Genomic DNA, 72,089 nt, shown 5'->3' on the forward strand with positions numbered 1-72,089 from the left:
AAAAGTGAGCTGCGATATGGTGAGGGACGACTGTATTCCCATTATCCTAATTTTACAGGGTGATCTGTGTCTGAGTTCAAGATACTTTTCTAAAATGTTCAACTGGTAAAATTTAATCCAAGTTTAAAAATTCAAGTCATTGCAGTGTTATTTACAATAGCCAAGATCTGGAAGCGGCCCAAGTGCCCATCAATAGGTGAGTGGCATACTTACACAATGAAATACTACTACTTGGCCATAAAAAGAAGGAAATCTTACCCTTTGTGACAGCATGGATGGACCTAAGAGTACTATACTAAAGTGAAGTAAGCCAGTCAGAGAAAGCCAAGTACCATATGATTTCACTTATATGTAGAATCTAATGAACAAAATAAACTAATAAACAAAATAGAAACAAACTCATAGTTACAGAAAACAGACTGACAGCTGTCAGAGGGGAGGGGGCTGGGGACTGAGTGAAAAAGATGAAGGAATTAAGCAAAAAACAAAACAAAACCTCCTAGACAGACAGTGGTATGGTGATTACCAGAGGGAAAAGGTGTTGGGGGAGGTAGAAGAGGGTAAAGAAGGAATAAATAGTAATGAGATTTGACTCAGGGTAGTGAACAACAATATAATATACAGATGATGTATTATAGAGTTGTTCACCTGAAACCTATATAATTTTATCAACCAATGTCATCCCAATAAATTTTTTAAAAAGTAAAAAAATAAACAATAAAAAAATAAAATTAGATTTTTGTTTGTTTGTTTTTTGTATTTCTCTGAAGTTGGAAATGGGGAGGCAGTCAGACAGACTCCCGCATGCGCCCGACTGGGATCCACCCAGCATGCCCACCAGGGGGCAATGCTCTGCCCATCTGGGGTGTTGCTCTGTTGCAACCAGAGCCATTCTAGCACCAGAGGCAGTGGCCATGGAGCCATCCTCAGCACCCAGGCCAACTTTGCTCCAGTGGAGCCTTGGCTGTGGGAAGGGAAGAGAGAGACAGAGAGGAAGGAGAGGGGGAGGGGTGGAGAAGCAGATGGGCGCTTCTCCTGTGTGCCCTGGCCGGGAATCAAACCCGGGACTCCTGCACGCCAGGTTGACTCTCTACCACTGAGCCAACCGGCCAGGGCTAAAATTAGATTTTTAAGAGTAGCTAATAAATAAGAACAGACATTAAAAAAAACGGGGAGGGAAAGGAAAGAAAGAAAAAGAGAAAAAGAAATACCCAAATCTCTCAGACTATGATACTGCTAACTACTCAGATCATGCCTTAACTCTATCAGTCGTCCTGCTTATGGTGATTTCCTCCATTCAAGGGCTGCTTTGGAATGAAATGCTCTAAGTATATCAGTTAAATTCATGTGGTCTAGTGAATCATTTGAGGTTGCTGTTTTTGTTATTTTTTTGTCTGGATGATCTATTCAGTGATGTCACTAGGATGTTAAAGTTCCCTACTATAACTGTAATACTTTATATCTCTCCCTTCATGTCTATAAATATTTGGTTTATGTATTTAGGTGCTCTTATGTTGGGTGAATAATTGTTTTCAAAGGTTATATCCTCTTGTTGGATTGATCCTTTTATCATTAGCTAATGTTCTTTGTCTTGTAATATTGCCTTTGTTTTAAAGTCTTATATCTTTGTCTGATATAAGTATTGCTACCCTAGCTTTTTTTTTATTAATTTTTGCATGAAATACCTTTCTCATCCTTTGTTTTCAGTCTGTTTGTCATTTCATTTGAAGTGGATCTCTCAAAGACAACACATATATATGTCTTATAGACAGCATATATACATATATATACATATATATGAATTTTATGGATATTATTTTCTTATTCATTCAGCTACCCTAAGTCTTTTGATTTGAGTACTTAAATCACTTACATTTGCAGTAATATTTGATAGGTATATATTTATTGTAATTTTGTTATACAGATTTATGTTTTTCTTTCTTCTTCTTAAAGAAGTCCCTTTAACTTTTCTTATAATACTCATTGGTTGGTAATAAATACCTTGAGCTCTTTTTTTTTTTTTTTTAATCTCAGGAGCTCTTTTTTTCTCTTTCTGTTTTAAATAATATCTTGCTGGGTAGAGTAGTCTTGGTTATAGGTTCTTGATTTTCACCACTTTGACTATTTTGTGCCAATCTCTTTTTGCCTAAAAAACCTTCTCTTAAGAAATCAGCTGATAGTCTTATGGGAGCTTCCTTGTAGGTAACTGTCTTTCTCTTGCTGCTTTTAAGATTTTCTCTTTGTTTTTAACCTTTGACATTTTAATTATATTGTAACTTGGTATGGTCTTTCTTGGGTTCATCTTGTTTGGGACTCTGAATTTTCTGGACTTGTATGTCTTTTTCCTTCACTGGGTTAAGAAAGTTTTTAGTCATTTTACCAAGTGTATTCTGAATCTATTGCTATCACTCTTCTCCATCTGGTGCCCCTATACTGTGGATGATATTACACTTGGTATTGTTTCAGAAGTCTCTTAAACTATCCTCATTTTTAAATCTTTATTTATTTATTTTGCTGCTCTGATTGGGTGTTTTACTTTGTCTTTTTTGATTAATTTAATCTGCTGTTCATCCCATCTAGTGTATTATTCATTTCAAATATTGTATTCTTCATTTTTGACTAGTTTTGTTTTTTTTTTTTGGTGTGGTTTCTATGTCTTTTTTTTTTTTTTTTTTTTTTTTTACAAAGACAGAGAGAGTCAGAGAGAGGGATAGATAGGGACAGACAGACAGGAACAGAGAGAGATGAGAAGCATCAATCATCAGTTTTTCATTGCGACACCTTAGTTGTTCATTGATTGCTTTCTCATATGTGCCTTGACTGCGGGCCTTCAACAGACCAAGTAATCCCTTGCTTGAGCCAGTGACCTTGGGTCCAAGCTGGTGAGCTTTTGCTCAAACCAGATGAGCCCACACTCAAGCTGGTGACCTCGGAGTCTCGAACCTGGATCTTCCGCATCCCAGTCTGACCCTCTATCCACTGCACCACTGCCTGGTCAGGCTATGTCTTTTTTTTGTACTTACTATTTTTTTGTTGAAATTCTCACTGAGTTCATCTATTCTACCCCTAAGTTCCTTGAGCATCCTTATAATCATTGTTTTGAACTCTATCTGGTAGATTGCTTGCTTTCATTTCATTTCATTTTTTAAAATTTATTTAGAATTTAAGTTAAATTCCAGGAGCACAAGGATGGTTCAACATACATAAATCATTCAATGTAATATACCACATCAATAAAACAAAGGACAAAAAATCATATGATCTATCAATAGATGCAGAAAACACTTTTAATAAGATACAACATTCATTTATGTTTAAAACACTCAATAAAATGTGTATAGAAGGAAAGTACCTCAACATAATAAAGGCCATATATGATAAACTATAAGCCAATATCATACTAAAAGGTAAAAAAAAATTGAAGTCTTTTCCTCTAAAATTAGGAACAAGACAACAAGGCTGCTCACTCTCTCCACTGTTATTCAACATAGTTCTGGAAGTTTTAGCCAGAGCAATCAGGCAAGAGAAAAAAAAATAAAAGCATCCATATCAGGAAAGAAGTAGTAAAGGTATTACTTTTTACAGATGATATAATCCCAAACATAGAAAACTTCAAAGACTCCACCAAAATACTATTAGAAACAATAAACAAATACAGTAAAGTTGGAGGATACAAAATCAATATACAAAATTCCATTGCTTTCCTATGCACCAATAATGAAACATCAGAAAATGAACTGAAGAAACAATTCCTTTTACAACTGCAACAAAATTATTTACTTCTTTTTCTGGAGGTTTCTTCTGTTCTTTCATTTGGAGCATTTTTCTTTGTCTCCATATTTTGGCTGCTTTTCTGTGTTTTTCTGTGTATTAGGTAGGCCTGTTATGTCTCCCAGTCTTGGTGATGGCCTTATATAGTAGAAGTCCTGTGGTGCCTAATAACACAGTCTTCCTGGTCACCTCAGCCTGGTGCCCCTTGTGGGGGTTATATATGCCCTTCTGTTATAGTTGAGCCTTGATTGCTGTTGACCTATTCATTGTTGGGGTTAACCCTAAGGCTGGCTGGCTGTGAGGATTGGCCATGACCACAGTGTATGAGCTGCTGTGTGAGGGCTTACCCTATAAAGAAGAATTTGCTCCAGCCATGTCTGGTGCTTGCTGAGACCTTTCTTCAGTGTGCCACTTGTGGAGCTGATTGGGTTTTTCTCTGTTGTGGTCTAAAAGTCAGCTACCAGGTGTGTAGGTTCTGGGGCCTCTTGGATGGGACTTTGCTGTAGGCCCATGTTAGATGCGACCTGCCCTGGTCCACTGTTAGGAGCTACAAAATAATCCATGGTTGGTAGCTGTCTGTGCTGGGACTGGGTGCACATGTGAGGGGCCAAGCTGGGTACCAAGGTCAGCTGCTACTAGTATTGGGTCTGGGATTTATAAGCAAAAGACCTGAGGCATTCTGAGACCTGCCACCACCTGCTGGCTGCTTGTTAGGCTCAGCCACTGAAAGAGCCTCAGGCAGTAAGCAAGTTATATGAGGCAGATTCTCTGGGTATCACCAGGCAGGTGAGAGGGGTATTCACCAAGTTAATACAGATTCAAACTTGATGCCCGTGCTGGGCTTGAGGCCACTCAGAAAAAGTCCCAGGGTACACTGAGGCCAGCCACCACCTATCTGGAGCCTGTGGATCTTTGCATTCATCCAGATTTTTAGGTAGTCATCAGGGGATAGCTGGTAGAATTCATTGGACTAAAGCAGATTAAGATTTGGCACTGTGGAGGGAGAGGTCTGCACAGGAATGGTGATGCCCATTGGGCATATAGGATCCTAACTTTGAAGCCACACAACTCAGTTTCTTCCTGTGTGTCTCTGGCATCCCTGGAGTTTGACCATAATTCCTGGAGAGTATTTTAAGAAAGTCTGTAACATGGGCCCAGGCTGTTGATGCTGACAGATTCTGGCCATGCATGAATTGGTTATGGTGGGGCCTCAGACAGTTGTCAGGGTAGAACTAGCATAGATCATCAGGGTAATGCCATATAGGCGAGGGCTTAACCCATAAGAAAGTGTGCCCCTGGGCTGTGTGGGAGGAGACATCAACACAGTAGAGGCTGTTCCTCCAGTCTTGCCTCAAAGCCACATAACTCAGTCTCTCCTTGTATGAATCTGGCATGTCCAGGGCCCTTACCCATTTGCCAGAGCTCAGGGTAAGTGCCTACAAGCAAGAGTTTGTGCATAGTCCTTTTAAGAGGATGCCTGGGTTTCCAGCATCCTTTTGTCTCACCAGAGAGGACAGAATACCCACTGATTTTCATAGCCAGATGTTATTTGGGTTCCTTTTTTCTGAACTGGGGCTTCAGGCTGGGGAGCACAGCATGGGACAGAGAGTCTCACTCCTTCAGGGGATCTCTGCTGCTGAGGTATTTTTCTGTATTCTCAATAGCCACATAAGGGTGTGGGACCAGTCAGCTTCATGTCTCTGCCTCTTCTACCAGTCTCAACTTGGTTTATTCTGTATATTCTTGGTTATATGACTTCTGTTCAGCTATTTATCCAGGTAGGTTGTTCTATAATTTAGTTTTAATTTTGATGGGGTCATGGAAAGAAGTGAATGCGACTTTCACCTATTCCACCATCCTGGATTTTTTTATTTTTTCATGATAAAATATTAAATGTTTTTGTTGTTATTGTTTGGTTTTTTGTTTTTGAGAGAGAGAGAGGCAGGGAAAGAGAGGAACATTAAGCTGCTCCTATATGTGCCCGGACCGGGGAATCTAACCGACAACCTCCACACTCCACACTCCAGGCCAACTCCAACCAACCAAGCTATCCAGGCAGGGCTTAAATTTTTTTTTCTTTTTAAGACAGAGAGAGGAATGGAGAGAGAGAGGAGAGGGAAGGGAAGCATTCATTTGTTGTTCCACTCAGTTGTATATTCATTGGTTGCTTTTTGTGTGTACCCTAACTGGGGATAGAACCCACAAACTTGTCATTTCTAAATGACAATTTAACCAACTGAGCTAACCAGTCAGGGCCAGGTATTTTTTTCTTAGAATGGGAAACAAGAAGATTCATTATTATCACATCTATATAATATATTTTACTGAAGATCCTAGGCATTGCAATAAGGAGAGTAAAACTTATACACTCAACAAAAAATCAGATAGAAAGAGGTAAAAATATCTCTATATGCAGAGAGTACCATGGTTTAAATAGGAAATTCTGAGAGATTTTTAAAACATACACTAGAGTCAATTTAGCTAGATTATAGGATATGTGATTAAAATATAAGAAATGGATTATATTTTGGATAATTGAAGGAAATTATTAAAAAGAAAAATCTCCCCTGGCTGGTTGGCTCAGTGGTAGAGCATCGGCCTAGCGTGCGGAGGACCCGGGTTTGATTCCCGGCCAGGGCACACAGGAGAAGTGCCCATTTGCTTCTCCACCCCTCCGCCGCGCTTTCCTCTCTGTCTCTCTCTTCCCCTCCCGCAGCCAAGGCTCCATTGGAGCAAAGATGGCCCGGGCACTGGGGATGGCTCTGTGGCCTCTGCCTCAGGTGCTAGAGTGGCTCTGGTCGCAACATGGCGACCCCCAGGATGGGCAGAGCATCGCCCCTGGTGGGTGTGCCGGGTGGATCCCGGTCGGGCGCATGCGGGAGTCTGTCTGACTGTCTCTCCCTGTTTCCAGCTTCAGAAAAATGAAAAAAAAGAAAAAGAAAAAAAAATCTACTTATAACAAGTAAAAAACCCCAAAATATTAGGAATAAATTTATAAAAACTCAAGCAAGAACTTGTCACTAAAAATTATAGAATTCTGATGAAAGAAAATAAAGATAAAAATAAATAAAGAGGGATATACCATGTTCATGGGTTAGACAACAATACAGCAGGTTCTTGAATAACATCATTTAGTTCATCATCATTTTGTTATAACATTGATAAGAAGAAAACAATCAATTCCCTGCTGGAGTTACTGTCTGTGTGGAATTTGCACATTCTCTGCTTGTCTTCATGGGTTTTCTCTGGATAGTTTGATTTCCTCCCATATCCCAAAGATATACACTTTAGGTTAATTAGTGCATTTAAATTGTCCCAGTCCGAGTGAGTGTGGGTGTGGGTGTGGGTGTGTGAGTATACCCTGGACAGAATGGCTTCCTATCCAGGGTCAGTTCCCACTTTGTTCCCTGATCTATGAGGATAGGCTTTGGCCATCTGAGATTCTGAACTGGAATAAGTGGGTTCTAAAAGAATTACCTTGTTTTTATTAATCTTTTTAAAATATATGTATAGCTCACATTTATTTCAATTTTAATGTTAGAAGTGTATTGGGTCTTTCTTTAGAAGTTTAGTGAGGTTTTGTGATAAAAAAATATGCCATTGCAACTTAACTCTTGTTTAAATCAAAATTGGATTTGTTGTCCATCATTTTCCTTAGTCACAGTGTCCAAGAACCTATTGGTGACAGTGAGAACTTAATATATAATTAAAATCTCAATTCTCCAAAAATTGGCCAATATGTTCAATGAAATCCCAATCAAAACTAACTTAAATAGAATGGGAAGATGGCAGTGGAGTAGGCAGACACACAGACTCCCAGCTCACACCACTGAACTGAATTATAAACTAATTTATGAACAATCAGCATGAAAAAACAAATCTGGACTACAAGAACAGCTCTCAAAAACCAAGGAGCAAAGAAGAAGCCACAACAAACCTGGTAGGTAGTGCCTGAATCTCCCCTGCTTACAGGAACAGAGGGGGGGGGGATGAGGCTGGGCTCTCACTCCAAGGAAAAGAGCAGTAAATACTGCTCACAGCAACTTGCCTGGCGACCAGGAAATGAGGTGTGTTGAAAGGGCCTGCTTATTTTCCAAAAAGAAAGGAGAGAGAGAGAGAGACAGATGGTGAGGGGGAGAGGAATGCAGGGGAGGACCTGAAAAGTTGACTCATTCAGTGCTGGAGGTGGCCATAACTGGGCTCCTCCTTCCACAAAGCAAAATACAAAAGTACTTCCAGGTCATAGAGATACAGACATCTCTCCAGCTCCAATCAGTGCAACAAGACACAGCTGAAAAGAAGTGGGGAGGAGGGGCAGTAACTCAGGTCTCCATGGAGATCTGAGATACACCTCCCCCTACTGAAGCTGAGAAAGCAACCTGCCCCCAGAGAGATTAACTGGCAGAAGAGGACTTCAGAGCCTCAGGTCACATCCACCACATTCCTGGATACAGTTTCAAATAAACCCCCTGCAGAGATCAGCAAACAAGACAATCACCTGTTAAGAAAACAAACAAATAAAGACTTCAAAGCGGCCCAAATCCGAAAGTGGATTACAAATAATAGCTGATGCCAACCCAAGAAGACCTAGAAACAACACAAGTGAAAACTGGAGGCAGACAACACCAAGACTAGACTCAACCAGCTCTACAAACAAAACACCCAAACATGCAGACATAATGAGAAGACAAAGAAGTGCAATCCAAATGAAACCACAAGAGAAACCTTCAGGAGATGAACTGAGTGATATGGAAATAATGAAAGTTCCGGATGCGAAGTTCAAAATAATGATTATAAGGATGCTTAGGGATCTTAGAACAACAATGGATGGTCACCACGAACACCTAAATAAAGAAATAGCAAGTATAAAAAAGGATATTAAAATATTAAAAAAGAATCAGTCGGAGATGACAAATACAATATCAGAAATGAAGACCACAATGGAAGGAATTAAAAACAGGATGGATAGAGCTGAAGATCAAATCAGCAAGTTGGAGGACAACTGGAATGAAGGCATGAAAGCAGGGAAGAAAAAAGAAAAGAGACTCAATGAGAAAACTCTTAGAGAGCTCTGTGACAACATAAAGAGAAATAACATCCACATTATAGGGGTTCCTGAAGAAGAAGAGAAAGAACAAGGGATAGAGACTTTCTTCACTCATACCATAACTGAAAATTTCCTTAATTGATGCAGGAGAAACTCTCACAAGTTCAAGAAGCACAGAGAACTCCACTAAAGAGAAACCCAAAGAAACCTACACCAAGACACATCATAATTAAAATACCAAACCTAAGTGATAAAGAGAAAATATTAAAAGCTGCTAGAGAAAAAAAGGCTATCACCTACAAAGGAGCCCCCATAAGGATGACATCAGACTTCTCAACAGAAACACTTGAGGCCAGAAGGGAATGGCAAGAAATATTCAAAGTAATGCAGAACAAGAACCTACAAACAAGACTACTTTATCCAGCAAGGCTATCATTTAAAATTGAAGGAGAAATAAAAAGTTTCCCAGACAAAAAAAATACTCAAGGAATTCATTACAACCAAACCAATGCTGCAGGAAATGTTAAGGGGCATGGTATAAACAGATTAAAGTGGGAAAAGATTTAAGCAAAAGAGGAATGCAGCTTTAAAGAATAAAATGGCAATAAACAACTACATATCAATAATAATCTTAAATGTAAATGGATTAAATGATCCAATCAAAAGACATAGGGTAGCTGCATTGATAAGAAAACAGGACCCATACATATGCTGTCTATAAGAGACACACCTTAAAACAAAAGATGCACATAGACTGAAGGTAAAAGGATGGAAAAAAACATTTCATGCAAATGGAAATGAAATAAAAGCTGGGGTAGCAATACTTATATCAGACAAAATGGACTTTAAATCAAAGAATATAGTAAGAGATAAAGAAGGCCACTATAATGATAAAGGGAACAATCCAACAGGAAGATATAACTATTATAAATATCTACGCACCTAATATAGGAGCACCTAAATATATAAAGCAGACTTTGATGTATATAAAGAGCGAGATCAGCAGCAATACTATAATAGTAGGGGATTTTAATACCTCACTAACATCACTAGATAGATCCTCAAGAAAGAAAATTAACAAAGAAACATCAGACTTAAAGGACATGCTAGATCAACTCAATTTAATAGATATCTTCAGAACCTTCACCCTAAAGCAGCAGAATATACATTCTTTTCAAGTGCTCATGGTACATTCTCTAGGATAGACCACATGTTAGGGCACAAAAATGGTCTCAACAAATTTAAAAACATTGAAATCATATCAAACACTTTCTCTGATCACAATGGCATGAAATTAGAAATCAAGCACAACAGAAAAGCTCAAAAATTCTCAAACACATGGAAACTAAATAGCAGGTTGTTAAATAACAAATGGATTAAGAATGAGATCAAAGAAGAAATTTAAAAATTCCTATAAACAATTGATAATGAGCATACAACAACTCAAAATTTATGGGACACAGCGAAAGCAGTACTGAGAGGGAAGTTCATAGCACTATAGGCACACTTTAAGAAGCTAGAAAAAGCTCAAATAAACAACTTAACCCTACATCTAAAAGAACTAGAAAAAGAAGAGCAAGTAAAGCCCAGAGCTAGTAGAAGGAAGGAAATAATAAAGATCAGAGCAGAAATAAATGACATAGAGACTAAAGAAACAATACAGAGGATCAATGAAACTAGGAGCTGGTTCTTTGAAAAAGTAAACAAGATTGATGAACCTTTAACTAGACTCACCAAGTAAAAAAAAGAGGACTCAAATAAATAAAATTAGAAATGAGAGTGGAGAATTAACAACTGACACAACAGAGAAATACAAAATATTGTAAGAAAATACTATGAAGAACTGTATGCCAAAAAACTAGACAAACTAGATGAAATGGACAAATTCCTTGAAACATACAATCTTCCAGAAACCAATCTGGAAGAATCAGAAAACCTAAACAGACCAATTACACCAAATGAGATCAAAACAGTTATCAAAAAACTCCCAACAAAGTCCTGGGCCTGATGGCTTCACAAGTTAATTCTACCAAATATTCAAAGAAGAACTAACTCCTATCCTTCTCAAACTATTTCAAAAAATTCAAGAAGAAGGAAGACTTCCAAGCTCCTTTTATGAGGCGAGCATAATTCTGATTCCAAAACCAGGCAAAGACAACATAAAGAAAGAAAACTATAGGCCAATATCCCTGATGAATATAGATACTAAAATCCTCAACAAAATATTAGCAAACTGGATCCAACAATATATGGAAAAAATCATACAGCATGATCAAGTGGGATTTATTCTGGGGAGGCAAGGCTGGTACAATATTCGCAAATCAATCAATGTGATTCATCACATAAACAAAAAGAAGGAGAAAAACCACATGATAATTTTAATAGATCCAGAAAAAGCATTTGATAAAATCCAGCACCCATTAATGATCAAAACTCTCAACAAAATGGGAATACAGGGAACATACCTCAACATGATAAAAGCCATCTATGACAAACCCACAGCCAACATACTCAATGGGCAAAAATTAAAAGCAATCCCCTTAAGATCAGGAACAAGGCAGGGGTGCCCCCTTTCACCACTCTTATTCAACATAGTCCTGGAAGTCCTAGCCACAGCAATCAGACAAAAAGAAGAAATAAAAGGCATTCAAGTTGGAAAAGAAGAAGTAAAGCTATCATTATTTGCAGATGATATGCTACTGTATATAGAAAACCCTAAAGTCTCAAAAAACTACTGGACCTGATAAATGAATTCAGCAAAGTGGCAGGATATAAAATTAATACTCAGAAATCAGAGGCATTTTTATACATCAACAATGAACAGTCAGAAAGAGAAATTAAGGAAACAATCCCCTTCACTATTACAACCAAAAAAGTAAAGTACCTATGAGTAAACTTAACTAAGGAGACTAAAGACTTGTACTTGGAAAATTATAAAACATTGATAAATGAAATCAAGGAAGATACAAACAAGTGGAAGCATATACCGTGCTCATGGTTAGAAAGAATAAACATCATTAAAATGTCTATATTACCCAAAGCAATTTATAAATTCAATGCAATACCAATTAAAATACCAATGACATACTTTAAAGATATAGATCACATATTCTAAAAATTTATATGGAACCCAAAGAGAACACAAATAGCCTCAGCAATCTTAAAAAAGAATAATAAAGGGCGAGGTATCACAATTTCTGATATCAAGCTATACTACAAGGCCATTGTACTCAAAACAGCCTGGTACTGGCATAAGAACAGGCACATAGATCAATGGAACAGAACGGAGAACCCAGAAATAAACTCACAGCTCTATGGACAACTGATATTTGACAAAGGAGGTAAGGGCATACAATGGAGTGAAGATAGCCTCTTCAACAAATGGTGTTTAGAAAATTGGACAGCAACCTGCAAAAAAATTAAACTAGACCACCAACTTACACCATTCACAAAAATAAACTCAAAATGGATAAAAGACTTAAATGTAAGGTGTGAAACCATAAGCATCTTAGAAGAAAACATAGGCAGTAAGCTCTCCGACATCTCTTGCAGCGATGTATTTGCTGATTTATCTCCACGGGCAAGGGAAATAAAAGACAGGATAAACAAATGGGACTATATTAAACTAAAAAGCTTTTGCACAGCTAAAGACAATAAGAACAGAATAAAAAGACAAACTACACAATGGGAGAACATATTTGACAGTACGTCTGATAAGGGGTTAATAACCAAAATTTATAAAGAACTTGTAAATCTTAACACCAGAAAGACAAACAGTCCAATCAAAAAATGGGCAAAAGACATGAATAGACACTTCTCCAAAGAGGACATACAGATGGCCAATAGGCATATGAAAAAATGCTCAACATCACTAATCATTAGAGAAATGCAAATTAAAACCACAATGAGATATCACTTCACACCAGCCAGAATGGCGCTCATGAACAAAGCAACACAGAATAAGTGCTACCGAGGATATGGAGAAAAGGGAACCCTCCTGCACTGCTGGTGGGAATTCAGACTGGTGCAGCCACTGTGGAAAACAGTATGGAGATTCCTCAAAAAATTGAAAACCGAACTGCCTTTTGACCCAGCTATCCCACTTTTAGGAATTTACCCCAAGAACACCATAGAACGGCTCCAAAAGGAGAAATGCACCCCCATGTTTGTGGCAGCATTGTTCACAATAGCAAAGATCTGGAAACAGCCCAAGTGTCCGTCAGAGGACGAGTGGATTAAAAAGCTTTGGTACATATATACTATGGAATACTATTCAGCCATAAGAAATGATGACATCGGATCATTTACAATAACATGGATGGACCTTGATAACATTATACGGAGTGAAATAAGTAAATCAGAAAAAACTAAGAATTATATGAACCCATACATAGATGGGACATAAAAATGAGACTCAGAGACATGGACAAGAATGTGATGGTAACAGAGTGTGGGGTGGAGGGGTAGGGAGGGGGCGAGGAAGGAGAGGGAGTGGGTGGAGAGGAGAGGCACAAAGAAAACCAGATAGAAGGTGACAGAAGACAATTTGACTTTGGGTGAGGGGTATGGAGCAAAATTAAATGTCAAAATAGTCTGGAGATGTTTTCTCGGAACATATGTACCCTGACTTATTAATGTCACTGCATTAAAATTAATAAAAATAAGATTAAAAAAAGATCTTATTCACATATATGTTTGGTTATGAATGCTTGCTGCTGTCTGAGATCTTAAATGAACATCTACCCTTTTTTGTGTGGACATGGTGACTGGGTTCCATGGGTGAGCATTACCTGAAAGCCAAGTGTATGCTGTATCACCTTTATGCCTATGATGGTTAATTTTGTGCGTCAACTTGACCAAAGTAAAAGATACCAACATAGCTAGGAAAACATGATTTCTGGGTGTGTCTGCTCAGAAGAGATGAGCATTTGAATCAGTATATTAAGTAAAAGAGACCACCCTCACCAACATGAGTGGACATCAGCCAATCCACTGAGGGCCTGAATAGAACAGGCTCTCTTCTTGAGCTCAGACATTCATTTTTTCCTGCCCTCATACATCAGAGGTCCTGGTTCCTCAGCCTTTGGACTCTGGTACTTACACAGTGGCCCCCTTGGTTCTCAGGCTTTAGGTCTGACCCTGGAGTCACACCATCCGCTCCCCTGATTCTCAGGCCTTCAGACTTGGACTGAATCATACCATCAGGTTTCCTGGTTTTACAGCTTGCAGGCCACAGATTGTGGGACTTGTTGGCCTCCGTAACAAATTCCTATAATAAATCACCTCTTTTATATATCCTATTGGTTTTGTCTTCCTGGAAAACATTGACTAATATAGTGCCCTATCTCACTTGCATTGTATTCTTTTCATTTAGGCATCCTCAAAGTACTGCCCAGGTTCTCAAAGAGGGAAATAGATTACAACATCTGATGGGACAGTGACAAAGTTCTGGAAGAGTATGTGGGCTGGAATAATTGCTGTCATAATTTTTGGAAAATATATCATGTCCTCCATTAAGATTTTTCTTTATTAGCTTTATCACATATTCTTTTGTACTTTATCTACCCATTAATGTGTCTTATTTTATGATTATGTGAAAGGATATTACAGACACCAATATACTTCCCATAAATACTTCCAAACATATAGCAATGACTAGAGTTCAATATTTTTTAAAGTTTTAGTCTATACAATTTTAGGCAAATTCTTTTTAAGATTTCATTTATTCATTTTAGAGATATGAGAGAGAGAGAGAGAGAGAGAGAGAGAGAGAGAGAGAGAAAGGAGGCAGAGGAGCAAGAAGCATCGATTCCCATATGTGCCTTGACCAGGCAAGCCCAAGGTTTCGAACCGGTGACCTCAGTGTTCCAGGTTGATGCTTTATCCACTGTGCCACCAGAGGTTGGGCGAAATATGCAATTCTTAAGTGTATCATCACTATGTAATGGCAAATGCATCAACCTGTGTAACTGAAGCACTTCTCATTGCATAGATATTATCAACAGCCCAGGAACTTCCTATGCACACCTCCCAGACAATGCCAGCCTTGCCACAGAGAGGTACCCATTGTTCTAATTTTTTCAACATGGCTTAATTTTTCAGATACTAGAATTTCATATCAATGGAATAATGGAATATCCATAGAATAATAATAATACAGAATTTCCTCTTTTTAAAAAGGTTTCTTTTACTCAGTACAATATTTTAAAAATGTACCCATATTGTTGGGTGTGTCAATAGTTCCCTTACCTTTTTTACTTAGTAGTATTCCATTACGTGGAAATACCAGTGTGCTTAACTATTCTAGAAATAAAAACCTGAAATGTTTCCAGTTTGTGGGTATTAAGAATAAAGCTGACATTAGAGACGAAATTAATGATTTAGAGCAGTGATGTTCAATTGGTGTGTTGTGGCACACTGGTGTGCTGCAAGAATTTTAAAACAGGCAATACCTGACTATTTAGTCAGGGGCACTGACCTCTTTTCCCTTGGATTGTGAAAATAAAAAAAAATTACAACAGCCAACACAACAGCTGCCTGGTGACACTGAATCAAAATATACCAAATTTTTTTTTGTCAGATCAAAAAAAATTTGGGGGGGGGGGTGTGATGAAGAATTTTAATAATTAGTTTATGTGTGCCATGAGATGTAAAAGGTTGAAACTCACTGACACAGAGAATAGGAAAACATAGGGAAAGTCATTGAAATGAAAAGCTGATTCTTTGAAAAGATCAGCAAAATTGAGAAACCTTTAGCTACAGGGAAGGCAGGCAGATCTATGAACACAGTAAAAAGATCAGTGGTTGCCAGGGATTGTAGAGGTGGGGTGGGGGCAAATAGATGGAGAACAGAGATTGTTAGGGTGCTTAGGATATTCTTTATGATATTATAATAATGGCTATACATTATACATTTGTCCAAACCTATAGAATGTATACCAAGTGTGAACCCTAATGTCAAATATGGGCTGTGGGGGATTATAATGTGTCAGTGCAGGTGCACTGTTTTTAAGAAATGTACCACTCTGGTGGGGGATATTGGTAAGGGGAGAGACTAGCATAAATAGGGCCAGAGGCTGTATGGGAAAGCTCTGTACCTTCCTCCCAATTTTGCTAAACCTGCACTAAAAAAATAAATTCTTAAAATAAAAAAAGATTCAAATAGCTAGAATCATAAGTGAAAGAGATGATATTACTATCATTGTACTAAAATAAAAAATATTAGAAAGGAATATTGTGAAAGATTGTATGCTAGTTAATTAGATAACAGATGAAAGGGACAAGGTCTTAGAAAGTCACAAGCTACCAAAACTGACTTGAGAAGAAATAGACCATTTGGAGTGATTTTAAAACAAGTATTGAGATTGAATGGTTAATCAAAAACCTATCCATAAGGAAAAGCTCAGACACAAACGGCTTCACTGCTGAATTCTCATAAATAAATAGCTTGGTCTCTTCCTGATCATATGGCAACGTGCAGGAAGCAGGATCTCTGGTGAAAGGTGCCCTGAGTCCCGTTTCGTGTTATCCCAGGATGCAGGAAACTTGCAATTAGATTCCTTTTTTTAACAAAGATAATTTGTCTGTGAATAGTTACTGTGTGTGTGTGTGTGTGTGTGTGTGTGTGTGTGTGTGTAGGGGCGGGGGGGGGGTTAAGGAAAGTCCAGGGCTTCCTGCTGTGCTATGTTGCTGACCTTACTATGCAATGTGTTTTTTAAAACCTTTGTTGAAGTATAATAAACTATAATAAACTTCGAGTATAATAAACACACACACATAATGTGTACAATTTAGTCTATTTTCTCTGTTGTATACACCCGTAAAATCACAATCACAACCAAGCAAAAGAACATCAATCACCTCCAAGTGGTCCCTTATGTGCTTTTGCAATCTATTCTTTCTGATCCTGGCCTCACACAATTACTGACTTACTTTTGAGCACTATAGATCAGTTTGTTTTGTCTGTAATTTTATAAAATGAGAATGGTATTGTGTTTACATTATTTCACCTGATTTCCTTCCCTCAGCATAATTATTTTGAGATTTGTTCATTATGTGTGTATCAGCAGTCTCTTTTTTATCACCCAGCAGTATTTCATTATGTAGATATACCCCCTTTTTAGTCACTCACTGGTTTGCAGGCTGTATGACTGTTTCAGTTTCGGCCTATTGCAAATGAAAGTGTTTCTGTGTGGATATATATTTCCATTTGTCCTATGTAAACATTTGGGAGTAGGATCGCTAGGAGATAATGGTGTTTAAATTTTTAAGAATTTTCCAGCCATTTCTAAGTAGTTGTATTGTTTTACATCTCTACTTACAATGTTGAGAGTTCCAATTGTTCAAAATTTTGCCAACATTTGTTAGTTAGATTTCTTTAAATTTAGCCATTTAGTGGGTATATAGTGATATTTATTTAGGGTTATAACTTGTTTTTAATTTGCATTTTTCTAATAATTAATATAATTAAGCATTTTTTAATTGCTTCTTGGTCATTTATGTATCTCCTTAACTGCTTGTTCAAATCTTTCATCTATTTTTCTAACTGGGAATTTTTACTTCTTATTAGTTCAAAGAATTCCTTATATACTCTAGATCAGGGGTAGTCAACCTTTTTATACCTACCACCCACTTTTGTATCTCTGTTAGTAGTAAAATTTTCTAACTGCCCACTGGTTCCACAGTAATGGTGATTTATAAAGTAGGGAAGTAACTTTACTTTATAAAATTTATAAAGCAGAGTTACATCAAGTTAAAGCATATAATAATTACTTACCAAGTACTTTATGTTGGATTTTTGCTAAGTTTGTCAGAATAAATCTTTATAAAACAACTTACTATAGTTAAATGTATCTTTTTATTTATATCATACTTTGGTTGCTCCGCTACCGCCCACCATGAAAGCTGGAACGCCCAATAGTGGGCGGTAGGGACCAGGTTGACTACTACTGCTCTAGATCAAAAGTTAACATTTTCTTGAAGGCCAGAGAGTAAATTATATAGGTTTAAAGGCCAAATGATCTCATTCACAACTACTCATCTTTGTCATTATAGTGCAGAAGCAGACATAAACAATGTGTAAACAAATGGGCATGGCTGTATTCTAGTAAAACTTTATTTACACAAACAGGGGTCAGCCCACAGTCTGAAACTTGCCCACCTCTTTTCTGAGCAGGAGTACTCGGTCAGTTACATGCATTAAAAATATTATTTGTGCCTGACCTGTGGTGGTGCAGTGGGTAAAGCGTCGACCTGGAAATGCTGAGGTCGCCGGTTCAAAACCCTGGGCTTGCCTGGTCAAGGCACATATGGGAGTTGATGCTTCCTGCTCCTCCCTCTCCTCTCTCTCTCTCTCCCTCTCTCTCTCCTTTCTAAAATGAATAAATAAATAAATAATAAATAAATAAATAAATAAATATTATTTGTGTTTATTTGGTGCCATTTGATGGTTAGTTTCTGGTAAGGCCTCATCCCTGGCTTGTAGATTACTGTCATCTTACTGTGTGCATACACGATCTTTACTCAGTGCATACGCCCAAAGAGAGAGAGTGAGCAAATCTTTTTTTTTTTTTTTTAAAGAGACAGAGAGAGAGTCAGAGAGAGGAATAGACAGGGACAGACAGACAGGAACAGAGAGATGAGAAGCATCAATCATTAGTTTTTTGTTGCACGTTGCAACACATTAGTTGTTCATTGATTGCTTTTTCATATGTGCCTTGACTGCCAGCCTTCAGCAGACTGAGTTACCTCTTGCTTGAGCCAGCCACATTGGGTCCAAGCTGGTGAGCTTTTTTGCTCAAACCAGACAAGCCCGCGCTCAATCTGGAGACCTCGGGGTCTCGAACCTGGGTCCTCGGCATCCCAGTCCAACACTCTATCCACTGCGCCACTGCCTGGTCAGGAAGCAAATCTTCTTATAAGGATACTAATCACAAAACAAGGACTCAAACCTTATGACCTCATCTAACAGTGATTACCTCCCAAAGCCCCATATTGAAGTGCTATCACATTGAGAATTAGGAATTCAACTTATAAATTTGGGGGGCAACCAAACATTCAGTTCATAACAACCAAGAAACCTTTTATTTTATGATTTGTGCTTGTTGTATAACACTTGAGAAATGTTTGACAACCTGCCAAATCTTTTCCTATATTTACCTTTATAACTTTTAAGTTTTATGTTTTGCATTTATATCTCTGATGCACTTTAGTTAATTTCATATATTATTTGCAAGGGTTGGTATTAATTTTTTTGATACGGATATCCAGTTTTCCCAATAACATTTGTTGAAAACACTTTATTTCCTCATTGAAAAGCCTTTAAAATTTGTCTAAAATCAACTGATTTACATATATGTGTGTCTATTTTGGAATGTCTTTTCTGTTCCTTTGTACTGTTCCTGTATGCCTATCCTTTCACCAGTACAACACTGTCTTAGTTACTACAGGTTTATTGTAAGTCTTGCAATCATGTACTGCAAACACTCCAACTTTGTTCTTCCTTTCTAAAATTTTTTTCTTATTCTATCCAGTAATCATATTCATATAGATTGTAGGTTTAATTTATCAATCACTATTTAAGTTAGTTTTGTCATCATTTCTTATGGCTGAGTAGTATTCCATAGTATATATGTACCAAAGCTCTGATCTTTATTATTTCCTTCCTTCTACTACATTTTTGGGCTTTACTTGCTGTTCTTTTTCTAGTTCTTTTAGATGTAGGGTTAAGTTGTTTATGAGCTTTTTCTAGCTTCTTGAGGTATGCCTGTAATGCTATTAACGTCCCTCTCAGGACTGCTTTTGCTGTGTCCCATAAATTTTGAGTTGTTGTATGCACATTATCATTCGTTTCTAGGAATTTTTTAATTTCTTCTTTGATCTCATTCTTAATCCTGAATAAGATCTTTGATGTGTCTCTGTTATTGCTACAGAGCCCTGTCCTTATGAATTATGTAAAGCTACTGAGATTTGGGGTAGTTCATTACATAACAGAAAATACTCATAACAATCTAGATGGAAAATGTACAGATACACTATAGTTATTTCAGCATGACTTTATGGTTTTTTAAATTTTATAATGAGATATTAGAAAAATTTTGAATGGCAGTGCAATAAATGGAGATTTTAATTACTATGGATTTTCCCCTTCATCAAGGCCTTCCATGGAAGAGTTACTTCATGAAAAAACAATCACAACAATTATTCCATGTGTTAATTTTCTTTTCTACCTTTCCTCTGATGAATTCCCTGGGCAGATTTGATTCCGTATTATACAAGGCAGAAGACCTCTGAAATTTGGCAAATTTTCAGAACCATAAAATAGATGATAATGAGTAGGAAGTAAAGTATACCTGAGGGACTCATTCATATACCAAAACGTATTTGTACAACTTGAATTTTAATAACTTGATTTGTTTTTTAAGATAAATATGAACAAACCTTACTGAATAATCACAGTACTATGTCAGAACAAAAACAATACTTTATTAACACCATAATGACAATACTCCCAGTTATCTAATGGAAAGGAAGAAATTTCAAGAATGTCAAGGCTAATGCCCTCAGGAGACCATGAAATTCTCATTGTAATGCACATGAAAATCAGCTCCAGATATACCCAGTGGAGAAAACCTTACCCTACTGTTTTGAGACTTCATAATTTCATACACAAAGTGAATTTATCACAGGCATACAATGAGAAAAATGGCTTACAAACTTATCCCTAAGTAATATTACAGAAAGAACTGTAAAAAATGTTTTCTTACTTTTAATAAATTGAAAGTGACTCCTCTTTAGCATAATGTGGGGATTTTATTTTAGATTTCTGTTTTCATGAACATTGAGCTGTACCCACTAATAACCAAGTAGCTGTGAGTGTTAATAGACTATTAGAAGGAACTGAAAATACTAATGGTACAAATGGACTTGATGGTACAAATCTATGTTTAGATTTAGAGTAATTGTTGATATGTAATAGACCTAATAAGGCTATCTTATTAATTGTCAAATTTTGTATTCAGTTGTGGGGTTTTTTTCTCTCTATTTCTGCCTACCTTTGTAAATTGGTGCTTTTCCCTATTGGTATGCTCTATTTTCCCTTTCTTAATCTTTTGTAAACCTACTCTATGTGTTTGCTTTTTTGATTGACATTAGCCTTACATAAAAATTCTTATAATTAAAATAGTCCATTTTAAGCTGATAACAACTTAACTTTGATCACATACAAAGCTGCATCCTTTATTCCCACCTTTTATATATTTAAAAAAAATTTTTTTAATTTTTTTATTTATTCATTTTAGAGGAGAGAGAGAGAGAGAGAGAGAGAGAGAGAGAGAGAGAGAGAAAGGGGGGAGGAGCAGGAAGCATCAACTCCCATCTGTGCCTTGACCAGGCAGGCCCAGGGTTTTGAACTGGCGACCTCAGCATTCCAGGTCGACGTTTTATCCATTGTGCCACCACAGGTCAGGCCTACCTTTTATATTTTTGAGGTCACAATTTATTTTACTTCTTTTTATGTTGTGTAGTTGTAACAAATTATAGTAGCACATTATTTTAAATATTCTTTTCCTTTAAACTTGATTCTATAGTTAAGTGGTTAACACACCCACCTATTACAGAATTAGAGCTTTCTTTCTTTTTTATTTTTTTTTTTAGAAAATTAAATTTAACAGGGTGAGATTGATCAGCAAGAGTACATAGATTTCAGGAAAACATTTCCACAGCATTTGAACAGTTGATTATGTGGTATACCCATCACCCAAAGTCAAATTATTTTCCATCATCTTATATTTGTCCCTCTTTACACCCTTCCTCCATCTCCCTCCCTCCTTCTCCCCCACATTCCCTTCCTCCTGGTAACCACTGCACCCTTATCTATGTCCATGAGTCTCAGTTTTGTATCCCACCTATGTGTGAAATCATACAGTTTTTAGCTTTTTCTGATTTACTTATTTCACTCAGTATAATGTTCTCATGGTCCATCCATGTTGTTGTAAATGATATTGTCTCATCATTTCTATGGCTGAGTCGTATTCCATTGTATATATGTACCATATCTTTATCCAATCTTCTATTGAGGGACACTTTGGTTGTTTCCATTTCTTGGCCACTGTAAACAATGCTGCAATAAACATGGGGATTCTAAATCTGACTGTATATTTACCTTTACCAATGTGTTGTATACTTTTGTATATTTTCATGTCATTGATTAGTACCTTTTCATTTCAGCTTGAAGAGCTCCTTTTAGCATTTTATGAAAGGCAGCTACAGTGGTGATGAACTCCCTCAGCTTTTGTTTGTCTGGTAAGTATTTTATCATCATATCTGAAGGATGACTTTGGTAGATAGGGTATTCTGGTTGGATTAAAAAAAAATACTTTAGATATGTCATTCCACTCTCCTCATCTGTAGGGTTTTTGCTCAGAAATTTAGTGATAGACTACTATCGGGTTTCTTTGTAAAATATAGTATTTTTCTTTTTTTTCTTTTTTCTTTTTTTGCTACTTTTAAGATTCTATCTTTGTATTTGATTTTTGACAGGTCCATTATAATGTGAAGGTATTTTTGCATTGAGATAATAGGATGCTTCAATAGCTTCATGAATTTGGATGTTCAAGTCTCTCCCCAGGTTTGGGAAGTTCTGAAGTATTATTTTTTTAAATAAATTTTTTGCACCCTTTTTCCTCTCTTCTCTTTTTAGAACCCAAATTATTCTAATATTTGTATATTTACTGGAATCATAAAGGTTGCACAGACTTCCCTTGATCCTTTTTATTCTTTTTACTTTGTTCTCCTTTGATTGAGTTATTTTAATGTTCCTATGTCTAGATCACTCATTCTATCTTCCATTTGGTCTACCCTGGTATAGCTGCTGTCTACTGCACTTTGAAATTTTTTATTCATTGAATTTTTAATCTCTAGACTTTCTTTTTGGTTCTTTTTTATGATTTATATCTCTTTGTTAAATTTCTCATTTTTACATGTGTTGTTTTCCTGATTTTGTTGAATTGTGTTTTTGTAGCTTATCGAGTTTCCTCAAAATAGGATTTCAAATTCTTTTTTTAATTAAATTTATTGAGGTGACAATAGTTAATAAGATTATTTATCAGTTAGATTGCAATATACTGTACCATTGAATCCTGTTATTAGAGGATTATTGTTATTTTTTGATGATGACATAATTCCCTAGTTCCTTATGTTCCTTGTTGTTTTATGTTGCTACTTTTACATTTGAAGTAGTAGATATCTTCTCATATTGTTATTAGTTGCCTTCATGCAAGATATAGTGTTCATTGGTCCTGTTTTATCTAGGGTTTACTCTGACCATGTATGGATACACCTGCTTCACCCTTCTTGCTCCCTCTTGTGACAGAATTTTTAAGCTTTGACATTTTCTCTTGATGAGTTCTTAAAACTCATCAAGCTGGCTATTGGAAACCTCTCTTTTGTTTTTCAGAAGGTAGTGCTATGTCTCAAGTTTGTTATTTTTGCCTTGCCCACAGACCCTGCTCTGGTTTTCTGAGAGCACACTATTTACTGGAGCTTGTTTCACTGTACTCAGGAGCACACACAAGAAGCTACCTGCAGAATAGTGTGAGGTGTAGGGTTAGCACTTGGCTGTTAAGGGTGCCTATAGGTCAACTTGAAGGACCATCATGTGAGGTTCTCCCAAAGCTTGTGAGTGGACTTCCTGCTGAAGTACTAGGCATAGTGAGCCTAACTGTTTCCCTTTAATGCCCTTTAATATTATCTACATCTTCCATGATGTCCTTCTCCTCTGCCCAGTCACAGAGGTCCTACCACAGTTCTCTGGTTGCTGCTGAAGGGAAGGGATTTCTCCCGCTGTTATCTGCACTGCTGGGGAATCTAAGAACTCACATACTATTCTCCCTTTCCTCCATCAGAGAAGACAATGCCCTCTAGGCCAGCTCCATGCAATATTGTTTTAGAGAAGAAGTGATACTGGCAAAGTTCCTCTTTCAGTCTCCAGTATGTCCGAACTTGTATTTTTTTCTCTGATGATATGCTAGAATAGCACCTCTGTAAGGCTAGACTTCTACAAAGTCTCTCTCATCCATGAGTTTATACCCAAGTCAGACCTCTCGTGGTTCTCCTTGACTGTGGCCCAGAGGGGTTGGGGCAGGTTCACTAGATCTGGGTGGTTTTGCAAATCATACTGAGGTCCTTCTGCCTTATACCTCCTCCCATTGGTGTATGGTGCTGGATTCCACAACTCCCACCGAGGCACTTCTGTTTGTACATGGATACCTGGTCAGTTGTTTTAAAAGGGAGACAAAAAAGGTGACATTGAACACCACCATAAAACTGATGTCACTCTGGATTTAATGTTGTATACAGCAGGATCATTTCTGATGATTAAATAGAAAAATCGTATAATACAACTTGTATTAAGATTAATCTAGTATTTATATTTTTATTAAAGAAAAAGGTAAGGTTCCTAAAAGTGTTATCCCTTTCTTATTAAAAAAAATTTTACATAGAAAAAAATGACAACAACCAGAAAAAGAAACACAAAGAGGTCTGTAATAATACAAATAACTTTTAGGTCTATAAATGAAACAGTCTGGTTTAGAAAGGGCATTTTAGAGAATTGTTACAGAATTTCCAGTGAAATTATGAGCAAGCAATATGAAAATTTTAGTGTTAATGACAACAGAACAAGGAATAATGAAATGGTTTATCATATATTACAAAAGTATGCAAGGGAAATAAAAGAATATATCAAACTAAAAAGCTCCTACACCACAAAATAAACCATCAAGAAAGGCAGCCAACCAAATGGGAGATGATTTTTGCAAACAATGTCTCAGATAAGGAGCTAATATGCAAAATATATAAAGAACTCATATACCTCAACAACAACAACAACAAAAAACACAATTTAAAAATGGGCAGAAGACTTGAAAAGATACTTCTTTCATGCAAGAGATGAGCATATATGAAAAGATACTTAACTTCACAAGCTTTAAGAGAAATGCAAATCAAAACTACAATGAGATATCACCTTATTACCTGTTAGAATGGCTACTTTTAACAAGACAAGAAATACAAGTGTTGGAGAGGTTATGGAAAAAAGAGCCCTCATTCTTGCTAGTGGGAATATAAACTGGTACAGGCACTATAGAAAAGAGTGTGGAGTCTCCTCAAGAAATGAAAACTGGAGCTGCCATATGACTCAGCAATCCCTATTCTGGATATCTGCCTTCCCCCAAATTTGAAAACATTTATTCGTAAAGATATATGCACCCCTTTATACATTGCAACACTATTCACAGTGGCCAAGACATGGAGACAACCTAAGAGGCCTTCAGTTGACTACTGGATAAAGAAGATATGGTACACATATACTCAGACATAACAAAAGATGAAATACTGCCATTTACAACAATGTGGATTTTGAGAATATCATGCTAAGCAAAATAATTCAGATGGAAACAAAACAAGAACCATATGATTTTACTCATATGTGGGATACAAAACAGAAAACAATACATGAACAAAAAACAAAAACAGTCATCAACACAGACAACAGTATAGTGGTTACCAAAAGGGAAGGGGGATGAAGGGAGGTGTAAGAGAGTAAGGGGGGTCAAAACATCTGGTGATGGAAGGAGACTTGACTTTCGGCAGTGAGCACACAAGGCAATATGCAGCTGATATACTATAGAATTGTACACTTGAAGCTTATATAATCTTATTAACCAATGTCACCCCAATAAATTTTTAAAAAAGAAGTAAAATTAATTTTAAAAGTTTATATTTATAAAAAGAAGTATGCAGCCTAGTTTTGACAAAATTGAAACAACCTAAGAAAGTAACCTTCCTTATTCAGCTAGAAGGACGCCAAGTCATGCAAAATAACCCCCAGTAGGGTTTCTTTGGGGGACTACTTAATGTATTATATCGAACAGATTCCTGAAAAGAATGAACTAGTAGCTAAATAGAGCTTTCAAGGTATCTTCTGAGTTGGCTTGAAGAGCTCACCTGCAGAAGTGCTGTGGGAGAGATCCTGCTGGTGACACTCAGATCCTAGGGCACCAGAAGCTTCACAACTACCAGAATCACTGATTTTGGTCCTTACATTGTCTGTACAGCTGAACACCATCTGTTTCAGATAATGAGATTGTAGGTGGCCACACTATTCTTTATTTCCCACTTAAGGAGTTTCAGATGCTTCTAGTTGTTAATTCCAAAGATTTTATTCAAAGAGCATAGAACTTATTTGAATTTGTACTTGTAGATGCAACAAATTCGGGTAAAGTAAGGATAAAGCAATTTTTTTCTAGATGTTCCTACCTTAGTGAATGCACATTTATTCTTTACACTGAAATTTTTTTGATAATAAAAATAAAATTTATGAGTCTAGAATATTATGAAATTTACTTAGTACATTATCCATTTATATTCAGAAGAGGTCCTCATTACACAATGTTCATTACTAAAATCAGTCTACTTTAGAACCACCAGTGTGTTCCAGCCAGCAATTTTCTCATGGCGCCTTTAACCTCCTTGTTCCTCAGACTGTAGATAAGGGGGTTCAGCATGGGGATCACTACTGTGTAGAACACAGACACCACTTTGTTCCGGTCAAGTGAGTCGCTGGACTTGGGCATAACATAAATGAATGTGATGGTCCCATAAAACAGAGTGACTGCGGTGAGGTGGGAAGTGCAGGTGGAGAAGGCTTTGTGGCGCCCCTCAGTGGAGCTCATCTTCAGGATTGAAAAAAGGATGTAGACATAAGACAAAACAATGATAAGCACAGTGACCACAATGATGGACCCAGAAGAGATGGCTGGAGTTATTTCAGAAGTAAAATCATGAGAACAGGAAAGCTTCAAAAGTGGTGAATAGTCACAGAAAAAGTGATTGACTTTATTTGGTCCACAGAAGGATAAACTTAATAAACAGCCAGTAAATGTCCAAGCATTCACAAATCCACCCAAGTAGGAAATCCCCAATAAAAGAATGCAGATTCTGCAGGCCATGTGGGTAGAGTAGAGCAGTGGTGAGCAGATGGCCACATAGCGATCATAGGCCATGGCAGCCAGCAGGAAGCACTCAGATGTCCCAAAGGTGACCACAGAACAAAGTTGGGCTACACAACCAGCAACACAGATAGAGGTTTCTTCCCTGAGGAAGCCCATAAGCATGACAGGTGTGACTGAGGAGGAGTAACCAATGTCTACAAAGGCCAAATGGCAGAGGAAAAGATACATTGGGGTATGAAGCTGAGGGCTGCTTCTGATTAGCATGATAATACTGACATTGCCCATTAAGGTGACAACATAGATTCCTAGAAACACAACAAATAAAATGACACACATTGTAGCATCCTCCGTTAACCCCAAGATAATGAACTCTGTCACAGTTGTATAGTTTCCAGGCCCCATCTATACTGGAAATGGTGCCCACTGAAAGTGAAATAAGTGGATGTTAAAACAGAAAAACACATTATAATTTACATACTTATTTTACAGTAGCTATACAATAAATATTATGAAAACATAGACACACTAGTATAAATTTGGTACAAAGTACTTTCACATACAATGTCTCATGTAAAATTGATAGTATATGTATTTATTGATGTAGGCCAGGAATAACACAAACATTATTAACTTAACAAACTTAACTCATACTTGCATCATGTTCTTAGGTGTCAGGTGTTTCTTGAGCAATAGAGACCAACTAAAATTTCAGAATAATGTTTCTTCAAATATTCAATGTCAAGAACATTGAACTCTCTCTCACACATACATACATCATCATCATCATCATCATCACAGCCATGTGCTGAACCAGCCACATATCACAGTTTTATTCTTAACAGAAATGTTTGAATAATGCTACATGTGAATGAACTGAATAATAGTAAGCCATATTATAAACACCTTGTAATTATGAATCTGAACTTCAAAGTCTTAGCTTCCTTATCTTTGTTCAAGACAGACATGAAACTTTTTTAACTAAGTATGGAGCCAAGATTGAATGAAATCATAAAATTTTAAAGAAAATAAATATGTGTGACAAATTTAGAGTCAGTCACAAGTGCCATTATGGCACAGAAACAAAGTATTGTGCAGGATGCTATGAGCTCTGGAGCCATACAGGCTTAGGATCAAATTCCTGCTTTGCCAATGACTATGTAGAATCTTAGACAATTTACTTACATAAACTCTTCAACCCTTCATCACTTTGTTTGTTAAAAACATTTAGAATGGGAAGGATTCTTGTGTCGAATAAGATGATGCACATGATAACAATAAACCCAGCTCACAGAGGTAAGTAGACACTCAACAAATGATTATTAACAGAGAATAACCAAACCTTAATATCTAATACAAAAATTAGAAAAAGATTTCTAACAAAATAAAAAGAAAATTATTACCTGCAGATGTTGGTACACCAATAATAAGGACAACTGCCAAAGAATTATCACTATAGAGCAAGGCTATATTTATGAGATCTGTGGGCTTTTGGGACATAGCCCCTTGAGTACACTGCTTGTTTGTGAACATTCCGCTGAAACCCCATCATGGCAGAGAAAATTACAGCTACACATGTCTTGTCTAAGACCATGTAAATATTCTTTTGTGTGTTCAAGAAAACTTTTGATGGATTGCTAAATTATTGTAACTGTTTTGAAACTCACAAGAATAAACATAGTATACCAGATGTAATTTCATTTTAAAATAGAAATCCTTCAGGGAAAAAAAATAAATGCTTATGTTATGATACCAACTATATTTTTTAACTAAATGTTTCAGTTTGAGATAATTAGATTCATGATTCATGTACATTTGCAAGAAATAATAATGAAAAATTCCATATTACCTCTGTTGGTCAAATAAGTTTGTAAATATGATATATATGTTTGCTTGCTTGTGATTTGTATTGGGTGTGGGGGACAGGCTGTAAGCAGGCCAGGTCGTTGTAGCCTAAGGCTTATTTTTAAGACTAAGCTTCCCTACACCCTTGACTGATTGCATGATCTGGGTGGTGTACTCCATTGAGGAATCCAATTATGCCTCAGATAAGGGACTTTGTATCAGAGACTTCCTTATGTGTATATTGGATTAAGGGTTTTTGGTTTCTACACTATAAAGTGGGACAGACCAGGAGCTTGCCCTCTCTTGGTTCCTGAGATTAGCATTAGAGGAGAGAGCAGAGAGGAGAGCAGAAAGAGGCCAGGTGGAGGAGGCCAGGAGAAGCAGCCAAGATGGTGGAGTGTTGAGTGAGAAACCAGTTTGTGCAGAGTTTGTGCATAGAGAAGGAAGGAGATGGGGAACAGAGGTGAGTAAGTCTGGTGAGCTAGGAACCTTTGATTCTAGGAAACTCGGATAAGTCAGTAGTTTTGTGAGCACCGAATGAGTGGGTTTTGGAGCCCAGTGTGTGTTTTTACTTGCCCGCCAGGTGCAAGCTAGGATTAAATATGATGGCCCACCAGTTTTTGGTTCCATTGTTTCTTTACTGTCTGCCCGAATCCAATGGAAACCTGCATGTGAATGGCCATGATGGCGGCTCCTGGCCTTACAACTGGCATAGTTTGCAGCAGGATTCGGAGATCGGTATAGGGCCACCACCCTTGATGGGTGGGGTAGAGTACTGGTTGCTGCTCTGGCTCCCCATGGCTGTCCTTTTAGGGGCCATGGGCTACAGTGTTTTTTACTCAAGAGGAAACCAGGAGTTCTGTGCGAGAAGCTGCCCAAAGTCAAAAGCTTCAGTATGAATTGCAAATAGAATGGCAGAAAAGGCTGGAATTGGAGCGAGCACTGAAGAAGAAATTACAGCGAGCACTGGAGAAGGAATTACAGGTTCGTGAGTTGCAGTTTGCCCTGGAAGCTGAACATTTGCTCCGGCAGATTCAAGAGCTTGCGTCTCAGCTTCTGGCCAAAAGCCAGCAGCCACAGGAGCCTAAATGGTTGCCAAAGGAGCAGCAGTATCCGTGCCAGTGGATTGGCTTTGAGTCAGTGGAAGCAGGTGCTTGTAACTCCTCTTCTGAGGATGAGAAGGCTCGGGCTGAAGCTGCCATACGCACACTGAGAGCCTGACCAGTGGTCACCCAGAAGGTAAAAACCCAGTGTTGGGCAGATAAAATGTATTATGCTCACTTTGTTAAAGATTACGCTGCCCACGAGGAGGCCGCAGTCACCCAGGTGATATTAATGTGTGTTGAGAATCCTTGTAGCCTGGGGCTTGGTTTTGGGATTAAGCCTTTCCCACCCTTTTTGATGTGGGGTGGTACAATCCAATCATGCCTCAGAGAAGTGACTTTGTATTAGGGACTTCCCTACTTTGTATATTGGATTAGAGGTTGTGAAGCTACAATATAAAATGGGGGCAGAACAGAGTTTGTGCTCTTGGTTCCTGAGGTTAGCATGAGAGAGCAGAGAGAGTAGAGCCAGCAGCGGAAGGAGGCCATGTGGAGGAGGCCAGGAAAAGCAGCCAAGATGGCGGAGAGCTGAGTGAGATGCCAGTTTGTACAGAGTTTGTATCTGGGATAAGGAAGGAGATGGGGAACTGAGGAGAATAAGGCTGGTGAGCTAGAAACCTTTGATTCTAGGAAACTCGGATAAGTCAGTGGCTTTGTGAGCACTGAATGTGACTGGGTTTTTGGAGCCCAGTGTGTATTTTTTACTTGCCCGCAGGGTGCAAGCTAGGATTAAAGGCTATGGCCCACCAGTTTTTGGCTCCATGGTTTCTTTACCGACTGTCCGAATCCAATGCGAACATGCATGGGCCAGGCGGCTGTGATAGTGGCCCTGGCCTTGCCTCCTGGCTTTACACCCAGCAACAAAGAGTCCCTCAGGGACAGCCACAGCCTCCTGCCCAGGTATTGGAACACTCTGTGGTCCGGCCCTATACCCAGGCAGAGCTGGAGTTGGGGGCACAATTTAGACAGAAACCTACTGAATCCCTGGTAGCCTGGTTACTACGATTATGGGATCTAGGGGTCAATAGCATCATGCTCTCCCGAACAGAGATGGAGAAATTGGCCGCCATTACCACACACTCCTCCTTGAGGCAGCATCTTCAGAATTGCCATGGCAACCCAGGAGACCATACCCTATTAGAATGGGTGATGGCTGCCATTCATATGGTCTGGCAGAATGCTGGAGAATTGCCAGGGGCAATGAGTCGGTGGCAGTGCTACAGTGAGTTAGTAAAGGTCCTTCGGGAACTAGGTATGAAGAATGCTGTTTTCAACCCTGGGTCCCGTGGGCCAGACGAGGAAGTGTTTATGGCAAAAATGAGGGAATTTGTCCTTGCTAGCACCAGCACCCTATCAGCCCTTTTTGGGTCACTTGTGGCTATCTTGGTCCCCTATATGGGGCAGCCCATCAATGCAGTTACACAGATGGTAGCAGATTTGGGAGAGCTGGAGGCCGCTCGGGATCATAAAGCAGTGAGGGCTGCTGCCTGTGTTGCCCCCCCCCCCAACTAACAAGGGAAACAGTCTTATAAAGGTTACCCGAACACAGATGTGGGTATATTTGATTGCGGCTGAAGCAGATAAGGGGAAATTGGATGGCCAGTCTAATAAAATTCTTTTGGAGCTTTGGCGGCAGCTTAAACCAGAACAAAAGTTCCAGCCACTGAGACTTAAAGGCCCCAGCAGCTACCAATAAAACGTTTGGTGCGCGGGCAGCTCAGTTACAAGATTATATGATAGAGACGGCCGAGGGAGAGGAGAACTCCCAAGACCCATTGTGCCAGTTTGAATAGGAAAAAGGCCGAGGGACCCGTCTAACGGGGATGGGGGGGGACCGGAGGCCACATGTGGAACTGGCTATCCACTGGTCCCCTTCCAATGTACAACGAGTGTTGGCCTTGGTGGATACAGGTGCAAAATGTTCTCTCCTCTATGGGAACCCAGAGTGGTTTGCTGGGACCCCAGTGGCCATTGACGGGGGACAAACTGTTCAAGTGAAGCCAATAACTATTCCATTGGGGATAGGAAAACTGCCTCCTAAGCCATATAAGGTGTATGTATCTCCTATTCCTGAATATATTTTGGGGGTAGATGTCTTGCAAGGACTGTGGTTGGAAACTACAGCTGGGGAGTTCCGGCTGTGGATCAGGGTTGTGAAGGCAGTATTATTGCGGGGACACTCATCACATTCCCCTTTGCAATTACCCATCCTTCGGTGTGTGACTAACACCAAGCAGTACTGCCTGCCAGGTGGTTATGAAGAAGTCACAGGGACAGTCCTCGAACTAGAAAAGGTGGGGATCATCCGGCCAGCACACAGTCCTTACAACTCCCCAGTATGACCTGTGCGTAAACCGGATGGAACCTGGAGAATGACAGTAGATTACAGGAAACTTAATAAAGTTGTTCCCCCTTTGCATGTTGCTGTTCCCTCAATAGCTAACATGTGGATCGGCTAAGCCATGAGTTGGGGACATACCACTGTGTGGCAGTCTTGGCCAATGCTTTTTTTCTCTATTGATATAGCCGCAGAGAGTCAAGACCAATTTGCCTTCAGTTGGGAAGGGAGACAATAGACCTTTACAGTATTACCCCAGGGCTATTTGCATAGCCCCGCCTTGTGCCATGGGCTTGTGGCTGCTGACCTGGCTAAATGGAAACAGCCAGAAGCAGTTCGCATGTACCATTATATTGATGACATTATGCTAACTAGTGATTCTCTTCCAGAATTGGAGCAAGCAGTCCCTACCCTGCTATCCCATTTGAAAGCATGTGGCAGGACTTATGGGAAATAGGACACCAGAAGCAGGTGACAGTATATCATGTCACGGGGCATGGCCCTCTAGCCCATCCTGGGAATGATGAGGCAGATACGTTGGCAAGGGTGTGATGGTTGGAGACTGCACCTGCAGGTGATGTGGCGCAGTGGCTCCACCGGCACCTGCTCCATGCGGGACAGAAAACTGGGCTACGGTTAAGGCGTGGAACTTGCCTGCGTCCTATGCAGAGGTACTTGCAGCCTGTGAGCAACGTGCAGTATGTTCCAAGGAGCACCCTCGGAGACCACTGGTGTCACCTGGACAGATCCAGAGGGGTCATGTTCCACTGACAAGATGGCAGATAGACATCATTGGACCCTTACCAAAGTCAGAAGGGTACCAGTATGCAGTCACTTGTGTAGATACTGCCACCGGGCTGCTTGCTGCTTACCCTGCCCATAACCCTGACCAGAGGACAGTTATACAAGCTCTGGACTGCCTGAGTGCTGCATATGGGTGAACACTAATTCTTGAAAATGACAATGGTACCCATTTCACTGGTTCAATGGTGAGACAATGCGATCAAAAGCTGGGGGTGGACTGGAAGTACCATGTTCCCTACCACCCCCCACTGCTGGTATCACTGAGTGGTATAATGAACTCTTAAAGCAGGGACTGCGACAGGAGGGGGCACCGGCTCTCTTACTGGATGGACACGCCGCTTATGGACAGTACTCTGGATTTTGAATGAGTGACCTCGACAGGGGAGCCCAGCTCCAGTAGAGGCCATCCTGCATCGGGCAGCTGTCCCCATTCAGTTGCACATACGCACCAAGGACATTTTACTCAAGCCAGGTTTTGGATAGCAGGGCAACGTGCTCTTGTCTGCTCCAATGCCCTTCTTAAAGGCCAATGGCTTCGATGGACTTGGCCCTGGACTGTACAGGCCCTCCATCTGAGATGGGTGGCCTTGTTGCCACCATGGGGAAAGGGGCTAGAGATGGACCTCCAGTTAACTCCTTGGGCAACCAGCACCTGACCACCTAAGGTAGAAGTGTATTACCCCTTGAGTGCTCAGGGGGACAGCATTATGAAGGGCACCTTTGTAATTTCTTTATGGCCAATAATGAGTTCTCCTATTTACTACACATAGAACCAGCAGATGCTGGTGTATTGGCCAATAAGGTTTGGTATGCCCGCTCAGGGTGGCCTCTGGTACTAGCTACGGTGCTGTCTGCAGACAAAACTCTGGCCTGTATTCTGACGGAAAAGATTTGCCTCTCTTGGTGCCACTGACAGCTCTCTCATTTTGCCCATAGCGTTTGATTTGTTAATCCTGTTGCTGTAGTTGGTACCGTTTCTGTTTATGCAATGTATCCCACTCCTTGCACTGTGACCATCATGGAAGATACCTGTGGTTTAGATTGTGAAGCTGTTGGGCAGATAAAATATATTATACTCACTTTGTTAAAGATGGTGCTGCCCATGTGGAGGCCGTTGCCCAGGTGATATTAATTTGTGTTGGGGGCAAACTGTGGGCAGGCAGAATCCTTGTGGCCTGGGGCTTGGTTTTGGGATTAAGCCTTTCCCAGGCTTTTTGATGTGGGGTAGTACAATCCCATCATGCCTCAGAGAAGTGACTTTGTATTAGAGACTTCCCTATTTTGTATATTGGATTAGAGGTTGTGAAGCTACACTATAAAATAGGGGCAGAAAGGGAGCTTGCTCTCTTGGTTCCTGGGATGATTAGCATGAGAGAGCAGAGGGAGCAGAGCAGAGAGCAGAAAGAGGCCATGTGGCCAGGAGAAGCAGCCAAGATGGTGGAGTGCTGAGTGAGATGCCATTTTGTGCAGTTTGTATCTGGGATAAGGAAGGAGATGGGGAACTGAAGAGAATAAGGCTGGTGAGCTAGAAACCTTTGATTCTGGGAAACTCGGATAAGTCAGTGGCTTTGTGAGCACTGAATGTGAGTGGGTTTTGGAGCCCAGTGTGTGTTTTTACTTGCCCGCAGGGTGCAAGCTAGAATTAAAGAAAATGGCCTATCAGGTTTTGGCTCCATTGTTTCTTTACCGACTGTCCGAATCCAATGCGAACCTGCATGGGCCGGTGTAAAGCCAGCAGCCACGGCCAGGGCCACCATCACAGCCTCCTGGCCCATGCAGGTTCGCATTGGATTCGGACAGTCGGTAAAGAAACCATGGAGCCAAAAATTGGTGGGCCATAGCCTTTAATCCTACCTTGCACCCGGCGGGCAAGTAAAAATACACACTGGGCTCCAAAACCCAGTCACACTCGTGCTCACAAAGCCACTGACTTATCCGAGTTTCCTAGAATCAAAGGTTTCTAGCTCACCAGACTTATTCTCCTCAGTTCCCCATCTCCTTCCTTATCCCAAATACAAACTCTACACAAACTGGCATCTCACTCAGCACTCCACCACCTTGGCTGCTTCTCCTGGCCTCCTCCACGTGGCCTTTCTCTGCTCTCCTCTGCTCTAATACTAGTCTCAGGAACCAAACGCCAAACTCTCATTCCGTCCCCATTTTATAGTGTAGAAATCCAAACCCTTAATCCAATATACAAAACAGGGAAGTCTCTAATACAAAGTCACCCTCTGAGGCATGATAGGATTGTACTGCCCTACATCAAAAAGGGTAGGAAAGGCTTAATCCCAAAACCAAGCCCCAGGCTAAAGGATTCTGCCTGCCTTTAGCTCACCCCAACACACATTAATATCACCTGGGCGATGGCCTCCTCGTGTTATCTTTAACAAAGTGAGCATAATACATTTTATCTGCCCAACAGCCGGGCTGCTGTGATAGTGGCCCTGGCCGTGCCTTCTGGCATTACAATTAGAGAGCAGAGAGCAGAGAAAGGCCACGTGGAGGAGGCCAAGAGAAGCAGCCAGGATGGTGGAGTGTTGAGTGAGAAGCCAGTTAGTGCAGAGTTTGTGCAGGGAGAAGGAAGGAGATGGGAAACAGAGGTGAATAAGTCTGATGAGCTAGAAACCTTTGATTCTAGGAAACTCGGATAAGTCAGTAGCTTTGTGAGCACTGAATGTGAGTGGGTTTTGGAGCCCAGTGTGTGTTTTTGCTTGCCTGCTGGGTGCAAGCTAGGATTAAAGACTATGGCCCACCAGTTTTTGGCTCCATGGTTTCTTTACCGACTGTCCGAATCCAATGCGAACCGGCACTGGCCAGGCAGCTGTGATAGTGGCCGTGGCTTCTGGCTTTACAGAAGCGAGAAAAAGGGGTGGAATGTTGGTCAAATAAGTTTGTAAATATGATATATATGTTTGCTCGCTTGTGATTTGTATTGGATGTGGGGGACAGGCTGTAAGCAGGCCAGGTCGTTGTAGCCTAAGGCTTATTTTTAAGACTAAGCTTCCCCATACCCTTGACTGATTGCATGATCTGGGTGGTGCACTCCATTGAGGAATCCAATTATGTCTCAGATAAGGGACTTTGTATCAGAGACTTCCTTATTTGTATATTGGATTAAGGGTTTTGGTTTCTACACTATAAAGTGATGCAGACCAGGAGCTTGCTCACACAGTTCCTGCTATCACAATTGCAGGGGCTTCCCTGATCCCTTGCCCTTCATGGGAAAAGCTGGTTTTCTGCTTTTTCCTTGTCTTCTTTTGTGGTTTGCCTGTCTTGGTGAGACACCAATAAATAGGATGGCCCACCATCCTCCAACTCCGCCATTTCTTTACCGTCTGCCTGAATCCAATGGGAATCTGCATGTGAATGGCCATGATGGCGGCTCTTGGCCTTACAACATGTTATGATACCACCTATATTTTTTAACTAAATGTTTCAGTTTGAGATAATTATAGATTCATGTACATTTGCAAGAAATAATAATGAAAAATCCCATATTTTCCCTTACTGAGTTTCTCCAAATGGTAACATCTTTAAAAACTATAGTACAAGGTAACATTTCAAGAATTTTATTATGTTGTATCCTTCTCTGTCTCTAGTAAGTGTCTTGGCACTGAAGACTATACTCTTTGACATTAACACTCTTTCTTTTAATTAATATTTACATATTATATTGTTGGGCAGATAAAATGTATTATGCTCACTTTGTTAAAGATGGTGCTGCCCATGTGGAGGCCATTGCCCAGGTGATATTAATGTTTGTTTCTGTGGGCTGTGGGCAGGCAGGATCATTGTAGCCTGGGGCTTGGTTTTAGGATTAAGCCTTTCCCACCCTTTTTGATGTTGGTTGGTGTAATCCCATCATGCCTCAGAGAAGTGACTTTGTATCAGAGACTTCCCTATTTTGTATATTGGATTAAAGGTTATGAATCTACACTATAAAATAGGGGCAGAACGGGTGCTTGCTCTCTTGGTTCCTGAGATTATCATTAGAGGAGAGAGCAGAGAGGAAAGCAGAGAAAGGCCACATGGAGAAGGCCAGGAGAAGCAGCCAAGATGGCGGAATGTTGAGTGAGAAGCCAGTTTGTGCAGTTTGTGCATAGAGAAGGAAGGAGATGGGAAACAGAGGTGAGTAAGTCTAGTGAGCTAGAAACCTTTGATTCTAGGAAACTCGGATAAGTCAGTAGCTTTGTGAGCACTGAATGTGAGTGGGTTTTGGAGCCCAATGTGTGTTTTTACTTGCCTGCCGGGTGCAAGCTAGGATTAAAGATGATGGCCCACCAGTTTTTGGCTCTGTTGTTTCTTTACCGACTGTCTGAATCCAATGTGAACCTGCATGGGCCGGGCTGCTGTGATAGTGGCCATGCCTACTGGCTTTACATATATCTTATTTCATCTTTTAACTTTCAAACAGTTTATATCATTATATTAAGTTGTGTAATAATTAAGGAGATGAGTATTTCAACTTTTGCTTTTCTTTTCAAGTTATATACAAAGTGTGTTTTAAGCTTGTACGTTTACAAATTAAGTAGTTGGGGGAGGAGTATGCAAACAAATAATAGTAGTACAATAACAAATGCAAAGCAATACAATACAAAACACAAGCAAAAAAGATATTTAAAATTTAAATTGGGCATGAGTAAATGTGAAGCAAAAAGATCCTCATAGTCAACTACATTTGCTTGTGAATAAGTTAAAATGCCTGAAGACAATTATAAATTTAGCATGTAACAATAGCTTTGAAACATGAATTAATTAATGCTATATTTCTAGGTATGCAGTTGGTCAATAAAGTACATTTTTCACGTAAAGTAATATTTTAAAAAGCAGGAAATAGCCTGACCATGCGGTGGCGCAGTGGATAGAGCGTCGGACTGGGATGTAGAGGACCCAGGTTCGAGACCCCGAGGTCGCCAGCTTGAGCGTGGGCTCAACTGGTTTGAGCAAAAGCTCACCAGCTTGGACCCAAGGTCGTTGGCTCCAGCAAGAGGTTACTCCGTCTGCTGAAGGCCCACAGTCAAGGCACATATGAGAAAAGCAATCAATGAACAACTAAGGTGTTGCAACGCACAATGAAAAACTAATGATTGATGCTTCTCATCTCTCCATTCCTGTCTGTCTGTCCCTATCTATCCCTCTCTCTGACTCACTCTCTGTCTCTGTAAAAAAAAAAAAAAAAAAAAAAAAGGGCAGGAAATAAAAGATTATGAGGTTTCAGTCTAGCAGTGAATGTTCTGGGAGCTCTTTTTTTTTTAAGTGAGAGGAGGGAAGATAGAGAGACTCCCTTATGTGCATCTTGACTGGCAACCCCTGTCTAGGGCTGACTAGAATCACTGGCTGCAGGAGGAGAAGGGGGAGAGGGAGGGGGAGAGAAGCAGATGGTTGCTTCTCTTGCATGCCCTGACTGGGGATCGAAACTGGGATGTCCATACACCAGTGACCAGGGATTGAACCTGGGATGTTCGTACCTGGGCTGACACTCTATCCATTGAGCCAACTGGCCAGGGCAGTCTGGGAGCTCTTTGAATGTCTATCCATGTGGGAGGAAGCCATACCTGCAGTACCCAAGTCCAACATCTTATTACCTTATTCACTCATCTTTATTTATCTTGTTATGCTTTAAATTTAGTATAAAGAACTCAATAGTGCCCCATATTTTAATATCAAACTTATATTCCACTCTACACCAAATATAGCCTAGAATTCTCCCTTATAACCTTAGTGAAGTCATAGATTTATATGCTATGATTTACTTAAAAAGCAAAATTGACAAGGAAAGCCAGTAGAGCTATGTCTACAGATCCAACACAAACACACTGATAGATAAAATGACTTCCTGGCCTCTACTCTGAAATGTAGCAAAAAGTTGACCTTTGCAGGAATGTCAGGAAAAGCTTACAGTGGGGAGGGACCTGACAATTAGGGGAATTTAAATCACAATAGTTGTTTGTAAAACCCTAGCCACAGGCCCAGAAGCACCAGAACCTAGCTGTTCCTGGGAGATTCCTGACCCCAGCTGTCTTGAAAATTTACCAAGGACACCAGATAGGACTACACTGATTAGCCCCCTGCTACAACGGAAAGAACTTGCAGAGGAGGTGTTTCTGCAGCTGAATCCCCATCCTCCTGCTCATCATCAAGTCAGTGATCAAGGCAACAAACCAAGATATGTTAATCTGAGCATGTCCAGGTGCACCCAACCCCGTGCCAGCAAATGCCTGCAGCAACCCCTATATCAGACACCCCCCTCCTGCAGCTTGGGGCTGACACCCTTTGTTGGTCTTAGCCTGCTTGCACCCAGGCGCTTTTAAAATAGATTTTCCTTTTGGAACACACTAGCCTTGTGTTTTTGGTTTGGCCCACAGTTTCTGCCTTTCACACACTTCTGTTCCAATGTCCTCCTCTTTGGTGTGAATTACTTAACTTGGGAAATGCTGAGATAGAAAGTGCACTTTTAATTGGAGGATCCTCTCACCTTAGCTCTCTGCCTTGCTTTGAATGCTGAGGTTGAGGGCAGTGTTTTTTGCAGCAGCAATGCTTTAAAGGCAGCACTAAATCATGTAAGTAATGACCTGAAGAACCAGGCTCTAATCTCTTTTCCCTAGTAGCCTCAAGGAAAGACCCAATGCATTAAAAAACTGACCTGGCCGCATCAGGTGGTACTGATTGCCCTAATTTCATTCCAGGGGTGATGGGGAAGGGAGAGCGAAAATAAGGAGGCTGATGGGACCATTAGAACATTTAGTTGCTGACCTGGTTTTGAATATAATTTTATTCCTTAATTTGATTCAACAGGAAATATATATATAACATCAGGGAAAATGACAACAGGAGAAATGAAGACTGCTTTTATCTTAGGCTATCTGTCGTAATAAATATGCTAGCCAACACCATCTTTCCTTTGCAAGCAAAAATATCCCATAGATGTATCCCAGTCATACAATCTTTTCATAACCTTACCTAATTCCCTTTAAAACATTAACTGGGCCCCCTCCACAGCCACGACTTCAAGGACACTCATTGCAGATGTCCTGCTAAGGGCCGGAAGTCTGTCTCCAAGCATCCTGGGACTTGAGAGTCATACTGAGAACACACACCAAAGCATCATAACCCAAGTCATCATTAGTTACCAGACTTAGGGATTTTAATTCCCAAGGGTGGTTTAAATCAAATGTAAAGTATCTCACAGAAACTGTTTAAACTGTTCCCTTGGGACCCAGGAAGCTCTGGAATAACATGAGATAACAGACTCATTACACTTTAACTTTATAAATACTCACAGGTTTGGTACTGTGGAACATAGAAACCAAGCCATACAGCAAGACATGAAGAAGCCTGTTTGTCTGATTGGAAATACTCCAAGTGGATGCTTCCCGGGCATTGGGAATCCTGACTGTCCAATAGGTACTTGGTAAGTTGTATTCACTTCTAAGGCTGTCATAGTAAAAACTATAAGGCAGTCAAGAGAAGAGTTACAGTTCTGGAAGAGGACAGGACTTTAAGACAGGTGTACTTTGCTTCTCAGAGAAGCAAATGAGGAAGGATTGGTTACTCTTATTTGGAAAAGCTGGGATTTTTTTTGTCACTGGTCTATGAGGAAAAGATAGCAGGGACCGGATAAATTCATGAAGCCTTTGAAATTGCCTGCAAACTTTTGTCTGAGTGAAACTTTCCTAGGAACAGATACTTAGCTTTTATCAGATTCTCAAAGTTGTTCATGTACCCATCCCTCCTTCCCAGGGACAAATATTTCCTAGGTTATTCAACAAAGTTGTTTGGATTGCTCAAGCAATGAATAGTGAAACACAAAACAATCTTCTGAATTATCGAAGGTTGACTATATTAATTAGATTACAGTAAAGGTTAAACATGCCTGAAAGAACTAAGAAAAGGCATTACTGAATTCACCCTAATATGCTTAAAATTTTCTCACATGAGCTCAAATGAACAAAACAGAACAAAAAAAATCATGAAATGAATAAATCCTGAGGAATGATGAGTGAGGAGGTAATATAATTTAAGCTGAAGGTGCTGGACTCCGCCTACATGGTTTAAAATCCTGGCTTTGTCAATTTGGGAAAACTACTGAATATTTCTATGTCTTAGTTTCCTCATTAAAAAAAATGAATGTTATATAAAATCTTGGCACATTAGAAGTGTTCAAATCACTAGTTATCATTAAGTTTAAGAATAATTAAATCATAATACTTAGCACTTTACTTTTTAAAGGAGCCATTAGTTTCCTCTTAGGTAGAAAAGTACAAGTCAAATATTTATTATTAGAGATTTATTATATTGTTTTCCCTGAAATTTGTCATCAGGTCTAGTTATATTCTAAGAACTAATAGAGTAAACACTGATGTTAGCAGTAAGCTTCAGTCTTAATTGCCCTTGAAGAAAGAGCAAAAAAACATCTTTTTTGGATAACTGGTGGATAAATATTTAGCAATGGGAAAAGAAATTTTTAAAAATCTAGAAATTCAAAAGTATTAACATGTCTTAGAAACTTCAGAAGCACATGTATCATCATATCATTATACTAAAATAGTAAAACTCTTATCATGCTAAAACTGTTGAATAAAGCTAGAGTCTGCCCACTGGCTTCCTGGGTTCTTCCCTAGTCACTAAACCATTCTGATTACTAAATGAGACCGGATATAGTTTGAAGTGAGAACAGTCACAGCCAGACCCTGACTTGCAATTGTTCAGTTTTACAGAGGTGGGAAAGCATGTGCATTCGGTAGAAGTGGTTCTTGACTTCTCCCAGGCTGGTTATACGTGGTACAATACTCTTGTGACGCGAGGCAGCAGCAGTGAGTGCAGCTCCCAGCTGGCCGCATGATCACAGGGTAAACAGCCAGCACTCTACCGTGTACTGTGTTGCCAGCATTTTTTGAATATTGTGTTTTTGCATCCCATTGTGTCTACAAAATGCCCACCTGTTTCTCCTGCTTCTGGTAAGAAGAGGAAGGCAATTAAACTCTGTTCTGAGCACATTTAAGGCAGGCGAGGCTAAGTTATGATGCTTGGTGGTTAGGTGTGTTAAATGTGTTTTGACTGATGATATTTTCAACTTACAATGGATGTATCAGCATGTAACCACATTGTAAGTTGAGGAGTATCTGGAGCAAAAAGACTTGACCAATTCTAGAAATGAATTCAAAAGAATGTTTTCCTGCCCATAACTTGCACAGAATCCAGAACAATAAACATTTTACAGAGTAGGATTGTTTCCGTGCCTGAAGATCTCAAGGTTTGGTTTTATACTAAGCTATTATTGAGAGAGGTAAGACTACAACAAAACAGGTCTTGTCTGTCATAAGCCAGGTGTGTCATAAATGCCCATATTTAAAAGGCTTCTTACCATTTCCTGATAGGAGCTAGTCTGAACATCTTTAAGACATCTAAGACCGCTGCTCCTATCCCCAGCTATTAAAGATACACTTTTCCCAAATATCTGTCCTTTAACCCTTGCTCTTACCTACTTTTCTCTCCTTGAATGATCTCATTAATTCCCACAGCTTTTACCGTCTTCTGACTATTGCCGACTCCCAGTCGGTATCACTAGCTCTGACTGTGTGATAGACATCCCCCGCCCTTCAAACCCAATTCAACACCCTTCCCTCCTGTTCTACTCCTAGCTCAGACTTTCTCTTTCTACAAAAAGCACAACTTCACTATAATATTGTTAAATAAACACAATGGGAAAGTTGGCTTACTTTTTCCCCCCTCAGCGATGTTTTCAACTTTTGAATTCTATGATATTTTGAAGTGTGCGTGTATATTTAAATTGTGTCAAGCATCTTTGGGGAAAGACCAGGCAAAATTAAATTAGACTATCAGTTCTTAGGTTATCATTATCCTGGTCTGTCAGACTTGAAAACTGAATGTCAGTTAATTGCCAAGTGGCACAGACTCTGCCTTTGGGGTACCTCTCAACCCTACCTTCTCTCTTCATTCCTACCATCATTTCCCTAGTTCTTTATAATCTCTCACATCCTAGCTGGTGTTTCTACAGATGCCTCTCTCCCTTTGATGTATTTTGTACACACTGCCAGATTAACTCCCTGAAAGCTGAGTACTGGTTAAGTTATTGTACTGTTCAAAGTCTAATGGATCTACATTCACTAGTTATTAAATTCTCCTTGGCACATAAAATTCTTAACAAAGTGGCATACCCCACCAACATCTAGTTTGTCACTAATCTCTTTCAGATATACTTGCTTTTACCCAAAAGGATGTTCAGAGTCCCCTAAACATTATCTGAGCTGTTTTGACTCAATTCCTTACTCAATTGTTTCCTCCTAAAATGCCCTCCTCAAATCCATCTCCCAATTTTGAGAATCTTTCCATCTTCCAATGGCAATCTTAATTCATTTCAAGGGCGCCTACTCACTGCAGAATACAGACCAAACTCCTTGTAATGAGGAAGAGCCCTTAATTATCAGCCCAGACGTGCATTTATATTCATATTATCACTCACAGGCAGTACTACCCTTAAATCCAGAAAAAAGAAACCCTGCCTTGGCCAAATTCTTTAGGGAAGTTCTGAGCCTCTTTCTGCAGCACCAAACTCCATGGAACAAGTGCCTACCCAGAGTTCATTCTACTTACCCCTTTTAGACCATTGTCCAGATAACAGGACCCTAAAGTTCCTTGCCCAGATAGCCCCTCACTTACTTCCAGAGTCTATAAGAGTCTCTTTCCTGGGTCACCTTTTTAAGGAAGAACCACACTGCAGTTGTTCACACATGTAAGCCATAAGGGTAACCAAAGAGTATCTGTTTGCAAGATTTGAGCCAAGTGTGTACGTGCAGGCTGCCATTCTCACACATCTGCATCCATGTGTGTGGTCTGGGGACAGGGTCTCTTCACCCTCATTCCAACGTGAACTCCAAGAATCCCAAGTATCCTCCCTCCCAAATTATTAGACAGTTATATTTGTTAAAGAAGGTGGCTAGAACATATTTTATTAAGTTATCTTCTTTATTTTTTACTTTTGTATATTAGACATGATATGCAGGACTCCATTTGTTATGCTTGCCCAATAGCAAAGGCAGGCTTGCTCCTAAGGAGCCTGTTCTTAATCACACCAAATATTTGCAGCTCTTTAATGCCTTATCTTACTCAAAATCAGTTCATTGCGTAGGATATTCTGACTGTTTATGATGCTTGAGAGTCTCCTTGTACGCAAAGCATCCTTTATGAACTTGAAAGATAGAAATTTCCACTATCGTCACTATTTTTAAATTGTCAACTAGCTAATACTAGTAGACAAGAGAAAGAAATGAAAGATATTATATAGAAATGAGGGAGGAAAATCATATCCTTTGTGTATTATATGAATTTATATTTGAAAAACCCAAGAGAATCAACTAAAAATCTTTAAATGGTAGGAAACTATAATAAAGAGAATATCCCTGGCCCGTTGGCTCAGTGGTAGAGTGTCGGCCTGGCGTGCAGGAGTCCAGGGTTCGATTCCTGGCCAGGACACACAGGATAAGCGCCCATCCGCTTCTGCACCCCTCCCCCTCTCCTTCCTCTCTGTCTCTCTCTCCCCCTCCCGCAGCCAAGGCTCCAATGGAGCAAAGTTGGCCCGGGTGCTGAGGATGGCTCTGTGGCCTCTGCCTCAGGCACTAGAATGACTCTGGTTGCAACAGAGCGACGCCCCAGATGGGCAGAGCATTGCCCCATGGTGGGCGTGCCGGGTGGATCCCGGTCGGGCGCATGCAGGAGTCTGTCTGACTGCCTCCCCGTTTCCAACTTCAGAAAAATACAAAAAAAAAAAAAAAGAGAGAGAGAATAGTAGTAACATTAATTTACAAAAATCAATAAATTTCCTATATATGAATAATATACTGCTCACAAAAATTAGGGGATATTTTATTGCTTCATATTCATTGACATATCCCCTAATTTTTGTGAGCAGTATACTTAACCCACAAAATGGGGGAAAATACATTTTATTTACAATAGTTACAAAAAGATAAAATACCTGTGAATAGACTTTAAAGAAATATGTAAGCCTGACCAGGCGGTGGCACAGTGGATAGAGCGTTAGACTGGGACACAAAGGACCCAGGTTTGAAACCTTGAGGTCGCTGGCTTGAGCATGGGCTCACCAGCTTGAGCACGGGGTCACTGGCTTGAGCATGGGATCATAGACATGACCCCATGATTGCTGGCTTGAGCCCAAGGTCACTGGCTTGAGCAAGGGGTCACTCACTCTGCTGTATCCCCAACCCCCCTCAATGAATAGCTAAGGTTCCACAATGAAGAATTGATGCTTTTCATATCTCTCCCTTCCTATCTGTCCCTATCTATCCATCTCTGACTCTCACTCTGTCTCTGTCAAATAAATAAATAAATAAATAAATAAATATGTAGGATGTTTATCCGTAAAGTTTAAAGAAAACTTTAAAACTCTATTTAGGGGCCTGACCTGTGGTGGCGCCCCTATCTGTCCATCTCTGACTCTCACTCTGTCTCTGTCAAATAAATAAATAAATAAATAAATAAATAAATAAATAAATATGTAGGATGTTTATCCGTAAAGTTTAAAGAAAATTTTAAAACTCTATTTAGGGGCCTGACCTGTGGTGGCGCAGTGGATAAAGCATCGACCTGGAAATGCTGAGGTCACTGGTTCGAAACCCTAGGCTTGCCTGGTCAAGGCACATATGGAAGTTGATGCTCCCAGCTCCTCCCCCCTTCTCTCTCTCTATCTCTCTCTCTCTCCCTCTCTCTCTCCTCTCTAAAAATGAATAAATAAAATTTTTAAAAAAACCTCTATTTAGGAAAGTCTTTAATTAATAAATAAATAAATATGTAAGATATTTATCCGTAAAGTTTAAAGAAAACTTTAAAACTCTAGGAAGTCTTTAATAAATAAAATCCATACCTTAATCATGGAAGATTCGATTGCAAAGATGTCAGTTCTCCTCAGTTTACATATTGATTCAATGCAGTAGTATCAAAGTTCATCTGGAAAAATACACATGAGACTAGTTATAAAATTTGCCACTGATGTTAAAATCAGTTATATATCTGTTTTACTTAAATATTTGGCCTTTGTTCTAGAAGAGACTGCAAAGGAAAAGAGTCAGAATTTAACCCAACTAGTGTGTTTTAACATATGATAAGGCTGGAGTTTTAAATCACCAGAATCATCTAGAAACGATTTTACCATCAAAGGGCATTAGCACACCTGACAAGCTACTTAGAGAAATAAATAAAAAGAGTCCTTATTCCTTATATCAAAATTAAACTCCAGATAGATCAAAGATTGTAATGTAAAAATGAAATCCAGTAAAGTTATAGAATACAAAAAGAAATTTTTAAAAAAATGCTTTTAAATTGAGGAAAGTTATCTAGCCATGTCACATAGATCAAAAGTCAAAAGACTGATATATCAAATCATCTGAAATTTACTGTATAGCACAAAGAAACATTATCATACCAGCATTTACAATGCCTATGTCAAACAAATGATTGACTTCCTTAGCAGAGATCCCCTGTAAATAAAGTACTTAGAACACTAACAGCATAATAAAAAATTAGCAAAGGAGCTGAACTGACCCTTATAGAAAAAGAGATATGTGTGTTAATAATTGTTTGAAAAAAGCTAACCTCCTACTATATATTTTTTAAAACATACAAATCAAGAGAACATGAGTTACCAATATTCATCCTCACAAGTAACAAAGATTTAAAATTTGATAAAACTAGATTTGTGACAAAATCAGTGTTCTTGTACAATGTTGTTGGTAGTATAATTTTATGTAGGTCAATTTGTTGGTCTCCATCAAAAGAGAAAATAAATGAGCTCAGACTTTTCCGAGCCAGTCTTAGATAGCCTTTAACCATAGGAAGTGTCAAGACCAATTTTTGTCCTCTGGTTCTGGAACAAAAAGGTAAGAAGCTTTTGTTTTTGTAAGTAATCATTCTGAAGACATATTTTTTCTTTTTCCAACAAGAGAAAGAACAAAATGGCCAGAGGCAATCATACCTCAGTGACAGAATTTGTCCTCATGGGCTTCACAGACCATCCTGAGCTTCAGCTTCCTTTCTTTGTGGTGTTCCTGTTCATTTATCTCATCACCCTGGTGGGAAACCTTGGCCTGATCCTGCTCATCAAGGTGGATCCCAGGCTCCACACTCCCATGTACTATTTCCTCAGCCACCTGGCATTCATCGATGTTTGTTATTCATCTTCCATTGGGCCCAAGATGCTACAAAATTTATTGGTGAAGAAAACAAACATCTCCTTTTCCGGCTGTTTTGCCCAGCTCTACTTCTCCAGTGCCTTTGCCACTACCGAATGCTTCCTCTTGGCCACAATGGCCTATGACCGCTACATGGCTATCTGCAAACCCCTGATTTACACAGCCATTATGACTCAGCGGGTCTGCAAAGAGTTGGTGATAGGGGTCTAAACCTATGGCTTCCTAAACTCTGTGATACAGACAATTCTGACTTTCCAGTTGTCTTTCTGTGACTCCAATGTCATCCATCATTTCTACTGTGCTGACCCCCCTCTCCTTGCCCTCTCCTGCTCTGACACCCACAACAAAGAAAAGCAGCTCTTGATCTTCTCGGCAGTGAACCTCACTGGGTCCCTCTTGACAGTCCTCGCCTCCTACATTTGCATCCTCTTTTCCATCATAAAAATCCAGTCTTTCGAAGGCAAGTGCAAAGCGTTTTCTACCTGTGCCTCCCACCTCACTGTGGTCATCATCTTCTATGGAACATTGTTTTTCATGTATTTGCAGCAACCTAAGGCGAGGACTTCGTGGAAGTACAACAAAGTGGTCTCTGTGTTTTATAGTCTTGTAATTCCCATGCTCAATCCCCTAATCTATAGCTTGAGGAACACGGAAGTAAAGGACACCCTGAGAAAGATGATAGAGGGCAAAGAGTCACAGTGAGTGAGTTAGCAGAATATAACGTTGGGAAAGTATGATAAATTCCTGTGGTATGACTAATCTGAATGAAATGTAGAAGGCCAGCCCTGGCTGGTTGGCTCAGCGGTAGAGCGTGGGCCTGGCGTGCGGGGGACCCGGGTTCGATTCCCGGCCAGGGCACATAGGAGAAGCGCCCATTTGCTTCTCCACCCCCCCTCCTTCCTCTCTGTCTCTCTCTTCCCCTCCCACAGTCAAGGCTCCATTGGAGCAAAGATGGCCCGGGCGCTGGGGATGGCTCCTTGACCTCTGCCCCAGGCGCTAGAGTGGCTCTGGTCGCCGCAGAGCGACGCCCGGGAGGGGCAGAGCATTGCCCCTGGTGGGCGTGCCAGGTGGATCCCGGTCGGGCACATGCGGGAGTCTGTCTGACTGTCTCTCCCTGTTTCCAGCTTCAGAAAAATACAAAAAAAAAAAGAAAAAGAAAAAAAAAAAGAAATGTAGCAGGCCAGTTGCTTTCCAATCGAGGATGCAAACAGTTAATCCAATTTGGATTTTTAATGGCCAAAAATACTAAGCCACTCCCTTTTCATAGTAATAGCTAATCTAATCAATTATCCTGGACTAATCAGGGTTAAGCTAGATTGTTAAGAGCTATGTCCTTCATATATTGAAGATGAAATGACTTACTACCAGTTAGGTAATAATATGACCTCTAATTTCAAAAAGACTTTAAAAAGCAACATTTCTGTGTTAAACTATAAACGAATGAAGCTGGATCCAAAACCCACACATAAATATCTATTGCTAGAAACATTTTTCAGCTTAAAACAGACTTCTAATAACGAATCATTTGTTAGGCTTAAAAACATATTTCTTTAAAATATATTGCTCTAGATAGATGGTGGTAAGTTTTATAAAACTTATTTTACCTAAGTGTGGTTGAAATATTGCATGCTTAAAACAAACAATAGAAAAAGTAGTATTATAGCAATAAAAATAGAGGAAAGAATTTTAAAACTATGAATCAATTAAATCTGGGGTTTCTTTTATTGTTTGTTTAGAAAAGGAAGTTGAGTTGGAAGAGATAGAGAGGGTTTAGGGTACTTTCAGAGATGTTGAAAGTGGTCATTTATTCAACAGCCAAGGTTTAGTGTTTCTAGTCTCTGGAAAGTACAGCTACAGTGAGTTTCAGGGGCAGGGTGAGAGAGAGAGAAGAGTATACAGGAACTTAGAAAGGGAAAGAGAAGAACAAGAAAGGGACAGAGCTGAGAGCTCCCCGAGGCAACCTGCGGAGTCTGCATGTTTCTGAAAACGAAATAATTGTCTTAAATAATTTGCATGACCTAGAGAAATACTTTAATTTAGGTTTGCAACATGTTCTATGTGCTTTATTTCCACTTTTTTTCCAGACCTGGTATGACAACTTTCTTGGAGATAAATCTATATAAGTTCTTGCTTTTGGTGGGAGTAGGTGAAAGAAAAACTCAACTTTTTTTTTTTTTAGTTAGGCAAGAATATAAGCAGTCTATGATTTTTCTAAGTCTCACTTGTAAGACTTCTTTTAAAAATAGTTCTTAAGACACACACATTTGCCATAAACCATTAGATTTATTTTCCTTAAACTGTTTCCAAGCGTGATAACTATTTCGACTTGTTCTTTTTAACAGCCAAGAATATAAATCACCCATTGACTACAAATAAATTCAAAATTAATCAAGAAACTAAGGGGTTCCTTTCACCCCCAAATTAACTCTTAAGATAATATGGTGGGATCTTTGTTTATTGCTGTTTGTGATCCAGTAATTTAGAAATTTTAAAAATTAAATATTGGCCCTGGCCAGTTGGCTCGGTGGTAGAGCATCGGCCTGGCGTGCAGAAGTCCAGGGTTCGATTCCCGGCCAGGGCACACAGGAGAAGCGCCCATTTGCTTCTCCACCCCTCCCCCTCTCCTACCTCTGTCTCTCTCTTCCCCTCCCGCAGCCGAAGCTCCATTGGAGCAAAGATGGCCCGGGCACTGGGGATGGCTCCTTGGCCTCTGCCCCAGGCGCTAGAGTGGCTCTGGTCGCAACATGGCGACGCCCAGGATGGGCAGAGCATCGCCCCCTGCTGGGCAGAGCGTCGCCCCATGGTGGGCGTGCCGGGTGGATCCCGGTCGGGCACATGCGGGAGTCTGTCTGACTGTCTCTCCCCGTTTCCAGCTCCATAAAAATACAAAAATAAATAAATAAATATTTATAACTTCTCTTATTTAGCTCTGAAACCTTTCTGGAGAGTTTAGTTATACACTGTATTCCTAAACACTTGCGGATGGAGTGATGGCTGAGGTTAAAACAAAACGTAGTGCCAGAGGAACGCAGTGAGGACAGGCATGGAGCAAGTCCAGGAGGTAGGAACACAGGGAAGAACAAGTGTGGAGGAGGCAGAATGGGAGGATGAGGCTGAGGGCAATGTGAGACAGATTAGCAGACCGTGAGCTCCTTGACCCCTTAGCAGGTTATCACCCTGCATCTCAGCACCTACCACAGCTCCTGCCACAGGACAGACGTGCCATCTTGTTTCCTGAACCCAACTGAGCTCTTCTATATTCATTCCTAATGCCACTGGGTAGGTGGACATGGTACCCAGGAATGTCCCTGTGGTTGGGAAGTAACAGAGAGAAATATGTTACTAGGGTTATGACAGGAAGGCTGTTTTTCAACACCTTCCCACCCTCCATCAATGAGATTAAGATATTTAAGGCAGGAAGACGTGTGAGGGCAACAATGCAAGCTGGTCAGTGAAAGAAATGCATCTGGGGAGTTGATATGTGGATGGGAAAGATGGTAGTAGCTAGAGTTGTCGATGGACCATGGCAGACAAGGGACTCTTGCTATACTGAGATAAGGAAAATAAACAGGTACCAACACTTAAATGAGAAATTATGTTTTCAATAAAAAGACATACCCATTATTCAATTTTCTTCAAATAGATATCACATGTTTTAATGCATGCCTCTCAGCAAATGAATTCTACCCATGTTTTTAAAGAGATATTTGTTTTAAGAGTACATTTCATCATTTCTTCAGTCCTTTTTAGAGTAAACTGAATACAACATGTCAATCGACCCCTCCATTATGCCTGCCCAGCAGTTGGATGTGTACACATTGTTCTATGTGCTTCCTTGATTTCCTATAAAGCAAAGTAGAAAATTAAGACTATTGTATGTATAGATTATAATGAATATAAGTCCAAGTTATCTTAAATTTCCCAGAGACCTAAAAAGCAAAGAGAGCTATGAGGAAAGGTCTGAATCAGCTAAATTTTATGCTAATATTTTCTATTTCTTTTCTTATTGGGACTCCTTAGTCTTATAAATTTATCTCCCTGATTTGGTCCTTATAATAAGTAATAAAACTCCAATCATTTTCATTTTTTAAAATGCCTGGCACACTATACATAATAGCATTAAAATGACAATATTTAAGCCATAAGAGAAACCGACATGATTATGCATCTTTGTTCACTTATAAAGTGCCTATACTCATAACAATTGCATTAGTTTTTCAGCCCAAAATAAACAAATATATTGTGAATAAGTAAATGTTACCAAAATAATAAAAATTTTACCTTTTCAAAATTTTAAAAGCCCAACATATCATTGAAAGTTAAAAGAAAACTCTGTATTTAAATAAAATGTAAATCCATTTTTAGGTAATCTAAAAATAAATGTAATTGGCCAGAATTCACCATATAGACAATTCCATTAAAATAATCTAATAGACATATGTATATATAAATTTATACTTATTTTCACATAAAATAATGAATTTTTCAATCAGCTTAAACTTTAATTTATTTCTCCTTATTTAATACTCTTGATTTGTCATGCCTAGAAATATGCCAAAAGGATTTTCTGATGATGTTGATCATAGCAAAGGGAACACATCCTCAAAAAATTAAGAATAGAACTACCATATGACCCAGCAATCCCTCTACTGGGTATCTACCCCCAAAACTTGAAAACATTGGTACATAAAGACACATACACCCCCATGTTCATCGCAGCATTGTTCACAGTGGCCAAGACATGGAAACAACCAAAAACCCTTCAATAGATGATTGGATAAAAAAGATGTGGTACATATATACTATGGAATACTACTCAGCCATAAGAAATGATGACATCGGATCATTTACAACACATGGATGGACCTTGATAACATTATACTGAGCAAAATAAGTAAATCAGAAAAAGCTAAGAGCTGTATGATTCCATACATAGGTGGGACACAAAATTGAGACTCATGGACATAGATAAGAGTGCAGTGGTTGCCAGGGGGAGGGGGAGGGAGGGGTGGGGAGGAGGGAGGGGCATAAAGAGAAACAAATATTAGGAGATGGAGGATGATTTGATTTTGGGTGATAGGTACACAACATAATCGACTGTCCAAATGATGTGGAGATGTTTTCTACGTAACTCTAGTTGACCAGTGTCACCCTGTTAAATTTGTCTAAATAAAAATAAATAATTTTTTAAAAAGTCATATGAATAAGACCTCATTAGAGTATAACAAAATTTTACATATTCTACATTAATAATTTAATAAAAAGTCTTAGCTGACATACAGGACAAATACCTATCCATTTTCTTTCATATTATTTCATGTATATAAGTATTTCAGAAACTTAAGAATTTTTAAATTTCAAATGTGTTCCCCCAGATTTTCAACTCTGCCCTGAATGAATATCCTAGCATTCTTTGGAGAGCGAGGTAGAATAGGAAAATGTTAATTAAGTGCTTAAGAGTGGTTTTCACCCGCAATTAAGTGGTGCATCCACTAGAGAGATAGGGGAGTCCCGGATGTCAGAACTTGGGGAGTTTAGGCTCCTGGGAGGGTAACAGATTTAGCTTATTCTTTCAAGCTCTTCTTTTTTCTGCTGTAAAACTACAAACATGTTACAAATAGCTAGAACTTACATCTCTAAAAAGATAGGGCAAGTAGAAACAAGGAAAAGGTAATGTTTATTTTTTAAAAAGTAAATATCTCTTACTCAATTGCAACAGCTTAACTCTCGTAACAAAGACATATTCTAGGTTTTATTTTACAGTCTGAAAGGAAACGCTGTATTCCTACAAGCTCACTTCCTTTGCTTGAGTGTGTTGACCGCTCTGGCACTTGGACACCTACCTAATCCTGTTTGCTGACCACCTGGACTTGGTGCAAGGAGCAGAGCTCAGCTTGAGTCATGCCAGCTCAGGCACCATCCCACGCACCTCAGGCTCAACCTCAGCTGGAACGCAGGTTCCTCAGACCTGGACAAGCACGGGAAGGGCTCCTAAGTTCTTCTCCGGGTTTTCTACAAAAGGTTTTCATTCCATTTTTATTGTCTTTCGCTTTTTCTCTTTAAAAGAGCCTTTTGGGCCTGACCTGTGGTGGTGCAGTGGATAAAGCGTCGACCTGGAACGTGGAGGTCGCTGGTTCAAAACCCTGCACTTGTCTAGTCAAGGCACATATGAGAGTTGATGCTTCCTGCTCCTCCTCCCTTTCTCTCTCTCTCACTCTCACTCTCTCTCCTCTATAAAATGAATAAATTTTTTTAAAAAATAAAAGAACCTTTTGAACTCTCCTTATTCTTATTATTTCCTGTTCATCTGAAAGCTGATACCATGAATAGTATATTACTTATCATCTGCCTTAACAAAAATAACAACTAGCTTTCCTCAGAATTCTCTCAGATGTAGAGTTTAAATTAATATTAAAATTAATGTAATAATAGAGCAATAAATTGAAAGGAAACTCCAATATTATGTACATTAGAGGAGTCATTTTTATAAAGAAATATTTATTTTATTTTTTAAGAGAGAGAGAGAGAGGAAGGGACAGAGGGGATAAAAGAGATCAGAAGCATCAACTCATAGTTGAGGCACCTTAGTTGTTCACTGATTGCTTCTCATATGTGCCTTGACCAGGGGACTCCAGCCAAGCCAGTGACTCCTTGCTCAAGTCAGCGACCTTGGTCTCAAGCCAGCAACCTTTGGGCTCAAGCCAGTGACCTTGGGATCATGTTGATGATTCTGCACACAAGGCAGCAACCCCGCACTGAAGCTGGCAACCCTATACCCAAGCTGACAAGCCCATGCTCAAGCAGGTGACCCCAGTGTTTCAAACCGGGGACTTCAGTGTTCTGGGTCAACAATCTAGCCGCTGTGCCACAACCAATCAGGCATACAAAAATATTTAAAATATCTTTCACAATTATTGGACTGTTTCTTTCTTACATTTAGCACAAATCATAGATGGGTTCTAAGGTATTCACAGACACAAGAAACAACTCCATCAGCTTAATTCTAAGAATACAGTTCTCTGCTCTACCTTAACTAACGAGCTGTTAATACACTGTCCACTAAGGTTTTATCTTCGGGCCTATTCCTATAGTCATGTACATTAAATTGTTAAATTTATTAAAAGAAGGCTATGCCTTTGTGCCTTCACTAAACCTATAACTGACTTCTAGGAACATCTGTACACCTATATTTGGGGAATATATGATGAATGCCTGCATGCCATGCAAGTGAAGTAAATTCTGCTGAGCCTGAAAAAGTGTATGGTCTGGGAGGTAAAGATTTCACTGACAAAGAAAAAAGTATGGCCCCAAAAAGCAAAGCTTCAAAGCCTGTAGCAGTGCTGGTGTGTGGGGAGGAAGGGAGGCTAGATAGATAGGGAACTCAAGGTTTTAGCTTAAGTCTTCTGCTCGGAACCATGACATCTTGTCCATCTAGCCAGAGCTTTTCATCTAGATTATGAGAACAAAAGTATCCTGAAGGGTTATTGAGGGATAATATATATAGTATAGGGCAGGGGTCGGGAACCTATGGCTCGCGAACCAGATGTGGCTCTTTTGATGGCTGCATCTGGCTCGCACACAAATCTTTAATAAAAAAATAATAATAATAATGTTAAAAATATAAAACATTCTCATGTATTACAATCCATTCATTTCCTACCGCTCATGTTCATGGTTGCGGGTGGCTGAAGCCAGTCACAGCTGTCTTCCAAATTTTTATTGGATAATTCATAATGTCCCGGGTCATTGTATGGCTCTCATGGAATTACATTTTAAAATATGTGGCGTTCATGGCTCTCTCAGCCAAAAAGGTTCCCAACCCCTGGTATAGAGCATGCTAAGGTAGGTTATAAATATGTAAAAGTATAAAACTTTTATTTTTAATAACCAGACTACCACTTCTGACTAGTGTTCAAATTTCAGAATCTTTTATTTAAATCAAGTCTTTGGGGAATTCTTGTCTGAAAAATGGTTTTTAAAAATATGAAAGTCTGCATACATCTTCAATGAATTTCCTTCACTTCATCTGCTTGATTGGAAAACTTAGTACAGCCCATTTTCAGTTTATAGGAGCTACAGTCCAATCTCTGTGTGTAAGTCAATGATTTGGAACATTTGGACATTTGAGCAAGTCAAACATTTGCAGCACACTGTCCCCTGCAAACCCATTGCACATGGTCTGCTCAGAGAAGACTGTAAAAGTCTTCTTAATTCATAATAAATCTCCACTGACATTTTTTTTACCTTGAACCACTACAGCTCACATGTCCTCACAGAGTAAAGGTCTGAGCCACTAGGAACTCCGCTCATTCTTACAACTATGGTTGTAGAAGGTAGCATTCTTTTCCCCATGACTGTGACCGCTCTCAACTTCTGCTGATCTCAACCCAGCCTATCAAAGAGCAATTAGGAGTGAGTTAGTTGATGTGGCAGTGGGGAAGGGGTATGTCTCACACACTCCCTCCTCCTTTTTCTGGGCCTCTGCTTGCATTATCAGTAAGCCTGGAAGAAGTTGAGAAGAAATAGAAGAAGAGTTAAGGTCCTGCAGAAGCCTCTTTCCTACCTTCTTTCCCCTCCAGTGCTTTCCACCCTCCCACAATGGGGATGCTAGGACGGGAATTCCACCTCCTCTCTCAACACGAGGATGCTGTGATCAGGGGCCTAAGATGTGAGGATCTGAAGCTGCGCATCAAGGGAGGAACGAGTGCCCAGGAGAAGGCTAGGGGGAAGCTGCTGTGTCATTTCTCACACTCTGTGGGGGTGCTGGCTCTTGCTTTACTTCTTTGAGGAAGAGAGCAAAATCTTTCAATTAGTGATGAATGCTACTGGAAAATGTTGCATTGCCTATTAAGTACAGTTGATGCTCAATAAAAGTTAACTGAATCTTGGTTTAACCTACTGTCTCAATCTTGCTCCCTATGTCTGCCACACAGGCACCATTGTCATCGTCATTGTTGTTGCCTTCATCATTATAGATATTCTCTTGGGACCATGAGCTCAAAATCATACTGATAAAATTGATCATCATCTTCTACTTCACACTCACCTTCTGCTTTTCACAATTTTGTCCATGAAATTTTCCCCTAGTTACCTGGTTCAAAAAAAATTATACTTTTGACTTCTCCTTTCTTCATCTTCACATTTCAAAGAGGAGATAAGATTTATTCATTATGTATCCATGCATCAAAGCAAGATTCCTTGCATCAATCCCCTTTCTTTCCAGTCTTATTGCCACTCTTATCATTATATTCAGGCTCCTGAACCTCCGTCTGTCTTTGCTTCTAATCACCCCGTCTCAAAGATCCCCAATAGATTCCCATACGTGTGAGTATAGTGTATGATGATATCAGCATTTCAGACCAGTGGGGAAACAATGCATTTAGCAGTAAACTAGAGCAAATGCAAGCCACAAACACACTTATATATCTTATACCTTATATTAAAATAAATTCAAGTTTAATCTGATCTTAATGTAATAACTAGAACCTTCAAGATACTTGAATGAAATGTAGATGAATATGTGCTAGTCTGGAAATAGAAAAAGCCTTTCTAAGAAAAGAAATAAGGTCAGAGATTACAAATAAAAAGTTTGACAGTTTAGGTGACATTAAAATTTTACATTTCTATAATAATCTGTAAATACAGCCAAACATCAAGTGGCAAAATAGTCACGATGTTTATAAGATAAAATTAATATGGACAAAATAGGAGATAAATCAATAGAAAGGTAAATACCAGATATGAACAGACAACTCATACAACAAGAAATATAAGTGGTCTAAAATATGCAAAGGATATTCAATCTCATTAGTAACAAGAAAGTACAAATTAACATAATAATGAGATCATTTTTCACCTATCAGATTGGCAAAGATTTAAAGAATATTAGTAACCAGGTAATAGTGTAGGAAAAGAGGCATGCTTATAGGCTGCTTTTGAGAGTGTAAATTGGTATAAAATTTCCAAAGAGCAATTTGACAATATTCACCAAAAACCTTCCAATTAAATACCATTTTGATCCAGCAATTTCCTTTACAAGAATTTATTTCATGAAAATAGTCTAAGCAATGTACAAAGATACATGCATTTTACAACTTACTATAATAATGTTTATAACAATGAGACATCAATAGCCATATAGTGATATATCAATAAAGGATTGATTAAATAAATTAAGAACTAGTGATACAATAATATATAATACATAATAATGCATCAATTAAAATAATGTAGATAGATCTTATTTTCATGAAACTGCTTATGAAATATGTATAAAGGGTATCAAATTAAGCATATGATATTTTATTTTATATTATTTTATTTTTTTATTTTTATTTTTTTTTCTGAAGTTAGAAGCAGGGAGGCAGTCAGACAGGCTTCCGCATGCACCCGACTGGGATCCACCCAGCATGCCCACCAGGGGGCGATGCTCTGCCCATCTGGGACATTGCTCTGTTGCAGACGGAGCCATTCTAGCACCTGAGGCGGAGGGCATGGAGCCATCCTCAACTCCCGGGCCAACTTTGCTCCAGCAGAGCCTTAGCTGAAAGGGTGAAGAGAGACACAGAGAGGAAGGAGAGGGGGAAGGGTGGAGAAGCAGATGGGTGCTTCTCCTGTGTGCCCTGATGGGGAATCAAACCCAGGACTTCCATACGCCTGGCCAACACTCTACTGCTGAGCCAACTGGCCAGGGCTCTATTCTACATTTTTAATTTGGCAGGGGACCAAGTTAAAAGGATGCTACTACAATTTAGATATATACTGAGTAAGTAAGACTAGTGGAAAGAGAGGGGAAGATGGGACAATGAAGGAATAAAAGATGATGCTGGGTGTCAGATCTATCTGACTAGGAGGCCATGGGCCAAATGAGAAGGTGGTTAATAAATTAATGTGGTTCCATGTAATTCTTTTTTTTTTATAAATAAATTTTTATTAATTTTAATGGGGTGACATCAATAAATCAGGGTACATATATTCAAAGAAAACATGTCCAGGTTTTCTTGTCATTCCATTATGTTGCATACCTAGCACCCAAAGTCAGATTGTCCTCAATCACCTTCTATCTAGTTTTCTTTGTGCCCTTCCCCCTCCCCCTCCCCCTCTCCGTCCTTCCCTCCCCCCCCCCATCACCACCACACTCTTGTCCATGTCTTTTGGTCCCATTTCTATGTCCCACCAATGTATGGAATCATTGTTATCATGATCCCACCATTTTGCTATAAAAGATCCGATGTCATCATTTCTTATGGCTGAGTAGTATACCATAGTGTATATGTGCCACATCTTCTTTATCCAGTCTTCTATTTTTTTTTACAGTGATTAAGGCCTTTAAGCAAACTCTTGGCCATTACAGCAAGAATCCATAAAAGAGTAGTGTCCTTAACACGTTCACCAAGTCCAAGTTGGCACTCACACCATTCCAAATCCCTGAAAAATGCAACCCAACCCCAGTTCAGTCCATTAGGTTCATGTAATTCTTATAGTCAGTTGTATCAGTGCTCTATCCAAAATACCTCTGAAGGTTCCATGAAGACACTAATAGAGGCAGTTTGACTCATTAAAGGAAATACCAAAATGGGACTCAGACCTGTTTTACTCAACTCGCTATAAGTCACCTCACTATTTCCTCTGCGTAGGAGTCTGCACAGGGACTTAAATACCACTTTTTCAGGGAGGTTTTCCTTCACTTCCAGGTCTCAGGGAAAAGGAAGAAGTAGAATCCTATTCTCAGTCATTTGGTTGTCAGAATTCAGTCTATGAACTCACAAATCTCTGCCCTTCTTATCTAAACTTGCCACTGACATAGTTGGTTTTTTTCTCATGTGCTGGACTTAACTGACATTAAAAAATGCACCAAGCGATATCAGCCAGAAGAGCTGGGCCCCTATCACAGGTCTTAATCCCAGCACTGGACTGCATTGGGCTCTCACTTCCCTTAAGACGCTACACTAAGCACTCTGCGTGCATGGGAATATCTCGTTTCTTTCTCACAATTGCAGACCCTAATGTGGTTAACCTTAAAAGAGATATGTAACGCAGAACTCAGAGAAACTAAGTGTTATATACTGGATCACATCCACAGTGCACATATGATGGAGGTCAGATTCAAATGGGAGGAGACTGGCCATCTGCCTTATTCACAGAAGTGCAGGTGCTGCTGTAAGATCTGAGGCCTCCTGAAAGGTCTTATTTTTTTTCACTAAAATTTTCACTTTCCTTTCAAGAAAAAGTGAGAAATATGGTGACTTTGCTGGCATGTTAGACACGATCTCTGAAAGTCTCACAGTCTAACAAGTGAAAAGGGCGGAAATACGTTCTGTGCACTGTGATAGAAGATTAAATGAGCACAGAAGCAGCAAAAGAAGGGAACTGTCATCCTACCTGAGTAGGAAAAGAGCCATGTACATTTTGGGAGAAAGGTATGTTTCCCATAAACATCCCCTAGGAGTGAGACAGGGCTCCTTAGAATCTGACAGGGTGGGGGTGGGGGTGGTACTAACTAAAGAAAACATAGGGAACCACTGAAAACATTGAGGGACCTTGAGGTTGACTAACTGATTTTATTGGTTAAATAATGTATTTTTCAAGGCTGACTGATCAGGGGTAAATGCTTTAAATAACTTTGGAAAGCATTTATAGTGTTTATGTGTAGTAAATACATTTTTGGAGTCTCCAAATGCCTTAATATTTTGAGGCCCCTCCTGTATTAAGTAAATGGAAAACGTAGCAGAATAAGAATGTAGAATTATTTCCCCTAAAACAACAGACCTCTTTTTGACTGAGAAGAAGGCCACAGCATTCTATCAAGCCTGGGGCCAGCATTCAGCAGCAGCCCACTGGCCAGAATAAGAGACAGGACCACGTAGTGGTTAAAGGCTCAGGAGCCAAGCAGCCTGGCTTTGAATCCTCACTCCATCATGTGTGTAATTTCTCTGTTTAACTGCATAAAATGGGGTCAGTAATAGTAGAAGCATGGGCATTCTGAAGATGAAATAAGATAATATATTTAAAGCCCCGCAGTGCCTGGCACTGGGTAAGCACTCAGTAAATGCTCATTCTACACACAGGTGGCTGCTGACCCCTGCAATCTTGTAGATTAAGAAACCCAGCAATTAAATGCATAAGCTTTTCTTTCTTACATACTGGGGCTCTTTATATTCAGATAATAAAATCAAGAGGAGGGAAATGGCATGAAAAGAAAGAGAGTGAGGCCCTGGCTGGTTGGCTCAGTGGTAGAGCGTCAGCCTGGCGTGCAGAAGTCCCGGGTTCGATTCCTGGCCAGGGCACACAGGAGAAGTGCCCATCTGCTTCTCCACCCCTCCCCCTCTCCTTCCTCTCTGTCTCTCTCTTCCCCTCCCGCAGCCGAGGCTCCACTGGAGCAAAGATGGCCCGGGCGCTGGGGATGGCTCCTTGGCCTCTGCCCCAGGCGCTAGAGTGGCTCTGGTCGCAACAGAGCGACGCCCCCTGGTGGGCGTGCCAGGTGGATCCCGGTCAGGCGCATGCGGGAGTCTGTCTGTCTTTCCCCGTTTCCAGCTTCAGAAAAATACAGGAAAAAAAGAAAAAAGAAAGAGAATGAAAGCAAAAAGAAAAAAGTATAAAAGAATTACCATATTTCCCCATGTATAAGATGCCCCTTTTTCAAAATATTTGGGGTCTAAAAACTGGATGCATCTTATACAGTGGCTATAGATTTTTTTACTTGCATTTCCCACTTTTTCATGCTTGTTTTTGCGCTCATTGTTGAAGACAGTGATTCGTCATCAGACACAGATGAGGACAAGCTAATCGATGGCAGTTTTGATAGTGATGAGGAGTTGTATGAATTTTATGATGAATAAAACTTGAGTTCAATAACTTTATGTAATACATTTTTTTCAAATGTTGGGCCCCAAAATTAAGGTACATCTTATACATGGGATTGTCCTATACATGGAGAAATACGGTACCTTGATAAATAGTCCCTTCAGTTCTCTACAAAATCCCATGAATGTGCCTTCTATTTTCTATAATCTCTGACTCAGAGAGATGATCCCAAAGACATTGAAAATTGGCAAGATGGGCCCTGCCTGGTTGGCTCAGCAGTAGAGTGTTGGCCTGACTTGTGGAAGTCCTAGGTTTGATTCCCAGCCAGGGCACACAGGAGAAGTGCCTATCTGCTTCTCCACCCTTCCCCTCTCCTTCCTCTTTTCTCTTCCCCTCCCATAGCCAAGGCTTCATTGGAGCAAAGTTGGCCCTGGTGCTGACAGTGGTGTAGCAAACATAACTGGCGCCCGGGGCACAACACTTTATTGGCACCCCCCTCCCCTTCTACTACGCTTTTCTTGTTTGTCTTGGAGACCATTTGGCGCCCCTCTGCGAGTGGCACCTGGGTCATGATAGACCCCCTTGCCCCACCCCCCTCACTACACTACTGAGCGCTGAGTATGGCTCCATGGCCTCCGCCTCTGGCCACAACAGAGCAACACCCCAGATGGGCAGAGCATCGCCCCCTGGTGGGCATGCTGGGTGGATCCCGGTCGGGTGCATGTGAAAGTCTGTCTGTCTCCCGGCTTCTAACTTTGGAAAAATACAAAAAAATAAAAATAAAAAATTGGCAAGATGTAGTTTTGGTTAGCTAATTGATAACCAACCATGTACAAATTTGCAAACTGTACACACAGAGGATAAGGAGAGACCAAATAAAAAGGCAGACCACTCCAGACTGGTAGATGGCACTTTTAATAAGAAGGGAACTTACTTAACAGACTTATCTTGTGCTGCCACAAGACAAGTAGATCTCTGCACCTGTCCCTCAAAATCCTCAATTTTTACATAGAACAGCAATTTTTAACCGGTGTGCCATAAGAATTTTTAAAACATGCAGTACTTGACTATTTAGACAGGGTCACTGACCTTTTTTCCCTTAGATTTCCAAATAAAAAAATGACAACAGCCAACACAACAAGAGCCATCTGATGTGACTGAATCAAAATTATATTTTGTGTGTGTGTGTGTGTGTGAGAGAGAGAGAGAGAGAGAGAGAGAGATTGGCAAAAAATAATTTTTTGGCATGCCTCAGAATTTTAGTAATTAGTTTATGTGTACCATGAGATGAAAAAGATTGAAAATGGCTGATATAGAGGCTTTTACTGGGTTCAGTCGCATATACCTGGGTCAACAACATATTGCTCTCTCGATGCAGTTTGTTTGAAACTGGCACCTACTGCAGGAACAGGAAGCAGAACGTACACTCCAAGGGCAGGGGAGGGGTTGAAGAGCCTTCAATTGCCCAGGTTCAGCTTACTGGTCAACAGGTTCTATTGATAACTTCCTCCAACACATAGGAACTCCTTTGAGGTGGCTGGTGAGAAATTCTTCATAATCAGAATGATCCTTGTTAGAAGTGATGTATCTCTCCAATCGCATCATCTTTAGGTGAATTCAGAGGAAGTGAGTCATTGAATTCTGTATATGTCTGATGACACTATTGTTCTAATTCTCCATGATGCCAATGCACGAGAAGCACTGGCAGTCAGAGGAGACTTGCTGTTATAATCCAGATCTCAGCTGGGCTTCCTTACTCCTTTAGACATAGAAAGGTCTCTGTGATTCTAACCATCATCAGACTTATGAGACTATAAATATCGAAAAGAAGAATATCAGATCATCACTATTTGCTGATGATGACTGTAAAGCCCAAAAAAATCAACTTGAAAAAAAATTTAGAAATAAGTTTTCTATAAGTTGGCTGGTTCCGTCATAGTCATAAAACATATATTATTTTAATTTTTCCCTCTTCCTAATTAATGTCCTGTAACCCTGTCAAATATTTTTATCGATTCTAGTTCATTGTTCTCAACCAGACTCCGTTTTCATTTAGAACTGGCCAGACTGTTCAGGTTCCAGGAGCAATCGTGGCCACTCTGCAATAGTAGTGACGCTCCCTGGTACACTCGAGTCAGCCAAGATGATCAGATAGGCTTTCCAGGTCAATAGCAAGACCAAGGCATCGGAGCTCCTAGTGGCCCAGCAGGTGGCAGCAGGCAAAGGATCAAGTGAACTCATTCATGGACATTACAATAAAGCAGGAAACACAAGATGTGAATGTATGTGTTTAACTTTAGATCCCAATAGGAACACATATGCTTTTTTAATGCCTGTGACACGCTTGCATAAATATTAGGCTATAAAGATCTCAATAAATTTCAAAAGCTAGAAATAATACAGAGTATAAGGTTTCACCAAAATAAATTAAAACTAAAAATTGATAATAAAAAAATAGATGCCTGACCTATTGTGGTGGTACAGCAGATAAGATTTTAACCTGGGATGCTGAGGTCACTGGTTCAAAATCTTAGGCTTGCCCGGTCAAGGCACATGCAGCAAGTAAGCAATGAACAACTAAAGTGAAGCAACTATGAGAGTTATGAGAGCGAGAGTTAATACTTCTTGCTCCACCCTCCATTCTGTAAAATCAATAAATAATTTTTTAAAAAGAAAAAAAAAAATAACGGTTCTAAATACTTGTAAATAAATACCTCTCATAAATGAATTGAGTTTTAAAAAATACCCTTCATTTTATGGCATAACTAAAGATGAAACATTGTCATTAAATGAAAGTATTACATATTATTATTTGTCCAAAGTGGTAAACTGAAGAAAATTTGTCATCTTAATAATTTATTTAAAAATGAGAATGATATCCTAAGAATACCAAATCACTGATTCAAAAGAAGAAATGCACCCCATGTTTATTGCAGCATTGTTTACAGTAGCCAAGATCTGGAAACAGCCCAAGTGTCCTTCAGTGAACGAGTGGATTAAAAATCTGTGGTACAGCCTGACCTGTGGTGGTGCAGTGGATAAAGCGTCGACCTGGAAATGCTGAGGTCGCCAGTTTGAAACCCTGGGCTTGCCTGGTCAAGGCACATATGGGAGTTGATGCTTCCAGCTCCTCCCCCCTGTCTCTCTCTCCTCTCTGTCTCTCTGTCTCTCTCTCTCTCTCTCTCTCTCCTCTCTAAAAATGAATAAATAAATAAAAATAAAAAATAAAAAAATGAAATAAAATAAACTTTCCTTTAAAAAAAAATCTGTGGTACATATACACAATGGAATACTATGCGACAATGTAAAAGAAGGAAATCTTACCTTTTGCGACAACATGGATGAACCTAGAGACTATTATGCTAAGTGAAATAAGCCAGGCAGAGAAAGAAAAATATCATATGACCTAATTCATTTAATGAATCTAATAAACAATGTGAACTGAGGAATGGAATAGAGGCAGAGGTGGGATCAAAGGGACCAGAGAGAAAGTGGTCAGAGGGAAAGAGGATGAGAGGATAGGATCAGAGAAAGGAAAGAGATTAGTGAAATTATATATATATAACACAGTGTTATAGAGAGCCGGACAGTAAATCCTGGAAGGAAGTGGGGGGAAAGCATTGGGGAGATGGGGCAAGGGGGGTGTCGAGGGGAACACAGGGGTAGGGAGGGGAGATATACTTGGTGGGACACTTGAATCTATATAAACACAATAAATTAAAATCAATAAAAATTTTAAAAATGAGAATGATTTATTAAATGAAACATTCAATCAAAAGGGCTAGAAAAATACTACTCATAACATAACAATAGAGGTAGAATAAACAAATACATGTAAAAGTATGAATTAGTTGAATAACAGAAAATCAATATATGTAAAGGGAGAAAAAAATCTATTTCTTTGAAATGACCAATAATTGGTACCTCATGGGCAAGTCTGCCAAGGTACATTTTTAAATAAAGAAAAGAGATGTAGAAGAGAAAGAAGAAAGTACAAAATTAGAATGAGGGCAAAGATATATAACCAGAGAAAAAAATAATTCAGTACGTTCAAGATGATACCATATGTACCATTTTGTAATAAATAATTTTAAAAACATAAATGAAGAACGTTATTTTCTACACTTCTGAATAGTACTTTACAATATTTTAACAATATAGCATATTTTAAAAATAATTAATGTGTATGGAATAATCATTTGAAAATTTTTCTTGTCCAGGAAGTAAAACTCTGGACTGTACAGCATATCTTTAATCCTCTTATGGTTGACCGGTTGGAAGCTGTATTCTTTAAGTTCTAGTCAATGCAGAATGCCAAGGTGAGGTTAAGAGGAAATAAGGGATATACTGCTAAAATGAAGAATAAAATGCTAAAAGGAGGAAACAAAATCATCAAAAATACCATTTTTTGCAGATATTATCTCATTAAGTTGATGGAGAAAAAAATGAGGAACACCCCAAGATAAAGCCATAAGCAGAAGAATTAGGAGAAGGTTAGGGAATTCTGAATACAAGCAGCAGGAAGAGGCATTAGAGGTAATTATCAGGAGAATTAAATGTGGAATTACCAGTGGTTGGCTAGTCCCTTTTTTCTGCCTCTGCTGAGCCATCAACCACAATCTCATTTCCTGTGAGACTAAAGCAATGAGTCTGACCACTGGGAACAGGAACTCAGAATAGTTTTCCGGGGGGGGGGGGGACTAAGATAGATGGACCAGCAATCCAAAAGTAAATAAATACCATTGACACAGTCCACATGACAGCATGGTCTGTTCCTGCAGTCAATGAGAAAAAGCACATCAGAAACCGCATCCAGGCCCTGGCCAGCTGGCTCAGCTGGCTCAGCTGGCTCAGTGGTAGAGCGTCAGACCAGCCTATGGATGTCCCAGGTTTGATTCCTGGTCACAGCACACAGGAGAAGCAACCATCTGCTTCTTCCCTCCTTCCTCTCTCCGTTCTGTCTCTTTCTATCTCTCTATACTTCTCTCGTAGCCATGGCTCGGTAGGAGCAAGTTGACCCTGGGCACTGAGGATGGCACCATGGCCTCGCCTTAGGTGCTAAAATAGCTCAGTTGCCAAGCAACAGAGCAATGGCCCCAGATGGGCAGAGCATCGCCCCATAGGGGGCTTGCTGGGTGGATCCTGGTTGGGGTGCATGCAGGAGTCTCTCTCTGCCTCCCTGCTTCTCATTTAAGAAAAATAAGAAATATTAAAACTTTAAAAATGAAAGAAACCACATCCATAGATAAATAAACATGGATTGTCAATCCAAACTTGAAATGACTACCAAGAATCTCCAAGCATTTGAGGAAAACTTATGCTTTGAAAAAGAGAAACCTAATTTAATAAATAGAAGAAATAATATCTAGTAAAATAAATCATAAAACAAGAAGTTTGCAATGCCAGTAGCCAAGGCCAGGCAGGTTCCCATTGGATTCGGGCAGACGGTAGAGGAATGTGGAGCCAGAAAATGTTGGGCTTATCCTCCTTATGAGATTCTCACAATGGCAGGCAAGCAAACCAGGCAGGAGAAAACTGCTTCCCACAGTGCGGGCAAGTGATCTGCAAAACAGCTCCTGGCAGTGGCAAGCAAGCAAGCAATGCCAAGGGAGAGCACCTGTAGCCTTACATAAGCTATACACACATGGCTCTGCCACGGGCTCATGCACTAATTGTGCAAAGTTCAAGTGAGCAAATCTAACACAGCTGTTTTCCCAACAATGTTAAAATTACTTCAATTAATATTATCACACACTTTTACATGATTATGCTTTTGTTAAACAAGAAGTACTTTAAATTATGTTCATTGAAAAATGTTTGAAGACTTGCTAGATAAAAAGGAGAAAGGGATGAGTAAGAAAATGCACATGGTTGATTGATGGACTAGAAAGGATTGATGGACTAGAAAAGTAAACTGAGTTATACTCCCCTAAAACCAATACAGAGAGAAGAGATTTGGAAAACATAAGAGAAAAGTTGATATATGCAAGATATGTCCAGAAACTCAACCCCATTGAAGAATTCCAAAGAAAGAAAGAAAGAAAATGGAGGAAAGGAACTTGTCAAAGATAACTTTAAGAAAATGTTACACAATTGAGGTAACATAAAGTCTTCAGGTTAAAAAGTCCTGTTGAGCCTGACCAGGTGGTGGCACAGTAGATAGAGCATTGGCCTGGGATGCTGAGGACCCAAGTTCAAAACCCCAAGGTCACCAGCTTGAGCGCATGGTTGCCAGCTTGAGTGTGGGATCTTAGAAATGACCTCATGGTCACTGGCTTGAGCCCAAAGGTCACTGGCCTGAAGCCCAAGGTTGCTGCCTTGAACCCAAGGTTGCTGGCTTGAGCCCACCAGTCAAGGCACATATGAGAAAGCAATCAATGAACAACTAAAATGCCACAATGAAGAATTGATGCTTCTCATCTCTCTCCCTTTCTGTCTGTCCCTATCTATTTGTCTCGCGCGCACGCTCTCTCTCGCTCTCTCTCTCTCTCTCTCTCTCTCTCTCACACACACACACACACACACACACACACACACACACACAAAAGTCCCATTGAGTCATAAGCATTATGAAAGTGATGGAGGCTCAAATCCAGGTCTCATGGTTAAGTTCAGAGCACCAATGATAAAGGGTAATGCTACAAATGTTTCTTTCTTTTTTTCTTCCTTTCTTTCTTCTTTTCTTTCTTTCTTTCTCTCATTCTTTCTTTCTTTCTCTCATTCTTTCTTTCTTTCTCTCTTTCTCTCTCTCTCTCTCTCTTTCTTTCTTTCTTTCTTTTTCTGACAGAGACAGAGAGAGGGACAGATAGAGACAGATAGACAGAAAGAGAGAGAGATGAGAAGCATCAATTCTTTGTTGCAGCTCCTTAGTTGTTCATTGATTGATTTCTCATATGTGCCTTGATGGGGGTGGGAGAGGATACAGCAAAGCAAATGATCCCTTGCTCAAGCCAGCAACCTGGGGCTCAAGCCATCGATCATGGGGTCATATCTATGATCCCGCTCTCAAGCCAGTGACCCCTTGCTCAAGCTGGTAATACCTGGCTCAAGCCAGCCACCTCGGGCTTTCAAACCTGGACCCTCTGGATCCTCTGCATCCTAGTTTGATGCTCTATCCACTAAACCACCACCTGGTCAGGCTACAAATGTTTCTTGAGAGGAAATTCAGTTTGACTCTAAAGACATTTAAAAACAAATCCCACATTTATTTTCAATAATGCATTTTTTTCCTAGAATGCAACAGAGTAGTATGCTGAGAATCTGAAGAAAGTTAATTTTGAAACTAAAATCTCTTATCCAGTCAAACTAGCAGTAAGTAGGGGTACAAAACAATGCATTTTCAAACATAAAAGATTTCAGAAAGTTTATTGTTCTCAGAATCTTCCTGAAAGAACTACTCAAGGATATTCTTTAGCAAAACAAAGAAGGTATTCAAGTAAAAGAAATCTCTCTCTCTCTCTCTCTCTCACACACACATACAAAATAAATCAAAGAATTAAACCCAAATAATTGTTGTTGCATTCTGAAAACATATGAATTTGGAAAGAAATTTCAAACAATGTTAATATGAGATTATAATGCAGGGCAGGGGCTGGGTTTGGGAAGGAAGGAAGGAAGAGTGCACTACAGTTTTAATCCTATTAAAGGAGAAGGATTGGTAGATAGAAACATCAATTAATTATGTCAATCTAAAGTATCAATTAAAATTTTTAAGAATTTAGCTTATTCAAAAATTTCACTCATCAGTTTATATTGGAACATAAATTGGCATAACCATTTTGAAATACAGTTTAGCATTATCTAGAAAAAATGAAAATATGCATAATTTAACTATTTTCAACAATCACCTTATTTGTTCTGTTTCCAATAATGGTCAAAGTCATATTATTCAAAAGCATTATTTAATTATAATATTTTACTTAATTTGGTGGTGGTTACCATGAATATTGTTTACATTCTTATATTTATTCTATATGTGAAATATTTCTCATACAAGAAAAATAGCCAAAAATATTTTCCAAACAGCAAAAACTCAAAATACAATATAGAAGTAGAGACTTTTCAATAGCTTTCCTTACTACAGCATTAAGATTCCCAAGTCTGTCCCTGCTCCTTTTCTAGGCGTGTATCACACACTGAACTTCTTTGGGTTCTTCGCTTGGGATTTGCTTCTTGCTGCTACTGAACATTGGTTATTTATGCCTATGGCACCCTTGCCACCTACTTTCCACAGACCCCTGGTTTCCTCCTACTCAAATTTCAGATTTTAATGCAAATATCACTTTCTTAGAGCTGTCTTTCTTGACCTCTCCAGCCTTAGTCAAGTTCGTGTGTATGTGTGTGTAATATATATTTCATGATATATATAAATATACAATATATTTATTTAATAATAAAATAAATAGAGTAAATATAAAACATAAATAAGATAAATATATAATTACATATATAATTGGTTTGCATTATGTATTCCTTCAAACACGTATCTTGACTTACATATGCTGATTTGTGGGATTAATTATGTCTTTTGCTATTTACCATGAGCCCCACGTGGTCAGGAACAATGTCCGCTTTGACTCCTTATTTTAGGATTTGGCATGGGGTAAACATTAGCTGAAGGAAGACGTAAATGGGACATGATGAATGCAGGCTAGTAGGCTATGGTCGAAAACTTGGAACTTGGAGTTAAAGGGAAAGGTGTTCTCCTTCCACCTCTGCCGCTTAGGCTTGGACAGTGTGTGTCAGCTCTTCACAGCTAGGCATCCTCCTGGGTACAGTGAAGGTCCCAGTAGTGCCCAGCCCACAGTATTGTTAAGAGCATTGACTAAGAACACAAAACACTCAGCACAGTGCTCAGCTCAAAGCAGGCACTAAAAGTGTTATTTGTTATAGTTTTTTATTTTTTCCTTTTTTTTTCAAGTGGGAGGAGAGGAGATAGAGAGACAGACTCCTGTATGCGCCCCAGCAAGGATCCTCCTGGCAACCCCCACTTTGGGGCAGATGCTCTGCCCATCTGGGACCATGTTGGGAACCAAGCTACTTTTAGCGCCCAAGGTGGAGGCTCCACAGAGTCATCCTCAGCACCCCAGGCCAATGCACTTGAACTAATCAAGCCATGGCTACAGGAGAGGAAGAGAGAGAGTGAGAGAGACAAGGGGGAAAGGGAGGGGTGGAGAAGCAGACGGTCACTTCTCCTGTGTACCCTGACCAGAATCAAACCTGGACATCCACACGCCTGGCCGACACTCAACCACTGTGCCAACTGGCCAGGGCCTATTTATTATGGCTATGCTATTTTAATTTATTTTATGATGGTAAAATTCTCATACTGAAATCTTCTATCTATCTATTTGGATGTAATTTAATCTTCTAGGTGCTACTAAAACGGCTTTCCATTTCCAGTAATATGTAAAGCATTTGAATGATACTCAGGAAGGGCAGATGATAGCTCCTCCATTCTACCTGTCAGACATGCCCTTTGTAAGGGGCTGGGTTAGCCTGGTGCAGAACTGCACAAGCTTCAGTCCTGAGCAGGATGTCCTGTGGGGTGACAGGGTGTGTCACTGAGATGGACACCTCTGTGATCTGCCCTTTGCTCTGTCTTTTCACTTCTGTTGAGTGCTCAGCATTTTTTTCCCCAAGGAAAATACAGTGGTTTGCTTATAGATTTTCTATGTGTCATTTTTACCTTAGATTTATGTGCTTATGTTAGATAAGTCTTAGAGCCTCAAAGTGTTAGCTAGTGAAAATGCTACTGCCTTTTACTCAGAGTTGAGACTGTTCAAGTTGTTCAGAAATGCATGATTGACTGAGATATCTGAAGTCTGGCCAACGTCAAGTCTTTGGTTTTCTTACTGAAGTCTGTGGTGGCAAAAGGGCTCAGGAAAGAACATCTGGATTTAAACTGGACTTAAATTACATCTCACACTCTTACTCTAAACCAGTGTTCAACCCCAGGGAGAGGTTTAAATGCGTGGCTTCATTAGAAATGCAAGAGTCATTTTAACCTAATTGCTCCCTCATCACAGTGTTAAACTGACACCTAAAACCAGTTCTCTCAGAGGGCCTGAGCACTCTTACTAATTTCAGTAAGTGTTTTCATGATCTTGGCTGTGGAGTTAATATTTAACAAGTTCCAGAGGAACCAATTTCCTGCTTGAGGAAACTTCCTTACCAAGTTCCCTAATTATTCCCAGGCCTCTCACCATGGAATCTGCCAGCCAAGCAAGGATGTTAATAGGCCACAGGTGGTGGCCACTGTTTAGTCACCAAAGAAACAGATCAACTGTACAAAGAGACATGTAAAAGGCCAGGGACCTATAAACGCATGTATTTCTGCGTCTTTTTCTTTTCTTTTAGGAAGAGGGGTGCCAAGAAAATCAAGACAGACATCCTCCTCTTCAAATCATTGAGAAAATGCCTGCAGCTGAATTCTCTCAACCACCAGCCTCAAACATTTTAGTCTCAGTGCCCCTTTGCACTCTGACAATTTGAGGAACCTCAAAGAACTTTCCTTTATACAAGTTATACTACTTGATATTTGCTATATTAGAAATGAAAGATAAGGCATTTAAAAATATGTATTTATTAATTCATTTAAAAATAATAATAAGCCATTGCTTATTTCTATATATTATATTAATATAATATATATTGCATAAAATAACATATTTTGATGGAAAATAATTGTATTTTCAAAAAAATATTTAGAAGGATGACACAGTTTTGAAAATCTCTAATGTGTGGCTTTGTAGAACACAGCTGAATTCTCATATTTGCTTCTGCATTCAATCCATTGTAATGCACCATGTAATTTCTGGAAAGCTACATTTCTGAGAGCATGAGAGATAAAAGGCATATTATGACTTAATGTATTATTATGAAAACAATTTTGACCTCACAGAACCCCTGAAAAGATCTCAGGGTCTCCAAGGGGGTCCCTCAACCAACTTTGAGAACCACTACCTGGCCCTGGCCTGTTGGCTCAGTGGTAGAGCGTCGGCCTGGCGTGCAGGAGTCCCGGGTTTGATTCCCAGCCAGGGCACACAGGAGAGGCACCCATCTGCTTCTCCACCCCTCCCCCTCTCCTTCCTCTCTGTCTTTCTCTTCCCCTCCCGCAGCCAAGGCTCCATAGGAGCAAAGTTG

At 39.6% G+C, this 72,089-nt stretch overlaps 1 protein-coding gene and 1 pseudogene across 1 annotated transcript; one reads left to right on the forward strand and one right to left on the reverse strand.

The window, feature by feature from the left end:
- Nucleotides 1-26,292: 26,292 nt before the first annotated feature.
- Nucleotides 26,293-27,231, reverse strand: OR5P3 (olfactory receptor family 5 subfamily P member 3). The gene has a single exon (XM_066253832.1). The coding sequence runs from the start codon at nt 27,229-27,231 to the stop codon at nt 26,293-26,295; it is 939 nt and encodes a 312-aa protein (XP_066109929.1).
- A 19,673-nt stretch (nt 27,232-46,904) lies between these two features.
- LOC136320669 (olfactory receptor 8U9-like) lies at nt 46,905-47,843 on the forward strand (annotated as a pseudogene).
- The last annotated feature ends 24,246 nt before the right edge of the window (nt 47,844-72,089 follow it).

This window comes from Saccopteryx bilineata, chromosome 1, assembly GCF_036850765.1.
Source record: "Saccopteryx bilineata isolate mSacBil1 chromosome 1, mSacBil1_pri_phased_curated, whole genome shotgun sequence".
NCBI lineage: Eukaryota > Metazoa > Chordata > Mammalia > Chiroptera > Emballonuridae > Saccopteryx > Saccopteryx bilineata.

Excerpts from the sequence above, each read along its gene's own strand:
- OR5P3 (XM_066253832.1), bottom strand. The coding sequence starts at position 27,231 with ATGGGGCCTGGAAACTATACAACTGTGACAGAGTTCATTATCTTGGGG.